The sequence below is a fragment of the Thermobia domestica genome, chromosome 3 (assembly GCF_964235325.1).
Source record: "Thermobia domestica chromosome 3, izTheDome1.hap1.1, whole genome shotgun sequence".
In the NCBI taxonomy this organism is placed as follows: domain Eukaryota; kingdom Metazoa; phylum Arthropoda; class Insecta; order Zygentoma; family Lepismatidae; genus Thermobia; species Thermobia domestica.
The window spans coordinates 15,411,743-15,483,831 of record NC_137456.1 but is presented as its reverse complement, the minus strand read 5'-3'; the positions used below and the strand labels follow the sequence as shown (position 1 = coordinate 15,483,831).

Sequence of the window (72,089 nt, the reverse complement as noted above, 5' to 3'; positions counted from 1 at the left end):
AAGCTTATCGTGAAGAATACAGAGCTTCCACATCGCGACGTTCATAAATATACATGGACCTCACCAGATGGAAGAACACACAATCAAATTGATCACGTTTTAGTAGACAGAAGAAAACAGTCTAGCATAATTGATGTTCGCTAGTTCAGAGAACCTGAATGTGACACTGATCACTACCTAATAGCAGTGATAACTAGATAAAGAGATTATTTGTTGAATAAGGAGAATATTCAACATCTGAAAACCGAGAGGTTTACTTTAAACAAATTAGAGGAGAACCAGGCGAGAGGGAAATACCAGATTGAAGAGTAATAAATTCTTGTTTCTAGAAGCTTTTGAGAGCTCTAACGTTGAGGATACTTGGGTTCAAATTAGAGATAGCATTAAAATTTCAGCAGGAGAAAAATTCAGGCACACGAAAATACGTAGGAACAAATCATGCTTCGCCCAGGAATGCCAAACTAACGGAGAAGGGAAAATAGCGTTGGCTACAAAATCCGAACGATATAACTACACTAAATTTCGTTGACATCAGACGGAAAATTCCAAAATGTTTAGAAGAGAGAAACGCGAATTTTTGAAAGCTTAAATTAATGAACTTGAAGATAATAGTAAAAGAAAAAATCGGGACGTGTTCAAGGGCATCAACGATTTTAAGAAAGACTATTAACCTCGCGCGCATATATTAAAGATAGATGACGGAACAATTCTTACTGATACAGATAGCATCTTGAATAGATGGAAAGATTTCTTTTACGTGTTCCTTAAAACAGCCGAAAACTAATGTTCGTGGGGAAAGGGAAATGCACAGCAGAACCATAAATTTCATAACCTAGCCGAACAGAAGTAGAAGTTGCTATAAAGAAATTAAAGAAACACAAATCTGCGGGTGTAGACGAAATTCTGGATGAGTAAATTTTAGCTAGAGCGGAAAGTTGTGGAACAAGATACAAAAAGTTTATGCACATTCTCTTTATGTGGAACAAAGAAGAATTGCCACAAGAGTGGAAAGAATGAATCATTGTTCCAATTAAGAAGAAAAGCAACAAAGCGGATTGTAATAATTATCGAGGTATTTCTCTTGTGTCAACATCCTATAAAATCATCTCAAACATTTTATTAACAAGATTGATCCCATACGCGAATGAAATTGTTGGAGATTATCAATGTGGATTTTGACGAAATCAATCAACTATGGACCAGATATTTACCATCGACAAATACTCGAAAAGAAATGGGAATACAATACCCCAGTACATCAATTATTTATTGATTGTAGAACGACTTACGATTCTATTAGGAGATAAATATTATACAACATTCCTGCAGAATTTGGAATACTGAGTAAAGCTAGTTAGATTAATTAAGATGTGTTAAAACGAATCCAAAGTAAAGTCCGAGTGGGAAATTTCTATTCCACGAGCTTCCTCGCTGAGAATGGCCCGAAACAAGGAGATGCGTTGTAGATTATTATTATTCAACTTTATTCTGGAGTACGCTATAAGGAAAATCAAAGATAGCAACCAGGGCCTAGAGCTAAATAGTATTTACCAGGTTATGACGTATGGTGATGATGTAAATCTACTAGGAGAAGATAGAAGAACAACAGAAGGAAATGCAGAGGCATTATTAAACTCTTGCAGGGTTAGAAGAGAATGCAGAAAAAACTAAATACATGGAAGTTCACTGGGATTATAATACTACAAATTATGGATGCGTCAAAGTATCAAATAATATTTTCGATAAAGTGGATACTTTCAACTATCTAGGACCAATATTAACAGAGCAAAATCATATCCACGAAGAAATTAAATGTCAACTGAAAGCAGGGAATTTGTGTTATTATTCAGTTCCAAATCTTTTGTCGTCGCGAATTCTGTCGCCAAGTCTACGAGGCTCAGGTGTGCAGGTGGTGTAGCGAGAATGAAAGAAAGGAGGAGCGCTTTCAAAGTTTTGACTGGAAATCCCATCGGAAAACCTGCATTAGGAAGACGTAGATGCAGATGGAAAGGCAATATTAAGATGAATCTCGTAGAAATAGGAATACAAAGTAGAAACTGGATTCAGTTGATTAAGGACAGAAGTCATTGGAGAGGTTTTAAGAATTTGGCATTAAACCTCCGGGTTCTATAGACTATAGAGTTAGTTAGTTATTTTACGGTAAAACATATTTTGTGACATATAATGGAAATTCAGAAGGTTTATGTTTTTTCTGTATATAGATTGATAAAACAGAGCACAACTGATATGTATTCACAGAAAACATATCCTGGCGATACAAGTAGTTGATGGAGAAATTATCCCGATAAATTCCTTCAAATTGGAAGTATTTAATATCTCAATGGAATTAAAAAGAAACACTGGTAGTGATTAGTCATTGAAAAAAGTCGAAATCCGTTGGGTTAAGTTCTGACCCTTTTAGCTTCTACTCTACGATTTCGAATTTGTTATTATTCCCCTTGTTTACCTTCATTGTTAATATTTCCGCATAAACAGCACCTTGCGTGTGTCTCTTCACTTCTCTCATTTTCATACTTTCATTTTCAGCATAGTGATTAATCCGATTGGGTAGAAAAGCGTAATTATCTAAGCAAACTTATTACCATCACAACTCTGAACACGTATTTCAGACTTCGACCGTTTCCGATTTTGAAAACACACCTGTGTACACTATACTCGAAACCTTGTATATCATATCGTCATTAACAAATCGTGTAAAAACTTGTTGTGACTCTTATGGAAACGTTTGGGTTGCGAGCGGAGCGAGCAAGAAAATTTTTAACAAGTGTATTTCCTTGCAAACCGACAATATTGATTTAATAGGGCGCCAATTCTTTTAGGGGGCGCCGCGCTGTTTACTCTTTTCCGACATCTTTTCTTTCTTCTTGCTCGTTCGGCGCCCCCTTGGTATCAGCGCCCGGGGCAACCGCCCCGCTCGCCGCCCCTTAGCTACGGCTCTGATTGTCAATGCATTAGTAAATAATGCTATGCAGTTTTTTTAATTTGTCAAAATCTGAGAATCTCGCATTAAATCCATTCATGATACTCTCGATGTTTCTACAGAACTCAGAAAAATTAAACGCTTCCTTTTCAAAATCTAATGTCAGATGATTGCAGCTTGGAAAGTATGCTAAATTGTGTTTATCACAAGAAGTGGTGTATTTCTTGCGCGCTATGGCTTCTAGGCAAAGTTCGAGGAAGAAAGGGTCTGATTTAAAAAGCTAGATCAAATATAAATTCGTTCATTGAAGTAATCGCCCCTTTCAGCAACGGTTACATTACTGACTCCAGTGTTGTCTTGGATGCCTGCTCCTTTTTGTTGTATAGAAGCGCTAAATGGATGCCTTATTCCGAAAGAAGAGTGGAAACATTAAATGAATGAATGAATATAAATTAAAATATTATCGGTTATAACAATCGTAAATCATGAAAGCTTTGTGGGCCGCAGGAAATGGTTTGGCGGGCCGCATGCGGCCCGCGGGCCGCCATTTGGACAGCCCTGATCTAGGGAAAATTAAACATTTAATAGGGACATCTGTTATCAAAATATCCAAACACGTAGATAGAAGACTATCTAGTGAGAAATATTGTGAAACTTTATAAAATTCTCCAAATTAGAATTAACATTTACTGGGAAACATTCGTTATGCGCCAGCGAGCATATGGTGAGCAGTGAGCACAGGGGAAATAATTACGAAACTGTTTGCAAACAAAATTAGGGACGCTAATGCAAGTGCGACAACGGCATTTTTTCTTTTTTTGGTATCGTCATGAGTTTTACACATACGTTACAATTTGATTCTTTCCCACATAAAAAAATAAATAAAATAACCGTAGTGTAGTGATAAAAATGACAACGGCATTTCAATGGGATCGAACCCGCTACCTTCAGCATACAGACTCGTTGCTTTAACTAACTGAGCTATTTGCTTCTTACGTTAACTGAGCCTGTTCCGGTAAAGACGATATTTCATTACGATCGTCCTACCAATTCGTCCTTTTCCATAGATAATTTCCACTATTTGCTCTATCTTTATGTTAATACTTAGCATATATTCATATATTTGGAGTTTGCAGATAATGCATATAATAAGACATACTAGAAATATTCGTTAAAAGTTTAGTTTGTAGATTTAATCCACATTTCTCTCAATGACATAGATGTCGCTGCTTCGTGTTGAAATGCAGAATTCCCTCGTGTTCTTGAAAATTTCCCACTTTAGCAGAGTTGGTAATTCTCGAGATTTCTGTCGATTTAATGTTTTTTGCTTCTAATTTCTTTATTTTAAGCTAATATCTAACACAAATATTAAAAACGGGTTTGTTATTAACCTGTCCTGCTGGGGAAACCTTCCGAAATTTCGAACATGTAAAGAAAACGGAGATATTTTCAAAAAACTTCAAAATAAAGAGACGCGTCATTTATTTTGCTCATGGTAGTACATCAAAATGTTCTTTGATATATTCTCAATAACATATAACAGCAGTGTTAACATAAGATACATACAGCATAATTAGGAAATTCCTCAAAATTATAATGTAACTACGCTACTGATTAGGACAGAAATGACAAAATGCAGGGTTATTTTCAAATGATCATAGCTCAGGCTCTAATAGCAGTAGACTCACGAAAGTTGAACCATTTTACGGAGAATACATGGAAGTTTCATAATTAGTATGGTTTACTCCCGATCCCTGTAATCAAGGATTAGGGGGTGGGAGAATCATCATCAAAGTCATCAAAATTAAATTCGTCAGTGTCTGAGGAAGGAAATTCAATTTGTTCTTCATCCCACTCCGAATCTGTGTCAATTGCTTCCAACTCGTCTCGAATGTCTTCTGAACCGAGAACATCTCTTGATGCCATTTCTACTAATACACGAAACACCAAAATCTCACAAGTAAAACCAACGGTAACAAATTTTCAAATTTTAGGGTCCGTAAAGGTAGATTCTACTGTATGTTAAATTAAAATTCGTATGCAGGAAAGAACGCGCTCACAACACTCAGTTCAGACTAACAACACATATGTGAAAAGAGAAACAATGATATCTACGTCTTACAAGGGCTGTAGGAGCCCAGAAACCCAAACTAACTCTCTTATCACTGTATGTTACCACGTGCAGAAATAAATCTTTCTTTCTCAGCCAGGTCAAGACCTCTCCCCCCGCACGCTCTATTCGCAATTACGTCCCTGGCACCAAGATTGGAAGGGAAACGTCTCCTGACTGATTATTTATATTTTCTTTCACAACACCTTATTATTGTGTTAAACCTCTGAGAACAAAACTGCGCACTTTAAAAATTTAAATGCGTTTTAAAGAGCTTGTATGACAAGTACAAACAGTCACGTTCGTTCACTTTAAAAAAACAATAACAACATAATTTCTGTATTCAGTAGTTGCCTAGTATGTCACCTGAATAAAACACGTGCAAGTGCATATATTTGATACCCAGAAAGTTAAAAAACAATTAGGTTTAGTGGGCAAACTGCAAGGTATCTATAAATAGTTACTCCGTGTCCCAAGCCTTATTTTTAGGTAACTAAATATAGTTACTTCGTGTCCTAAAGGTTAATTTGCTTCATTTTTTAACTTTCTATCATGTTGCATTACATATATATTAGTCAACAATTGCTTATCATGTCCTGCTTTTATTCATTTTGGCGTCCCGAAAGGTTTAGCCTTATCTCTGCTTCTGTATTTGTTCATCATTGCCGATCCTCCTCCACTTCCTCCTAAGTTACATCTCTTCCAGTTTGCAGACGACAGCCTTTCATGTTCAAGACAAAACAGTCCATCACCTCAACACAGCACTACAGTCTTCAAATGATGTCTTTGTTCCTTGGTAATTAAAATGGCAAATACGCCTAAACTCTGAGAAAATTCAGATCCGAAGCGACTGTCTTGCGTTTACAGAAACCAAAATCTCCTTAATCTTTCTGTTCTTGATACTCTCACCAAATCTATCAAGCATAGTATATGAGGTAGTGGAATGCATTCATATAGGTCTTGCATAGGACTGGGTAACTTGATATGATATGCAATACACAAAGTGTGCCTTTCGAGGATCTTGAGCTTACTATAGAAACTGAACTTTACATCGACCCAAGCTGTGAACCTATAGGTGAGGACAGGTCGGAGGAACACCTTGTACGTCTTGAGAATGGTAAAGGCTTGTAGTACCCAGGTTGTGCAGTAAACCGGCGAAGATTTAGTCTATTGTAGGCTTTGGTGATAAGCTGAGCTAAATGAAGTCCCATGTGAGGTAAGTATCGAAGGTGCAACCTAGGTATTTAACGTGCCTGATAGGTTTGATAAGAGTATCAAGAACAGAAAGGTTAAGGAGATTTTGGTTCCTGTAGACACAAGACAGTCGCTTGGGACCTGAATCTTCTCAGAGTTTAGGCGTAATTGTCATTTCAATTATCAACGAGCAAAGATTTCAATTGAAGTCTGTGGTGCTGTGTTGAAGTGATGGACTGTTTTGCCTTGGACATGAAAGGCTGTGTCGTCTGCAAACTGGAAGAGCAGTAACCAGTTTGGAAACCTTAGAGGGAAGTGGAGGAGGATCGCCAACAATGAACAAATTTAAAAGGAGAGATAAGGCTAAACCTTGCGGGACGCCAAAATGAATAAAAGCAGGACATGATAAGCAATTGTTGACTAAGATATATGCAATGCAACAGGATAGAAAGTTAAAAATGAAGCGAATTGAGCACACTGGTAGTTGATAGGACAGCAGCTTCGAAAAAAGCGTAAGATGCCATACCTTGTCGAAAGTTTTCTCAAGGTCGAAGAGTAGTAAACAGGAATGCTATAAACAGTTGAAGTGGTTGGTGATGAGATTAGTGAGTCGTGAGAGTTGGTCGTGATGACAATAGATATAGTCTAGGCATCAATTTGACAAAAGTGCTCTCCTTTTCAAGTTTAAGGGCAAATCATGTAGCAATTTGGCATCCGATATTTTTTGAATATATAATCATCACTGATCACACAAATGCTGGATGCCAGAGAAAACACCTCACGGCAGGGGAGGGAGAGGGGGAGAAAGCCGAAAGTTTAGCCGTTACTATTATTTACTATAAATCCGTAACCATTGGAGCTAGAGCATCCAAACTTTTTTCATTTTGTTTGTCTAATTGCCTTCTACAATTTAATTCTAGTACAGTTTTGAGCTAAATATAATGTTTTTTTTTGTTATTTTCCTTTTTACTCAGTTTTGGTTACGCGTGACGTCAGTTTTTTTAGCCACAGATTCTTTACAAAATGGAATTCGGAAAAATGTTTCCTCTAAAAGATTTCGTCATTTTTAGCTCTTTCAAAAATGTATACTTATATTAGTGTAGGACTAATAGTGCCTGAGTTATAAGCGACTTTATTCTGTCGTGTGCGAAACTGATGATTGTGCGGTCCAAAAATTACCTTCCCACAAACGGTAGATATTAGTAGCTAATGATGATTAATATATATATAATCTAGTCTGCCTGCAAGTATATAATCCTAATGATTAAGTCTCTCTATAATCTAATTAAAAATATCCATTTTTAATATCAGTTGAGGGACTTTTCGGAAAATAACGCTTGTCAAAAAAAAAAAATTCTCTGAAAAAAGAAGAGAGAGCTTTCTCTAGTACACAGTATGAGAGAGTGGATCTTCTCTGGTTCAAATGATCAGCTCGATTCAGACGATTGATTATACATTGGAAGAACTTCGAGGCTTAAAGCGAGCATAACAGCTATTAGTTGTCTAGAAACAGCATTCTTTATTCTGTAAGTGTTAACCTTTTATATTGTTAAGCTAAAAACTTAGAACAAGACGTTCCAGAATACGGAGGTCTACCGCTGACAGATCTGTATAAATCAGGGATGTAATGAAGGGTATACGCGGGTATACGGCGTATACCCACCTCTAATTTTTGGAAATTATCATGTAGCCACCTAAAATTTAGGAAGCACACGGGTATACGCTACATTCGATCCATAGTATACTCACATCATTGGAACAAACAACTGCTTTTCATGTACTATATTTCAAAATAAAAATTCTCACTAAACAGCTGGTCGTCAGGCTGTTGGCGCGAATGATATCTAAATTGTTTTAAAATGTTTGCCTTTTCGGGATGTAGGAATCGAGTTTTCCAAGAATCTCTTCTATAATGAAGAACAGCACTCTGAACCTTCAGTGTTTTTTTCTCAAGATGTCACATGCGCTGTCCTTTAAGATCCATGTAGAACTCTTAGTTTGTACAGATCAGTGGGAGACAGAGTTGAGGGTGAGGAGCAGGACCTATATTCATGTGGTGACTTTGAAACTTTTCTGTTTTGACCACAGTTTTCACGCGGTCTTTGATCCAAATTCAAAGTCTGCTAATTGGATACAATTTGAGGGAGGCAATATGGCTTGGAACAAGCTTCTTTATAAGCGCGGAAGTCATTTCCAATAAAATGTGGTTTTCAGTTCAAAGGTTAGGAGGAAATTGAATATATTTACGATAAGAAATCATTGACCTCCACAAAAATAACAACACATGTGAACTATCATCGGTCTGGTTTGAAGCATTCACCGTCGTTCCCAATATCATCAACTACAACAGCAAACCTTGGATTAGTACTGCTCATTTCTAGCCGCAACTGACATCTAAGAAAGAGCCTATTGATTTCTATAAATACTTAGGAGCTAGTACTATAGTAGTAGTTTTGCAGCAACCTACTGAGGTAAAAAAAAGAAGGTAAAAACAAACATTGTCTTTGTTGTTTTCGTTTCATTCAGATAAAAAAATAATGAAAGAAAATTGGTTAACAGCAGGGGTGGAAAACAAAAGTCAGGAAAGATTTGTACAGTATAAGCATGTAACAGCAATCTTTGATCAGTTTAATACAACTGACACTTCCAAAATATTTGCTTAGTGGTGTTTAAGCTTTCTTTGCGGCTTGACGAATTAAGAGTTGCTTCGCAATTTACAAGATGTCCAAGAAGGTGCTACAAAGTTGGTTAAAAAGGAAAAGAAACAATACCTTGTAAATTCCGCTGATGAAAAAGTAAAAGCAAAGACATCGAGGAATAGCGAAAAAAACTAAAGAATATGTTAATTTGCCAGCAACTACTTCCGAGAAAGACGTAAGTATATTTATTTATTTATTTCATATAACGTACATACGAAGCCGACACATGCGGATCTTTATCTCAACGCAATCAGCTTCTATCACAAGTCACAACGTCTTACGTACAAAACACCTTGAGCACCTGAGCTCCTCCGTGGCTAAGCGGTTAGCGTACGCGCCTTTGGCGTGGGAGACCCGGGTTCGATTCCCGGCGGGAGCTCATTTGGTTCGGATTCCACGTTAATCAGTAGGTCGACGTCTCATATAGCCTCGCTGCTGAACGGGACGTTAAACTCAAAATCAACTCAACTCAACCTTGAGCACATGTACAGAGCAGTCTCCATAAATGACCAGGAAAGCTTACAAGAGAAATTCAACAATCTTCGTTCGACGCTACATGAGAATGGCTGCAGTCTTACAGATATCAACATGGCCATCAAAAACGCCGTAACTTCCCAACACAAAGTGATGAAAAACGTTAAGAGTGAGGATTATCTCTACTACCGTATAGCCTTTCCTCGGTCGCATCTCTGGGAAACCCACCAGAATGCTTGCCTTGGCAGACCCTCCAGCCAATTGCTTTTATAAATACCATCATATTTGCCAAGTGCAGAAAATTTTGGGACAGAATAATAAAGAAAGCCATAGCTATCTCACGCGAAAGGAACAGTTTAAATAGAGACATTGGGTTTCAACTCAGCTCTATCTGCTTGGCCCCTTTTCAGGAACAAAAAACAACATTCAACAAAGCCATTTCTCGTAGCCACAACAATAGCCAATCTGGAGCCAGCATTCCCTCAGCCAATCACAAGCCCTCATTCATAGCTCTACCCCTAAATAATATATACATGTCCGGTCTCATTATAATGCAAGTGCTCCATGGACCGAGAGAGGTAAGCTGGAGTCCACGTTCCCGCAGAAGAATTATCGTCTACAGCGTACAGTAGCAGTACAAGTCTATGGAAGCAAGCAGCAGCAGCATAATTGACCGCACAATGTCCACTTCAAACTCTTAAATCGCAAAGAAAATTAACTATTATGATTGACTAAGACAAGAGTTAGGGATCGTGCCTCTTTTAAAGAGTAGTACCATCCGGCTCTTATTAGAGCCACCTTGCAAGAGAGATTTCCCTCCTCGACAATATGGACGTTAAACAAACCGAGCAGAGAGGTTTAACTATTTGCTCCCATGTTCCTCTTAAGTGACTGAGCTTAGAGTAGGCACTCTTGCATGTGCAGGCCTTGCCGACAGTCGGAGAGCAAGTGGGATGTTATGTCCCAACGGGACGACATCCCAGTTTCACAAACAATCAACTACACGTACACACACCTACATCGTAGCTCTGTATAACTTGTGGTGTTATGCCAAGGGGCTGCTTTCACCCCCCCAAAAAAAAAACCTATCCACCTTGTAAATTACTGGAAGCAGAGCGACAAAGTGCTAATACCCATTTTAGGCCCACACGGGAATTAAAAAATAAAAAAGATATATTAAAACGCCATTGAACGCAAGGATGTTACACGTAGAAGACAAACCAACAAATAGAGCAGAACAAAGGAAGTCTTTCCAGCTATCGCCAGACAGGTTGACGCAAAATACTCCTGAGAGGGAACCATCTTCTGAAGATGGCTCTTCCGCAGAAGCTACCTTCTCTCCCGCTACGGAGTCACCTAAATCCGTCTATAGCTATTCTGATGCCGCGAAATCACCTGAACTACGGAATCGGAACAACTGCTCACTTACTGGTAGAAAAAGAAATACTCAAAAAATGTCCGAGAATAACTACTAATACACCACCTCAACCTGATCGAAGCTGGTAAAGCAGATATACACCCAGTAGACCATGGTATACCGCATAATGAGATTACCCATAGAGAACCACAACAATACCCACACGAGCCAGCATCCCTCACCCAACTAGAATAAAAAGTTTTTCAATTGAATTCCATGTTAGGGGCTTTGCCTGTTTTCCGCGTGTATGGGCGATCAATCTGGATGATCTTAAAGAATGTGATTCAAAACTGTCTAAGATGATTAAGCCTGCCTCCAGTATAAAATCCTATCTACACAAAATATAATATACCTTAACTCGCAGAACATTCTGTTCGCAATAAACACATCAACAGAAAATTGGACGAAGTAGCCGTTTAAAATCTAGACATCCCTCCCCCTCTCTTCCTTCGGAAAGGAGACTACTTAGGACCTAGATAAGAAGTTAGGTACCATTTCGACATTTGCCTGGTGCTAATGAAGAAAAACGTCTCTTAGGACAGCTGAGCTGATCTGCAAAGTCTTTTTCACACCTTCTTAACCGATTTATTATTATTATTATTATTATTATTATTATTATTATTATTATTATTATTGGAATTTACATCTGTGTGAACGATCAGTAGATACGGAATTCCACAAATTAAGTCAAGGTCTCATAGATAATTGTGGATTGAATGGGACAAGGTTTAATGAAAACTTTTGTAATTTCCCGAACATCTTGAATGTGGTATTTTTCGAAAATACAAATAAGGTTCCCCTGAAATTCACCACACTGCTTCTGACACTATTAATGTTCAAAGTTCAATTTTCAGCAGTTTCCCGCGTTTGTAACCCGAAAAGGACGCCGCTTTCGATTTCGGTGTAATAAACTTTTTTTTTTTTTGCATGTTTTCCTGTCTACTTTCAACCCCAAGCGCCTTAATAGCAAAGATAGATAGATAGATAGATAGATAGATAGATACAGCAGGTCGGACAAAACCGGGTACATATAAAATAATTATTAAAAAACTTTTCTTTTGCAAGAAAAATATGTAATTACTCCAAGAACTAGTACAGTAACAATGAATACAACTGAAAAATACGTGAGCTTAAAAAGTACGGAAAATATAGAGAGCTAAACTAAAATATATTAGACCAATAACATAGGAAAAATAAATTTAGGTCATGATTTTATTAAATTTAAGAACAAGTCACAAATAAAAGTTTCATCATATTCGTCCACAAGCTTCGTGTGCCCATCCTTTACAGTTAAGACACTGTATCTAACCTTCTCAGATTTACACTGTACTACCTGGTTCTGTCCGACTGTTGATGTCCCGGTTTAATCCTACTACGCCATTAATCAGAACTACAGGCCTAGCACCTCTCAAAGAGCTCAAAAACCCTGATTCAAAACATGAAATAACAGCAGGAAGAGTTATTATTATATGTTGTATACTTACATAAGTCAATCTTCCAGTGATTAGGAACAGCAGTATATTATCGATGGGAGACAAATCAAAACTTTTCTACTCAAATTCTTCAACATATCGCCAACGACAAAGGAGCCACTTACTCAGCTTTCTCTTAAACTAAGAATGACATGGCGGCTATTTGCAACTTTCTCCATGCGTTGGCTGACAGATAGTGGTACTAATATAGCCAGAAAACCCAGGTCCCGGTTTTATCCACCTACCAGGTTTTATCCGAATTTCCCCTATATTCCCTTAGTACATATTTTACAAGAAATGCAACTGATATTCTCTATACTACCGACGACAATAGCTTGTACGTTTAGTTAATTAATGACCAATTCCAAACATCAATCTTTATCATCATCTATCTATTTACTCCAAGTGTTAATCAATAATTAATATTTTAATTTATTTTATATTTTAACTAGTCTTTAGCTAGCTGGGGGCCTCCACCTCCAGACCCCTGCGTTTTCTTGACCTGCGGCCTCGCACCTCTTAAATCCACAATTCAACCAAATTTCAAGTTTCTTTTCATATTTCAACTATCTAAAATATAAGATTCTGTACTCCAAGAAAACACCTATTTAAATAACACGAAATTTCTTCATTCCCCTTTATCCCTTAAAAACTAAAAATATTAACATATGCCAACATATCGGACCGAAAATCCGGACGTTGACATATACAATTTTATCCACATATAACTGAATGTATTAATAACCATAATAGCATGGGGGCAATTTGAAGAGTTTTCTTATAATAAACTTAACCATTAAATTTTAGGTAGAGCAAATAATTAGTTAAGATGGATGAATTATATTGTAGAAATAAAAGTGGAGATATCAGATCAGAATATTACCCAAATCTGGTGCTAAGGCCTTACGTTAAAATTTATAATAACTGCCATAATGAATTTAGAAGATAGGAAAAGAATTAAACGAATTTTGAGACAAGGTCGAATAATAAAGTGTGATATCAATTAATAACCAGCATTGTACTCACCCAGACTTTGACGAGTGAAAATTTTAAGATGTCGATCCTTCCAGTCAGACGGTCACTTCAGAACTCTCTCTAATTCCCTACTCTTTTTCGTTCACCTACCTTTTCTTCCTAGTTTTGGTAGCGTCATTTCTTCCGCTTACCATTACATTTTTAGACTTACTTCATAACGTGAAGTAGGAAGTGTTATTATTTCCTTGATACATTGCTACGTAACATATTTTTATATTTCCTATTTAAAAGAATGTTTTAACTAGACATAGTTTTAAATTATTATGAGACTTCCTTGATTTCTTTGCATGTGTGAATAACCTACAGCACCAGACTGTGGATTGAATTTTATTTGCATTTAATATAACAAGGTTTACAAAATATTGAAGCCAAAATCAATAAAATATTAATCGCCCTTCACCAAAATGCTTTAGTCATATTACAATATTAATTTTTGGCAATTTTGCTGTACGTTAGTACCGAAGCCTATAATCATGCCAAATTTCATCATTCTAATCCTGGCGGAAGTGCCTAAAGATTTTGGGATATAGAAGATGCTCCATATAAATAACATGGGAGAGATTTTTTAGTGGATTTTTTTATTTTGATGAATTACCTGGGTAACGCTAACAAAAACGTACAAGCATACCGAATTTTAAGTTTTTATTTCAATTCTAAGTACAGTAAAACCTGTCAACCTGGCTACCTCTCTAAGTTGGCCACCTGCCTATCTTGGTCTGGTTCGTCTTGAATCTGCATTTTCCCATAAGACATTCGTTACTTATTAACCTACAAGTTGGCCACCTGTCTATCTTGGAAGTTGGCCGCATTGAAGCATTGTTTATCCTATGACGATAATGGTAAATTTTCCTGCGTATCTTGGCCACGCGAAATATTTGTTATTTTTCTTACTCTCGTATTCCCATATGAGAGCCAAATGTTCTGTATTTGTTACTGGATACAGAAAAGCATAGATTCCTACGATTTGTTCTTGGAGGTCAATGGCCAGAACACTACCCTGACAAAGGGGTGGTGGAGGAAGATGCGAATAAGAAAAGGCACGGAGCTCCTCCGTAGCTAAGCGGTTAGCGTACGCACCCTTGGCGCAGGAGACCCGGGTTCGATTCCCGACGGGAGCTCATGTGGTTCGGATTCCACGTTAATCAGTAGGTCCACGTCTCACATAGCCTCGCTGCTGAAAGGGACGCTAAACTGAAATTCAACTCAAGAAAAAGCACGTACAGGAATTCAGGAAGTGGTTTGTAGGTATTTGTTTATCCTGTTTGTTTTGGTAAAACCATTAACTATATCGGTTCCTTTCATCAGTGTTGAACTTTAGTAATTCCGGACAATTTTCAAGGTTAAAGCTAACCATCTCAATTGTCAATTTATTGGCACCTAACTGCGTGTCGAAAGGTAGCGGAGGTTTTGAGATATGAATTTCCTTAAGATTTTCTCAAAACATCTTTCGCTTCAAGGGAAACACTTGTAGCTCATTAACAAAAGGTAGTTAACTAAATAATTAGAATGTACATACAGGGTTTTCATAAAATCTAGACGGATTTAATTTGCTTATAATTTTCATAAAAATGCTCATAATGAAATCAAATAAAGTGCAAACGGTAGCGGAAGGATTAAATTTTTAGTTGGCAACACTGTTAGATAAGCGGCAACTCTGAACACGTTGAGAGAGGGAGAGGGAGGGCAAGGGTCAGTTTCTTATGTTCTGTGGTACGCAGAGCTAAAATCACCAATTCTGGTGTGTCGAAAGTTCACCAAAGAGTTCAAAAAGCCGGCACCGATTGAGAGTGCAATCCGAAAGTGGCATGCTAAGTTCTTGGAGACAGGAAGCGTCCTGGACCGTCCTCGAAGTGGGAGGCCGCCAATATTGCAGCGCCGCCTACGCGAATGTGTGGACGTAAATGGCGCCCAGTTGGAGGTGTGACGGTGAATGAACTGAGCTGGTGCAGATTACAGGTAAAAATATAATCCTTCCGCTACCGTTTGCACTTTATTTGATTTCAATATGAGCATTTTTATGTAAATTATAAGCGAATTAAATCCGTCCATACTTTATGAAAACCTTGTATGTGCAAAAAACAATAAAAATCATACATCTAGAATGAACCACCATGAATAAATTTGTTATTAATAACTGGTTTGCTACTTTTCAAAAAAAAAAAAAAAAAAATATATATATATATATATATATATATATATATATATATATATATATATATATATATATATATATATATATATATAGAGAGAGAGAGAGAGAGAGAGAGAGAGAGAGAGAGAATATTTGTCTCTGCCGAGAAAAATCATATAAACTGGATATAAATTATTCAATTTATAATTTTACTTTTCTTGTTTTAATCTGAATAACTTTGTGTGCTACAATATCAGTTTCAATAAACTGCGTACGTATGTTTCGATTTTATGGTTGTTTGTGTTATTGTGTTTTCCGTCCGAATAATTCAGTGTACCAGGCTAGTTTTCAGGAAGAAAAATGTACATATATTAAATATATTGTAGTAATTTTTTCTAGTATGTACCATCATTTAAAAGTAGCCGTTGTGCCATTGCTTATTAAAACTATTCAATCAAGTAAAACTAGAAATCCTCTTCTAAAAATACACCAATCACACTTATTTTCTGTAAGTTGGCCACCTATCTAAGTTGCCCAGTTTTCAATGGAACCGGTGGTGGCCAATATAGACAGGTTTCACTGTACGTAAAATACGACATTATAGGTTTAAAAAAGGCCCATTTAAATAGCATGGGGAATTTCTTTATCCCCCTTTAGACCTCTAAAAAATTTAAAATATTCACTTTGGGCAATTTTCCTGTCGGTTAGTCCCGGACAGCGACAATCATGCCAAATTTCAACGTTCCAGGTCAACCGGAACTACTCGTTATTTTATGTCATTTCATGTAGTTTTATATACAGAGTGTAACGGAGGTAATGCAAATAGCGGTAGGTGATTCGTGACATCAAAAGAAGACAAAGAGTCCTCTTTCATATTGTCGAATTCCGCGTCGTGTATGTGTGACAGGGTGCCAAGTTGGAATGGAAAATTAAATTGTGACGATTGCAACGGAACAGAAAAATGTGCACATACTTCGAAAGGTGATTCGTCACATGTTGTCGAGTTCCGCGTCGTGTATAAGTGACAGGGATGCCAACTTCAATACGAAACTCGAATACAGGCAATTATAACGGAATAGAAAGAGTGCACATACTTCGGAAGATGATTCGTCACATCGAAAGAAGATAAAAGTTCACTTGCATGGTGCATTGATGTGCACATCTTTCTATTCCGTTCCAATTGTCACGATTCGAGTTGCCTTTCCAAGTTGGCACACTTGTTACTCGTACACGACACGTAATTCGACAACATTCAAGAGAACATTTTGTCTTCTTTTGATATCACGAATCACCTCCCGGAGTTTGTGCACATGTTTTTGTTACGTTGCAATTGTCACGATTCAAGTTTCGATTCCAAGTTGGCAACCCTGTCACTTACACGACGCGGAATTCGACAATATGCCAAAGGACTTTTTGTCTTCTCTTGATGTCACACATCACCTACCACAGTATTTGCATTACCTCCTGTTACACCCTCTATATGCAGGATTTACCGAAACTATACTTTTTAAACATGATACAACTGTCATTTGATGCGAGAAAGTGTGCAAAAGATTACGTCAGTTACAAATGTGAATATAGAGCTCTAAGGAAACAAGTTATATATATATATATATATATATATATATATATATATATATATATATATATAGAGAGAGAGAGAGAGAGAGAGAGAGAGAGAGAGAGAGAGAGAGAGAGAGAGAGAGAGAGTTAGTTTCAAAACAACACCGACAACGTTTGGGAGGTGATTCCTGACACCAAAATAAGACAAAAAATATAGACCAACCTGGATGCACAAATGCTTCCTTTCGGAGTCATAAGCTACCGTAAACATGAAAAATGAACTTAAAATTTCCATAGCTCGAAAACTATGGGACATACTGTATTTGGGTCAAGACTTTATTTAGGAACTAGTATGTGCCTATCCAAATATCCAAGTTTCAGAATCCTGCCGTACTTCAGCAACAATATTTATAGAGGTAGTTGGACCCATAGTTTTGGAGTTATGGACGTTTAAAGTGTCATTTTTTCGCATTTTCGGCAGCCGATAGCTCCGAAAGGAAGCATTTGTGCACTCAGGTTGGTCTATACTTTTTGTCTTATTTTGGTGCCAGGAATCACTCCCAAACGTTGTTTTGAAACACCTCTTTCTCTCTCTCTCACTCTCTCTCTCACTCTAGAGAGAGAGAGAGAAAAAGTGAGAGAGATGTAGTATCATTAGTTAAGTTAGCAACGTCCTTGGCATGTAATGCACGAATATGTTACAGTCAGTCAATAATCCATTTTATAACTCTGTAATTACCAGAAAGGTTAAGTTTCGAAAAACAAACCAAACTCTTTTCTGCCGTATTTACGAGTTGTAAATGACTAATGTTATGTTTTCAGTTTTTTTGTGAAAATGTTGATAAAAATGTCAAGTATGACAGGCTTATTAGGAAACACTAGCACACAATGTATATACAATGACGTGCAATTAATATGTAGGCCATTCTTAGAAAAAGAATAAAGACAGTCAACATAATACCTGGTCATTTTGTGAAAGTTATGGTGGAAATTATTACTTAGAAATAATATGTTGTAGTATTTGTAATTCCACTTTGTAAAACTTGTAGGAAGATATAATTTATAAAGCAAAATAGCTTCTTTTAAGGTATTGAAATCAGATAAATTCCTTTTATTTCATTATCTAGATAGTAGAATATCTAATGCCATAAATTCTGAGAATCTCTTTTATTTAAGTACAGAGCTTAAATAATATTCCTTGGAGGAGAAGATGCTACTTTGAGAATTGGGCTCTTAAATGGGGAAAAGGGAACAATTTCTATATTAGAAATTTTGACTATTGTAAAACTGGCACGTTTCAAGATTCACTCAAAGTTTTCGTAAGAAAAAAAAATCAAAATTTTATGATGGTTCTATTCAACGTTTCGGCCTTGTAACGGCCCAGAATTTTGGATTTACTAAAATTGTTCTGCGCCGGTACAGTACCATTTTTTTTTATTCTTTTAACATGTCTTTTTATTGAGGAATCTAATCCTTTGTAGTACGTACTTGGATTCATTATTGTTTATTGTATTGTACGCTTCCAAATGATTTATTTCTGGTTACGCTTATGTATACGTGCACCATGTCTTAATGAAACATAATCGATCGGGCGATATCATTAATATTATGATAACTAAGATTTCATTTAAATAATCTTTTAGTAACTTTTCTGCATTAATAAATGTTTAAGTCGCCATTATTATTCAACTTTGTCCTGGAATACGCTATAAGGAAAATAAAAAATAGCAACCACGGCCTAGAGTTGAATGATATTCACCAAGTTATGGCATATACTGATAATGTAAATTTAATAGGGAATGATGCAAGAACAATAGAAAGAAATGCAGAGGATTTTTTTTTTAAATGCTTGCAGAGACATAGGTTTATAAGTAAATGCAGAGAAAACTAAATACATGGAAGTTCGTCGGGATCGTAGTACGGCAAATGATGAATGCGTTAAAATATTAAAATATTATTTTGATAAAGTGGATAGTTTCAAATATCTAGGATCACGAAAATCATATTCACGAAGAAATTAAATGTTGACTAAAAGCAGGGAATTCGTGTTACTATTCAGTTCAAAATCTCTTGTCGTCGCGAATTCTGTCGAGGATATATAAAACGATAATCATGCCTGTTGTTCTATATGGTTGCGAAACATGGTTGCTTACTCTGAAAGAAGAACGAACATAGACTGAAATTATTTGAGAACAAAATCCTTGACGAATATTCGGACCCAAGAGGAACGGGAATGGGGAATGGCGGAAACTTCATAACGAGGAACTACATAATTTATACGTTTACCAGACGTTGTTAGGGTCATGAAATCTAGGAGGCTCAGGTGGGCAGGTCATGTAGCAAGGATGGAAGAAATTAGGAACGCTTTCAAAGTTTTAACTGGAAGTCCAATCGGAAAACGACCATTAGGAAGACCTATGCGCAGATTGGAAGGACAATATAGATGGATCTCGCAGAAATAGGAATACACAGTAGGAACTAGATCCAGTTGGTTAACGATAGAAGTCATTGGAGAGGTTTTGTGAACGCAGCATTGTACCCCGGGTTCCGTAGGCCACAGAGTTAGTTATGTTTATGTATAAGTAACATAAAACTCCCGTCAGTAAGAATCGTGACCAAAATAATAGAGTAAAGGAAGGGGGCCAATCCGGACAGTTCAGGTATTTTGTATTGTAGCCATCTTAATTCAGCGGAGAGAGCCATTATGTTCTGGTCAAATATTCTTTGGAGTTTAGTCTAGATATAACACATGATAATAAAGTGCTAGCCTGTTGCTCTTAATAATGGCATTTAGCAAAAGAGAAGATGCCATTTTACTGGAAATTGCGAAAGAGGTGGGCGAATCCGGACACTAGTGGAGGCGAATCCGGACGAAGTAGAAAATATTCTTAAAATCAAAATATTGTTACAAAATCATCAGACACATTAAATGCGATATCAACACTTACCTTATATGTTTTCTTAATACGAATGACTTTAAGTAAGGATAGGAAATATTATATAGGTTCATTTCCAAGTATAAACATGTGCAAAAGATCAACAGGATGTCTATCTTATCTGATTCTGAATGAAAAAGTCAACATTATAACTTTTCTGAGTAAAGACCTTAAACACTAGTTCTCTTATGCAGAGTCCTTCTGACGCGTGATTATTGCCATACTAAAGAGTTCGACTAACATGTTTCCTGCAGTAGTCAAGCCTTTAGAATGACGCTAATCATACGTCAAAAGGACTCTGCATTAGGTGGTAGATTTCTAGTAGTCTAATGACTATTGTTTAGTTAAACGTGAATCACACAGCCTAGTTAGCCACAGTATGGTTACATCACATTAGAGATTATACTACATAATTTCTTGCAATAAAACCGCTGTTGAAATATGAACATTACAAGTTAAATGCACTTTCCATATACGAATGAACAATTAACACCATCACCAACACATCATACATGATACCATATTTTGCAATTTGAGCATTCTATCCGAGTACCATGTTTATGAGTCACATGCATAATAATGTTTACCGCAAAAGCTACAATTACCATAATCACTTGTTTTGGTCAACGCACTAGCAATTTCTTCTGTAAAATGCAATCTCTTTCCATAGGTAAAACGTTCCTCTGGTGATTCCCTGATGCTACGTTCCCTTTCTCTGTGCGTTAGTTGGACAAGAGATTTTTCTCCAGCTTTTTCTAGCAGTTTTATCGACCTGTTGTGAGCTGCAAGTCCGATTCGTCCACATTATACATCCGCTCGGGGTGATTGCATAACGATATTTCTGTCATAATAGAAACGGATCATAGTTTCTTTATTAAACCCTTGCACGCTTGCATTGGATAGGTTTAGTGGTTTTCTCAGAGACAAATTGTGCCTCTTGACAAAAAATGAGAACCATGCTAATCGTTTGTTTGAGTTAAAGTGACCTGGAATATTTTGTACGGAAACAAAATCAAAGGCCAACTTTTGCATATCGTGGTGGGTAATGCCGAATCCTCTCTTTTGAAAAGTAGAAATTCTTTCTGCGAGTATTTTTTTCTACTGCAGCACTAATAACACTTTGACGTCCAGCCTTTCTAATTGGAAGCTCTTGTTTTATTTCTTCAGGTAGTCACGCAAAGTAGATTTGGAAACATTAAACGTTTCAGTTACTTCCCGGATTGACATGCCTCTCCTAGACGTAGCCACAGCATTGTAAAGTCATCTTCTGTCCATGCTTATGTTGTTTTCTTATGTATTGTCTAACCATCTGAAAAAAATAATCAGACGTCACGAGATTAGTTCAATGAATTGTGTAAAATTTAACATAAAGTAAAATATAACGTGTACTGTCATCTTCCCTTCACAGAAAGTAGCACTTCATGTGCCTACAAAATTTACCAGAGTGCACATGTAGGTGCACGGTTTAAACTCTACTGCAGACACACTTTTAACTCATGCACAATTATTCGAAATGCTTATCAACAAATTCGTGGATGTTAGAGGTAGTCAGTTTGAGCAGTTACTGTAACTAAAAGATGAGAAGTGAAGAATCATACCGAAAACAATCACGCATATACTGAGATAAAATGTAGAGAAAACAGGTTCCGTCATTACAAATTTATTACCGGTGAAGCATAACTAAATAAAACATGTGTTTCTTCACTAAAAATATTCCTTGCTGAATACAGAGCCATCTAACACGAGTCATGAAGAAGTATACGACAGATTAGCATTGTTTATTGCACATTTATTTTGAAATGACAACGTGCGGATTTCCCATTGAAGAAACCATAGTGCAACTAGTTTTTTATTGATTAGAGTGCCATTTACTTATCGAATAAAATTAACGCATTTTCCCCCGAGGATCCGAGTTTGATATAAAAAATGGCGTCCCTATTTAAATTTTCAAAGTGGCTCCATATCCCACCCCAGGAAGATCGGGGTGGGCTAATTTTGTAACAGGTAATTTTCCTGTCCAAAATAATATTTTATTTCGAAGGTTTTTATCGTCTTGTTCATTATTTCTAGAAATATTTTGCAGCGTATATGTGCCTATGTATATTTGAACTCACCTTCTACAAATATATTTAGTCTAAGCTATTTTTATTTTGATCTCATACAGTGGCGTATTTACGATTTTGTTTCGGGGGGGGGGGGCTTTGCTAATTTTCGGGGAGGGCTTTGCCTGAAAATGTGAAAATTCTGCAAGATATTTCATATACTTTACTATGGTAAGTAAGATTTCGGGGGGGGCTTAAGCCCGGAAGCCCCCCCCCTAAATACGCCACTGATCTCATAGATTTAATATGAAAATGTCCGAAATAGTCCTAATGGAAAATAGGTGTCCGGATTCACCTTACATTTATTGTCCGGATTCACCCCCCCTGCACACCGTTAACTTTATTTATCAGCTGAAGTGGCGTCGAGTAACTGAGCTCTGACCTTGCCCCCCCATTATTTTGAAATGACCCCTTAATGTATATAGTTTCATTTGGAAATGTAGTTTTTGTATGCGTTACTGGTTAATTGAGATAATGGTGTCATATAATAGCTGCCGTTGCGTGAGTACGTATTGGTTATTTGTCTTTCCGTGGAGTTAAGAAAGCTAGAGAAATTGCATTTTAATTACAATTCAAAGTAATTTATATTGCAGTTGCGTATTTCTTTAAATGTTGTAGCATATGTTTGTAGTATTTACTGTTTTTCATTTTCTAAGAGTAATAACATACATTTAATTTCATGTGTGGAATTATAATCCCAGTTTCAGTATAACTTCTACAAAACAAGCCTCTTTATTCATTACTATGATTAATATTAGCCTTTCTATTTATTTGTTTTGCAAGTTTGTTATTAAATAATCTGATCACCCAATTTTTCAGACAGAATTTTAAGATGTTAATGAGCAAGGAATCAAATCTTTTCTTATACTTTCGTTGTTTAAGAGTACAAAGGCAAAGAGCTAGTACCTACTTGCATTTTGCTCTTGTCAATTCACTTAATAAAATACGAAATACGATATACGATATTTTAACTGAAAAAGATAGTATCTTATTAGTTATACAAACAAAGTGTTAGAACAACCAGGAAAACTAACATTGATATACAAATATTCAGATCATGTGTGGCCCCCTCCGCTTTTAAGTCTAATCGCCGCCACTGGTCTACATTGTAACATTTATATTACTAACTTCAACTACTCTGGATAGGTAGTTACATATTTGCCCTAAGTTCGTCAAAATAGGATTATTGAACTGCGTAAGACGTAATTTACTCCATGAATGTTCAATGATAACTCATAGAATATTTCTTGATATTTCTAAGATTTCAACTTATGTATTTTCGAATACTTTTCAACATTTACCTTAAATTTTCACAAAATCTTCCTAATAAGTTGAATCTATATCCATTCATAATGGCTTCCTTACGCATTACATCTTAACTGCCTTGAAAAATCCGTGTGGCCTCAAAATTTAACAACGTAAATGTTCAGATCTGGCCATAAAAGAAACTGATATCTTCGGTACCGGACCATTGTCCATAACAACATTCACACACATGTTTATACAGATTATTGTTACAACACTTGTTGGATGTACTCGGATAATGTTCCCAAAAGTTATGGGTCAATTTTTGCTTCTACCAGCTGCTTATATACTTATGTAGCATATATCAGTTGTTTCAAATAAAATGTCTAACGCTTTAAGGCACTCTGTTGGTCGATATATATTATACCAAATTTATATATATATATATATATATATATATATATATATATATATATATATATATATATATATATATATATATATATATATATATATATATATATATATATTGCTTAATTAATACTTTAGAGATTATCTTGTAACAGAGATTGTATTCTACATTGTAATGCCAATTGTAAAACTTTTGATATTGCTAAGATGTTCTAACTTTTGAAGGCACAAAATCTAGAAAGAAAAAGAAATTTCTAGGCAGATAAGTTAAACAAAATGTACATAATTTTTAACAGGATAATTATAATTTGGAACAGAGTAAAATATATTTAATGAAATTGTTACTCAATTTTATATTAGTAAAACATTAGTTATATCTACTACCAATAATCTTAATTTATTTTGATAAATTAATGTATATTAATTTCTACATTAAATTAGGTCTTCGTCAAGAACTGACTAATGGATGGTATGATATTACTTCTTCTTGTATCAATGGCCACAAGTAAAAAATATGGAAATAGTTTTAAAAATAGTTCGTTTGGTAAAGATTACTTAAGCATTACAAACTGCATAAACGATATATTAATTTACTATTTTAGTGAATCAAAAAGTTGCATTTTGTTTAGTGATGAAGACGATTATTCAGATATTGTACTGAAAGACAATCACGTTAGAACAGTGTTAACACTAAGCACGGATGACTCAACTTCAAGCAGAAGAGAGAGTGAAGTTTCTTTTCAGTTGTTCAGCAAATCTGCAAATGTCGGTTATGTTATATTTCTCGGAGGAACAACGTCCTTTGAAAGTGCCATAACTATACTGAAGCAATACTCGTTTTGGAGGCCACAAAACAAAATGTTAATTGTTTCTAACGCTATGTACAATGATCAAGACATCATTAATGTTTTCGACTGTGCTCTACGAGAAAATATTATAAATGTTGTTCTGCTTACGTCATCAATATCTTGTAATCATAGCTCTGTGATCAATTTATATACCTTCTTTCCCTTTGGTGAAGGATACTGTAAAACAGCGATAAATATAGAGCTATTGGATACGTGGGAGCGAGGAAAGTTTGTAAAGGGAAGAGATTTATTTCCTGACAAACTGAACAATTTGTATAAATGTCCAATATCTGTTGCTGCTTTTTCACAGGAGACTGTGTTGTACGTCAAAGATGATGGCGCAATTGATTTCAGAGGAGTCCAAGGACAATTGATGACTACATTGGCAGAAGAACTGAATAGCTCGTTAGATTTGAAACTGTTCCATAATTGGTTAGAAATGGGTTTTCGTCTGAAAAATGGCACATACACTGGAAAGAAGAGAGATGTTATATTAGGCCAGTGTGAGGGGATTTTTGGTATTACAACAATCATACTGAAAGATTTTCTGCATTTTGAAGCATTTTATGCGGATTTTGTTTATGTGACTTTTTCGGTTCCAGCTCCCGATATTTATCCCTCTTGGATGACTTCCTACTTACCCTTTCAGCAGAGTGTCTGGATTCTAACACTAGTATTCTACATCCTGGTCTCATTTGTACTATGTTTTATATCCAGGAAATTATCTGTCTGTCAATTGAAACTTAGTTCAATATTTCTTGATAACTTGGCGATTCTATTAGGAATCTCATTATCCTCACCACCGGCCAGATGTACTTACTTTCGAATAATTTTCTTGCTTTGGGTTTATGGTTCACTGGTGATCAGTTATGCTTACCAGGCAAAGTTGTTTGGATTTATCACTAAACCAAAGATGTTCCCTCCTATCGATACATTGGAGGAACTTGTAGAGTCTGGAATTGAGTTCGGAGGCTTTCCGTCTAATCGCTGGATATTTTCAGGACTATCTGATCTTCTTAGCCAAACCTTAAGTGACAAATGGGTAAATATAGATTCCATTGAGACAGGATATCAGAAAGTCATTCAATCTCAGAATTATGCCTATCTATGGGGACGTGAGTTTTCGGAAAATTTGCAGAAGAACAAAACTCTCAGATTTTCGGACGGAAGACCTTCCTTCCATGTAATGAAGACAAATGTTGCTTCATTCCCTGGCTTTTATATTTGGTACAGAAACTCATTGTTCGTTGATATTGTGCGGATGATACTACGCAGATCTGATTGCTCTGGTTTGTTCATGAAATGGAAAAGAGATGGTAACGTTTTATCTAACAACTATTATCCTAGTGGCTCAGAAGTACTTCCTCTTGATGTAGGGGATCTCCTTACTGTATTCGTTCTAATTAGTGTAGGTATGTTGTGTAGTTTTGTGGCATTTGTTAGTGAGGTGGTAATAGCAACTTTGCAAGGTAGAAACCAGCAATAAACACGCAATTCATAGGTAGAGCCTGAAATGATTCGTAATCGATTACTACATGAAGAAGGAACTACACTTCTATTCAAAAATTAAGGGATAATATGGTAAACTTATACACGACTGAAGACGAGGGAGCGATATCCATTCGTGATTCTGATGTATGGAAAATATATACAAATACCACGTTGAAGGTCAAATGACAGAAACATATCAAATTGTGGCTACAAGACACCTATCTCATGTGACTTTATCCTGACAATTCGACATCGTTGTCATAATTGAATATGACGTACAATCAGCTAGTAAGGGTATGAAGTTGCACAGTGTATTTACATACTCTACGTGAGGCAGATCGCAATATTTTTTGCCAGATGAGATCCCGATAAATCTCACTAGTCACAACAGTGGCTCACGCAAAATTTCGTCAATGGGGTTGAAGCTCCAATTCATGTAACTTCATGTGTTTGTGTATACATATGATAAAAGTTTATCTGAAGGGAACTGAAACCCTCGAACCCTTCCTTATATACACCACTAAGTCACAGTATCCCTCATCATAACGGTTTCGTTTCATTAAATTTACAGGGTCATCACGTGTTCACGACTCTCGCCAAATGTGAAGACGCCGAGGAGAAGTTCCCAGACAGAACCAGGATTCATCAGGGAAGAATACCTCACCCTACTGTTCTTGATCCACTCACTATGAGGCAGATATCCTGTTAAGCCGTCTTAATGATTTTGTGGTGTGAGTGGGACGCTTTTAACGTCCTTCTTACATAAAACGACACCTCTCGTAGCTGCCAATACACAGTTTACTGGATGTATTACATGATGTCGAAGTAATCATAGGTTTCAGAGGCTATTACATGATGTTGAGCTAATGCAAATGCAGTGCTGGTTGGACTTCGTAGGGCATTTCATGCCTCATAGCAGCCTTCGTGCTAGGTAATGATAACAATCTGCTCATTTTACTTTCGAATTTTTCGCTCAACGAGTCACATTCAATTCTGCATCCAGAGTTCGTTGACTTTGCCCCATTCCTTGCGTTGATGATACGATCACATGTAATGTCAATCAGATCTCCTATACTTCCTTTGTGCCATCTCCTATACTTCTTGTGCATTTGATATGTAAATACTCAATGAAACATGTCGTGTTTCACTTCACTAGCAAGTTGATCTTACATGACTTTATACAATTAATCATTTGCGTTGTTCAAGTAATTACAGTTTATGTCACCTGTGTGAGGCATGATCTGTCATTTTCTAACATCCACAAAATCCCATTTTGTGAAATATAATCTCGGAGTTTAAAAAAAAAAAGATCCTTTAACTTCTTGACAAACACTATCTAAAGAAAGCACTCATACACCGATATGTTTATTCGTAGTTTATCTATATGAGGGATGTAAAGCCAAAAATATCACTAGGAAAGAGACGCAGAATACCAGTAACTGTTGTACTAACTGAAAATACATAAAGTGGGAAAGACGAGCACACAATGAATTGTTTAAGAATGATAGTCAAAAAAATCATAGAGCGGATGTGTTGCCTTGTTTGTTGTTCTGAACTTTTGTATTGTCTATCTCCAGCACTTGTATTGGCAGGAAGGGATCCTTGCATGTCAGTTGTCTCTCTAAATTGGTATTGAGTGCTAGTGATCAACATGAGACGTAAGACAATAACTTTCTCTGACGCAACGCGATGGAATTGTAACACTTTATAAGCAATGCAATAGTTAAAGTGTAATTACGAAAACCATCTCTATCAGCTTGGACAATATCAGTTCTATAATTAAGAAGTACAAAGAAAAAGGGACAACAGAAAATAGACTTAGATGTAGATGCCCACAAGTGCCCACGAACGAAGGAAATTTGTTAATTTAACACGTAGAAAAATTAAAGGTTCTGTGTCGTTGGCTGATGAAATCACAACCTCCACGCACACACTGTAAACGCTCAAACCAAGGTGACCAGACGTCCCGTTTTAGCCGGGACAGTCCCTTTTTCCCAACCGTTGTCCTGTTTTTTTCTGATTCTCGAACGGAACGCCTAAATGTCCCGTTTTTAAGTAAAAATGACCTAGCTGTCCCGTAATTATTATTCGAAATATAAGTCGTCAATGGAAATTCTACTCTCTTCCGTACCAACACTCGTTGTCAAGGTTCAGCCGTGTCTAGAACTTCTGAATTTTCAAATGGGAATTGAGTGCTGTGGTTGAAGTGGGAATTGAAAAATGAAATGAAATCTTTGAGTTTTACGTCCCACGGTTATGCCGGTTAGGCTAAAGGAGACGGTGATAATGAGTAATGAATGAAATGGTGGAATGAAGAAAGTGGGAGGAAACGGGAGAACCCAGAGAAAACCCACGCACACGGTGTTTGTCCACCACAAAGTTCACTTGGCGGGAGCAGGGTTTGAACCCGCAACCCCTAGCACCAGAGGTGAACGCTCTACCACTGAGCCACCGCGGCCCCTGAAGTGGGAATTGAGTGGGAATTCTGAGTGTTAAAAGAATTGTTGGGTAGAACTTGCAATCGGGAGCCATTATTTGTTGTGTGATACACGTAAAGTTAGAAACGGTGTGTTATCACTCTTACTTGTGTAATTTGTAAATTGAGAACACTTCTGAGTCCCAAAATGCAATCTGGAAGTCAGATACCCCCCTCCCCCCGCGTAGCCGATTCGTATGCGTCCCGTTTTCGCAAGTGAAAATTCTGGTCACCTTGGCTCAAACGCCACAAATACACAGTGTAACATTTATCTACATAGTGTAAATTTGCATGCTAGGACAGCCCAAAAAAGAAAGATACGATCCAGAAGTATGTCACTGAAAGCTCCCATAGTTTGCTAACGAGTTGGATAAGAGGCCAAACGAACTTCGGAATACTGTATGCTTTCAAATCAGAAGTTTAGATATATCCGGATCAAATGGCAAAAGATGGGTATGACTAAAGCATAACATTGAATTGCAGAATCAACATATCATCTCTACAGTAAAGCCGGAGGGGGATGTGTGATGGTTTGGCTGTGCATCATCTGGGGGGAAACTAAGTTTTTATTAAATGTACTATGAATGGCAATACGCATATTAGTGTATTGTGCTATAACCTATTGAGAAGAGTGTAAATGCTTGATATAGAGCAGATCATTCGTTCCCAAGAAGATTTATGATTTAGGAGCTAGATTTCTGGGCTTTTCGGCACCTATGGACATGTTAGCCCGTCACGTATGAAGGATGATGTCTGTCAGCGATCACACTATTCGAGGAAAGGAAAGGAAGCAGTGTTAGGTATATGGCTAGGTACCATCCCGTCATTTCCCTGGTGTGAATGATGAGGAAAGCCTCACTCAGGATAGTTGGCTTGAAAAAGCTTTTACACTTTTTCGACCGACTCTCTCCACCGGGAGTCGAACTCGGGACCGATCGCACCAAAGACCAGCACGTAAGAGAGTACGCTAGGCAGAGTCACCTCATTTCCAACAAGACAATGTCCTCAAGCACACTGCCATGAAAACTAGGAAGTAGATCTCGTATAAAATGCCCCAAGACAGCGTCTACCTCCACCACAAAGCCCAAATATAAATCCCATAGAGAATTTGTGGAGCTACCTGTGCAAAAAAAAAAAAAAGTACAAAAATGCCGCACTGCAAAATTGCTTTTGGAGAACTGATTCAAAATTTCCAAAGAAGGAACCAAAACGTTGGTTCGGTTATGCCCAGATGCCTTGAGGTATTAATTTGCTAAAAGTTTACACACGAAATATTAAAATAAAGGAACATTGATTTGCTATTTTGTTGTAAAACGGTTAGTTTTGTTTATGGACGAACATAGTGAATTATGTGTATAACATTGTTTATTATTTTTCATGTAAGTGTAATATTGTTTATTATTTTTCATGTAAGTGTAAAATTGTTTATTATTTTTCATGTAAGTGTAACATTGTTTATTATTTTTCATGTAAGTGTAATATTGTTTATTATTTTTCATGTAAGTGTAACATTATTTATTATTTTTCATGTAAGTGTAACATTGTTTATTATTTTTCATGTAAGTGTAACATTGTTTATTATTTTTCATGTAAGTGTAACATTGTTTATTATTTTTCATGTAAGTGTAACATTGTTTATTATTTTTCTTTCCTGTATGCATCTATATCAAAATTATAGACGTATCAATACTTATTTGAGACACTGTAAGTTTGCAGGGTGTCATGAATCATCCAATTATCATTATGTTATATTTACATCTAAAGCATGAATGCCATTTGTAACTTGATATTAAATTGGTATTTAATAGTATATAATTTATTTACGTTTGGTGCACTTAACGCTGTTCTACATTTCAATCTCAGCACAGAATATTCGTTTTTCACTTAGGATTGTGATGCAATATGGAAACCATTTTGTAGGACAGAAGACAGAAAAATGTTTGGAAACAGTTTGATTATGTACGTAGATTCATATAGGGTTCCAAAAGATTATTAATTATTGTATTTATGTGATTCATAATTGTTACTAAGCTGAGGTAAACAAATAAATAATAATTTTCCAGAATATAACTTTTTAATTTGTGTGTTATTTATTTTCATCAGTAAATGTATTTTAATTTCAATCTCATTTCTATACGGTGGCTATTTTATGAATTTAAAGTGCCAGTTTAGAGTACATATGCTGCACTAAAAACAAATATTGTGCTCTATAGCCGTATATCCTTGCTCATACGTAACACGTACGTTTACTACGTGAATCCTCATATGACATCCGTTATCTCTCTGTCATATAAAAATTCCCTTTTCCCCGCTCCTGCAGTATATTTGACACCTAAGATCTTTCCGTATCCGAATACTCATGTTACATACATCTATGTGTTTGAGACTTCTACTTTGCTTCATGATACATTATGATGTCTAAATGCATTACTGCTAATCGTGAGCGTGATATTTAGGATTACAAATTTAGTTTATTGTCATGATTGATTCCTTTCCAATCTCACCAACCGCACAGAAGAATCTTCCTGAGCGTCAGCGTGTGCTTCACGACAGACTTTGGAGCTTGCCCTCGTTTGGACCACGATCTTTTTCACATATTGTTGTCCTAGGTTATACAATTTCATGACTCGTAATCAACTGTTTTAGAAATGGCTCTAGTTCGTTAATTTTAGTAGAGATTCGCAAATACAAATTCGATTGTGTAAGTGTTTTTGTTTTGGCAATGTTCAAAATTTAAGAGATTGTCCTGTGCACATCTCTTGAAAATTGAGGAGGGTGGCCAAAATTTAGGAGGTGGACCAAGATACTCTTCCCAAATATAGTTTTGGCAATTAATTAACATTGGTCCGGGCGAAAGCACCCATAAAAGTATTACTGACACAATCGCACCAAGAGGGACCCATATTACTCTTACTATGTTTGCACAACATTTAATTTTTATTTCAGTCGATTGTCTTCAACTTTTCAATTGTGTCTAAGGATGAAATATGTGTGAAGAAAACTATTCTCATTTGCACATGGCCCTGGTAAATTCAAAACTGAAATCAGAATTTCCCTGTCAGGGGTAGTGTTCCATTAATTTGAACATATAAATAGAAAGTATTTCCACCAAATATAGTGAATTTGTGTAAATATTTCTCAACATTAGTTTTGAATTCCTGACACTTCCAAATATAGGCTTTACTTTTCATATGGAAATGGAAAATGGCAACGGGTGAATCGGGAATACATGAGTTGTGTGCATAGATTTTTGAAGATTTATTCTTTTCACATTAATTTTTTTTTAAAATAATACAGTTAAATTCAGAATCACGTATGCAAGTTTTTATAATTATAATCAACTAAACATGAAGACATATAATACTTATAAGGAAACTATCAAAATGGAGATTTCTCGTAAATGGCATACATCGTTCCAATTGCAAGAATGAAAGAAGATCTACTAATTACAATTTCTTATATTACTAACAAATTACATGTATTTTCACAACTTGATTGATACAATTATAAACATACAAATACTACAATTATTATTTTCAATACTTAAATACTTTTGGCGATGGGAAAGTGATGTTTTATTTTAAAATATATAACTGTTTATTTTCATAACAAATACTATCATCAATTGCCCCCTTCGCAGGGTTAAATTAAAAAAAATAGTAATATGTTGCATTAGTCGGTCATTTTTTTACTATTGCTAAATAAAAGCGCTCTTTGATATCGGTCATTTTCGATGATTTTTTATATATTTCCCTCCCCTTCCCATGTTGCGGGGCACGACATCAGCCATCTCATTGTTCATCTCAGCGACCCCGAAAACTATGAATTCGACACTGATATTTTTCATTTCGATCATTTTTATATATTTCACCCCTCCACCTCCCTCAATTTGCGGGTCTGAATTTGGATTTAAACGACATAGGATGCTTCGTTTGTTTACTGTACAATTGAAGTGGTGATATCACCGTTAAACAGCACATGGTATTAGTGTGTGTGTGTGTGGGGGGGGGGGGTTCTGAAAGTGGTGCTTCAGTTGTAGATAGCTATTGTGGTTCCTATCAACAAGTTACAGTCTGAAGTGTTGTGGTTGCTGTCGTAAGAAGTTAACGACATTCAAGGCGTTTAACACTTCGAATGGACCAGTTTAAAATGATCGTGACGTGCTTCGTGCATTAATCTTTTATTTTGTATAGTCCTATAATTGCAGCATAATAAGAAAAGCAAAAGACCTTTCTCCGCGTAAAATGGAAGTCAACAAAATCCTTCTGGTGGAAATAAGATATACCCGGCAATTCATTGCTAGTAGAGTTGGGATAGAACAAACATCTGTGAGTAGAATCTCTGTTGAAATGAACAAGAGCCAAAATAGGGTTGGGGAGTGTGGGCGAAAACCAAAGCTATCGCTAAGAGGTATAGAAAACTAAAAAGATTGGCTCTGGGAAACAGAAGTGCAACTTCTAATAGACTTAAGCATAAAATGGCTGAGTGTGAAGCAGACATTTGGCCTGAAAGTGTTCGAAGGATTCTTTGTGCCGAGGGAATAAAAGCACACGGTCAAGAAAGAAAACAAAAATTAGAGTCTACTCCAATCATGGCGAAGAAGCGCTTCGAATGGGCACGAGGCCTAGAATATTGGACTAGTGACGATTGGAAAATTGTGTGTTTCAGTGATGAATCATGTGTCTTTATGTCTGATAAATGTCCACAATATGTGCGATGTTGACCTGGGAGGAATTTAAGTTGGAATGTCTTTAATAAACGGTGAAGCATTCTACTTCAGTCATGGTCTGGGGTGTGATCTCTGCCTTCGGGCCTGGAAGACTGTATATAGTAGAGAGGAAAATGAAGCACGACCAATACCTACAAGTTCTTCAAGAACTGCTTTCCCAGACTGCACTCTGGTTTGATGACATACAATTCATCTTTATGCATGATGGAGCCCCATGCCACCGAGCCAAAGCTGTGACAAAATTCTTTGAGGACAACGAAATCAATGTTCTTCCGTGGCCAGGCACTAGTCCTGATATGAACCCGATTGAAAACTTTTGGAGCTTCATGAAAGAAAAGCTAGAGAAGAAGCACATTAGTACCAAACTTCAACTGATCAAGGAGATCAACAATTGTAGTATCACGATGCATAATTGAAGGCAAAATGTGCTGAACTCGCGCATAGGATGCCACAAACGATAAAAGACTTAATATAAGGGATTTCATAAGAAATATTAATCTTTGTGTGAGAGATAATTTTCTTGTAAGTATTCCATTTCATTTTTTGTTTCCAATTTGGATATACACACTTTATAGTAATTATATTTGAATGTTACATACGCATATGTTTTATTGACATTGAAAAGCATATGCCACACCCACTAGAAACTAGGACAGAGTTACAAAGTAGTAATTTGGACTAAGTTCGAACGTGTTTTCTCACGTAATATTGTAAGAACAGTAAAATATCCAGAAACGGAATGTTGAATCTAATAATTTGAACACGTCTGTACAAACTAAAAGGCATTGAAACTTGGAAATGTTCTCCATTAGATGCAAGGGGTAATAGGACACAAAGTACTGGAGAGATACTTGGTGAGTTGAAGTTTGGAAATGTTCTTCATTAGATGCAAAGGGTAATAGGACACAAAGTACTGGAGAGATACTTGGTGAATTGAAGTTTGGAAAAAATGTTCTCCATTAGATGCAAGGGGTAATAGGACACAAAGTACTGGAGAGATACTTGGTAAATTGAAATTTGGAAATATTCTCCATTAGATGCAAAGGGTAATAGGACACAAAGTACTGGAGAGATACTTGGTAAATTAATGTTTGGAAATGTTCTCCATTAGATGCAAGGGGTAATAGGACACAAAGTACTGGAGAGATACTGGTGAATTGAAGTTTGGAAATGTTCTCCATTAGATGCAAGGGGTAATAGGACACAAAGTACTGGAGAGATACTTGGTGAATTGAAGTTTGGAAATGTTCTCCATTAGATGCAAAGGGTAATAGGACACAAAGTACTGGAGAGATACTTGGTGAATTGAAGTTTGGAAATATTCTCCATTAGATGCAAAGGATAATAGGACACAAAGTATTGGAGAGATACTTGGTGAATTGAAGTTTGGAAATATTCTCCATTAGATGCAAGGGGTAATAGGACACAAAGTACTGGCGAGATACTTGGTGAATTGAAGTTTGGAAAAAATGTTCTCCATTAGATGCAAGGGGTAGTCTAATAGGACACAAAGTACTGGAGAGATACTTGGTGAATTGAAGTTTGGAAATGTTCTCCATTAGACGCAAGGGGTAATAGGACACAAAGTACTGGAGAGATACTTGGTGAATTGAAGTTTGGAAATATTCTCCATTAGATGCAAAGGGTAATAGGACACAAAGTACTTGAGAGATACTTGGTGAATTGAAGTTTGGAAAAAATGTTCTCCATTAGATGCAAGGGCTAATAGGACACAAAGTACTGGAGAGATACTTGGTGAATTGAAGTTTGGAAATGTTCTCCATTAGACGCGATCCAGATCGTAGCGATCGTAGCAATCCAGAAATGCACGTGCTGCAGTCAGTCGGTTCTGTTTGTGGACGTCTGTTAACATTTTGGGGACCCACCTGGCACACAATTTCTGATATCCTAATGTTTCTGTAACAATTCTAAACAATGTTGTTGGTGGAACCTCTGGAAATTCGATGTGTAGAGCAGTAATGGTGAAGCGACGATTTTCTTTAACTTTTTCATTCACTCGCTGCACCAAATCGTCAGTCTGGATGCTTGGTCTTCCACTCTTCTCTTCGTTGTGGATATTTGTACGGTCTTTTTTGAATGCACGACACCATTGCCGTACCTTTCCTTCTCTCATTACCGCGGTACACTGCACACAATCCTCTATGAATTTCAGCAGCACTTTGTCCTTTAGCATGAAGAAATCTAATCACAGAGCGGACCTCGCACCTGGCGGGATAGTGTATGCGCGCAGCCATTTTAACACTCTCCAGCATACACGAAAACAAACAGATGACTAGCGAAACTATGGTTGTTTGATAGCCAATAGACCAAGTGATGTTACTGCGCAAGCGTGATCCGATCACTATTGCCAGTCGGTTATAATAAAATATCGGCCTTTTCTTTTGAAATGAGCCTCGTGAAAACAAAAAAGAGAAAAAAAACACATTCAAACTCCTTTGAATTAACAAAGCTTCATTAGAGGGCAAATTGTTGGTAACACAAAAGTTGCTAGATTTCTAGGTAATTCGCAAAATTGTCATTTAAAAATCACCAAAAAAGTCGTTAATCGGAAAAGTTATATTTCGGCACTATCTTGGAAGTGGTATCCCCAAGATTTAGCGACTTTTCCCCCAAATTGGCAACACTGCACTCTTCTGCCTCAGGAAGCAAACTAACATGTCACAACTCGCTCGAACTCAACACTGACTGGGGGGGGACGCGGTGGCTCAGTGGTAGAGCGTTCACCTCCGATGCTTGGGGTCCCTGGTTCGATCCCAGCTCGCGCCGTGTGGACTTTGTGGTGGACAAACACCTTGCTCGTGGGTTTTCTCGGGGTTCTCCCGTTTCCTCCCACTTTCTCATTCTACCAATTCTTCCATTATCATTCACTTACCTTAAATATCGTGTCCCTTGGCCTAATCGGCATAACCGTGGGACGTTAAACTTAAGGATTTCATTTCATTTTTTTTTAACATTGGTTACTGAGCTTATTAGTTGAAATGGATACATGAATGCAAGATGGCACTGAGTAAGTATATTCACCGTATTTTTTGAGCATACTTTGAGTTATGATACCTTGGATGTACAAAGAGAGTATAAATGTAAATGTGTGTTCTCTTTTCCGTGCTTAAATTCAGTATTTTTCGTAGAGTATCCAGAATTCAGTTGAGTTAGGACAGTAATTTATAAATATGTAGACGAAACGTGGAAATCACGGATATATAGTATGTACTTTTTGTTTCCTTCACATGAAATTGTACCTAATAATTAAACAACGTTTTTTAAAGGCTATGGATTCTACAAGCAGAAGATTTGTACACCTTGCTGATGGCTCTGATTTAACCTTGGAGTAGTCGCGCCACGGTCAAAACCACGGCAGGCAAATTATTTTTTGTCGTGTGGACATTTCGTTTGTCAGACAGACTCCACTGTCCAGCTAATCTTCCCGGGCACCTTCCCGAACATTCCTGCTCAATCATTCCGTTCAGTGTTGCCAACAACCTCTGACGAAAATAGGCTAGATGACCTTCAGAAATAAGCTTTTTTTACGCAAAAAATTACTAGATTTTCAACTGGTTATCTATAAACCATATTGTAGATTTTAAAACCCTTTCTAGTGTGTAGGATTATAAGTGAGTTATAGTAAAATGTGAAATGTTAAATTTTATTCGCTGAAGACTAACAAGCAACGTATATGGCTTTAAATTACAATAAAATCCATCAACAACTCATCTGATCTGTGAAACTCAATAGCCATAATATCAGTTGAATTGAAATAGGCCATCATCCATGACGACGCAGCTAGCCGAGGCGCTAGAACTGGACCATCCTTGGATTATGGATTGGATGTGGTTGAGTGGACAGCCATTATCCCAATTTTCAGTAATACTTCTTCCGGCAGGTCATAGTCCTTACAAACACTTCTTATTTCTCAGTACACTTACATGAATAATCATGATTGCATTGCGAGTTTTCAAGCTAATTAGATATCATATTTGTTTCCTTTAATATACAAAAACAATATGGCTTAAAGAACCGAACAATTTACTAAATGTGTACCATAAGACGGGGTTACTTTGCACAAAATATGGAAAGAGTTCCATAGTCTTCTGTTGGTAAAACCATGAACTGTAAAGAGAAAGTTTCAACTGCAACCATAAGATAGAACATCTAACTGTATTTTGGCTATAATATTGTCGGTTAAACTTAGTTCTAATTACCGAGAGTGTTTGTTGTTGTAGAAGTATGGAAAGCAGTCACTGTAAAGGCCGACAAAATTTGAAAGATATTACCTAAGAATTTTCGTCAAAGTTAATTCGTCAAAAAGTTTCGTAGAAAACTACTGTGTATAATGGGACTTTGAAACAACAGTTGAAGTGTGAAACGTTTCAAAGTCATAAAAAAAAAAAACTGGGAAAAGATAAAACTGGGAAAAGGCGGTTTCAGCCTCTAATCGGGGTTACTTTGCACTGGTCCAAAGTAACTCCTTAGATAGGATATTACTCCCGCTGGTAGGCTCCTGTTCCTGAGCTGGCATTTTTGTAGGGCATATACTAAACTATCAGAATGTGGTTCCTGTGCCGGTACCAGAAAATACATAATTTTCTTTACAATATATCGATTATTAAGTACTGGCACCAGTTTTGTGTAGAAAGTGAAATGTATAAATACTGGAGGGAAAACATTGCACAGAAACGTTATGTTCGTATGTTGAACATACTTTTTTGTACGTTGTGCAAAGTATCCCCATCTATAGTATTTTGCACCAAAGTTTATATTTCAATATTATGGTCATACTAAATGTTTGCTAATACACTTGCACAAATGTTTTCCTTATATATCTAGCTATTATATATTTAAAAGACAGCGTTCTAAATCATTACGTATGTAAGTTACATGCGATTTCCCTTAAAATCCCTTAATTCTTGTGCAAAGTAACCCAGTCTTACGGTATTAGAAAACTTTGATTCTTGCAAGGAAATGCGAAAATTAAAATACTAAGTAGCAAACGGGCCTTTATGGGAGCGACATTAAAATTCTTCGAGTCGTTAAGTATTGTTAAGAGCCTACCTTACTAAAAACAATACAAAATTTCCCATTTTTCTTTTGCTTATTTATTTATAAGTGAAAGGAGATAATAAAATACACTTACCACAATCGTAGATAGTTATTCTACAACAGAAAATATTAACCTGTTGCCATCCATAGAAATTACAGTGTTACCAGAATTACAATTCCCCTAAAATCTAAGTTAAGGCTGCGACTAGGGGAACGAACTTCACTGCATTTGATTATGTATAATATTGTTTTGGTTTACTGTGAACTACTTTTTAAATAAGAGCTGTATTTAGTTTGTAATAAACAAAATAGGTCTAACATACAGTTATTAAAATTAAAAAATAACGTTATTTAAAAAGTAGTTCCCAGCAAACCAAAACAACAAGATATGTAATCAAATGCAATTAAGTTCGTTCCTCTAGTCGCTGTTTTAACTTAGATTTTAGGGGAATTGTTATTCTGGCAACACTGAAAATTCTTCAGGACCATATTTTCTGTTGTAGAATAACATTATCTATGATTGTGGTAAGTTACATTTTATTATCTCCTCTCACTTATGAATAAGCAAGCAAAAGACAAATGGTAAATTTTGTAAATTTTTATTAAGGCAGGTTCTTAAAGTAAGTTTGTGGGTATGGAGAGAAGAAGAATGAAAAACAGGTGTTTGTTGCGTATAAAACACCTTCTGTCCACAGAAATCAATTAATACGATAATACATAATGACTAATAGGTTAATTTATAAAAATTACACTTTATTTTCAAAGAAAAGGTATTGTTTTAGAATTAATTTAAGGGCTAATAAAAAAGCCAGAAACGGCAAAAGAGTTTCATAAAATAAGCTATATTTAAGGCTATACCCAAGTAACATTTTCGTTGTCAAACGGTGTGCCAACCGTTGTCTATTTGGAGGCATCGTTGGCAAAGTCACTATTAAAGAGCCAACGGCAAATTCGACATCAACCATCGATGCCAACAAGCGAAAACAAAACAGTGGTTCAACGTAGGTGCATCGTTGTTTCGGCAAAGCATCGAAAGACGATGTTCTATTTTGTTGTCAGAATGTTGGCGTTCCGTAGGATAACGATCGTTGGCGAACTGTTGTTTTTTCAGGTTGATGTTTTGTTGGCATCCCATTGGCCCAACCACACCATAGTTGGTAGATTGTAAGATAACGATCATAGGCCAACTGTGATTTTCTTGTTGGCATTATGTTGGAATTTCGTTGCCTCAACTCCTCCATGGTTGGCACACTGTCGTCCATTGGTTGGTTGGCCAACTGTACACAATCTTCTGTTGGCCCAACGTTGCAAATAATTGTTGGCATAACGATTTGCAGTACCGCTAAAATTACCGTTGGCCAACCAACTATGTCGGTTGGCCCAACCATTTACCAACCCAAAATGCTACTTGGGTAAGCATTTCATAGATTTGTATGGGTAAATACCTCTTCAAATAGGATAGATTTAGCCAAAAATAGGCTAAATTGGCATCACTGATTCCGTTATCCGTTGTTTAGTTTAACTACTAGTGATTGTTTAGTGACTCTGCGGTGCTTTTCACCTCGCGCGGCTAAACGTGTATTGTTTTTTTTTTTTTTTTTCAGTGCTTCGCCCCGCACGTGACTTTTATTTTAGAGATGTTTTAAACTTTGTAAACATAAATATTTTCAATGGACAGAAGAGAGTTCAACAGAGTTAACAAACCGATAAAAAAAAATGAGAGAAAAGAGGAAACTAGAAATGAACAGCTTAAAATAACTAAGGAAAATGTTAGGAAAGAAACTATTCGAAGATATTAGCCAAGATGATCTCGTGGAAGCATTGTCTGAGGAAGATTATAACAAAGGAGATAATGTAGTAGTGAGTGAGCACGAAAGTGAAAATGAGGAGACTGCAAGCGAGTTTGAAAACCTTCAACCCAGAAATGACCATAGATTCCCCGAATGCTGTCAGAGACCGAAATAAGCGACGACGAAGTGTAAACCAGTGTAAAATTGGAGATAATCTATAATAATTCATGGTCCTGTATAGGAGATGAAATTTTAAAATAACAGGACCGTAAAATAATTCAATGTAAACTTGATTTGATTTCAATTTTGCGTCCTATCAGCATCGAGGCTATATGAGACGTTGCGAACCGAAACATGAGCTCCCACAGGGAATAGAACCTGAGTCTCCCATGCCAAAAGGCAAGTATGCTAAACGCTTAGCTACGAGTGACCTCTAATTAAATGTAAAATGCACTGTGAAGTTTTGTTTTACTGTTATGTTTATTCAGTATTTATTTTACTAATTTAATATTGCATTTCTAATTCTAGATGAACGAAAGAGTTACTGCCAAATATACGAGTATTATTATAATGAAAGAAATATTGTATTTCCTTACGAAAACAAAAGAACATAATCAGAATTGGAATTTTTAATAAAACCAGTACGTACTAGTCTATCTAAAGAGATATGTAACAAAGAAAAAACATATTTTACTCCGAATAAGAATTAAGAAACAGATGTCTAATTGTTGGTTGCTCTAATAGTTATCACTCTAAAACATTATTATAATACATGTTTTACTCCATCTTAATCCAAAATATACAAAATTATCTTTCGGAGACAAGAAAATTTTTAAAACGATATTTGCAAGGTATTATTTCATGCGGTCCTTTTGACCGCGCGCGAATACTGGTGTTACTTCGGCAGCGCGACTTTGTTAAAGACACCAGACTGTCTTTAAATGGCAGAAAAAAGCCATAAGAACAATAAAAGATCTAACTGATGGTGTATCGTGTAGACAATATTTTAAGGATTTACAAATTATGACAGTTCTCTCTCTATATACAGAAGAAAATGAGGAATGTTTAGGTTACCGTAACAATATCCATTCATTCCCGCCAAGTGAACTTTGTGGTGGACAAACACCGTGTGCGTGGGTTTTCTCGGGGTTCTCCCGTTTCCTCCCACTTTCTTCATTCCACCATTTCATTCATTACTCATCTTCACCGTCTCCCTGAGCCTAACCGGCATAAATGTGGGACGTAAAACTCAAAAATTTCATTTCATTTCAATATCCATTCATATAATACTAGACATAAAGATGACTTAATACTTCTTATACGTATTAGGCTAAGTATAACACAAAAGAAGTTATAAGTATACAGGTATGAAACTATACAATACATTGCCAATGCATATACGAATGATGTGTGATAATGATTTCAAAAAACATTGTAAAATCTTTTCTTGTAAATAATACTATTTATAGTATCAACGAATTTGAAGAAAAGTGAAAATTGTAACTTTTTTCTTTCTTTGTTTATATTTGTTTATGTACTGACACTGTCTTTTGCAATAAATGTTGTTTAATGGCAATAAAGATTCTATTCTATTCTATTCTATTCTATTCTATTCTATTCTATTAGGCGCTAAAATTGAACATGGTGTATTTGTGGGATCTCTAATTCGACAACTTCAATAAGATTGTTGATTCGAAGCAGGGTCGTGCCCGGGAGGGGGGGGGGCGAGTGAAGCGAGGGCCCCGCGCGCTGAAGTAAGGAGGGCGAAAAATTCGATAGAAAAAAGGTAAAAAAAGATAAGAAAAATTGCTTGGAATATATGTATGGGGGCGCCGTCGTATACTTTCGCCCCGGGCGCTGATTTTCCACGGCACGGCCCTGGTTTGAAGTATACTTAGCAGAGAAGGATAAAAGCAAATATGGATATGTTGCAATAAAGTAAAAATAACAAGAAACTTACTTTAAAGTAGAAGAGACGGCAAATACAAGGAATGAGAGCTTACAAAGATTTATGGTTCAACGTGTTCTTGAAAGTCAATTTCAGAGATTCAAATATGAATTTCTTTCTAAAAATTTGCACTAATGTATAGGGCGACCACGGGGAAATATTTCATAAAGACATTGATACCACAGAGAAAAGCTATGAATGGTAATTGATGTCCACAATTTTATCAGATTATTGGTGATTTATAATTCGGGACAAGGACAGTCAGTACGAAAGGTCAAAATAAAACATTCTGTTTAAATTTTAACCTTTCTTTGTAAATATTTATTAACACGTTCGCTGCTGAGAACGCCAATCGGCGTCCAGTACTGAATTTGGCATATGCGCCGGACGCCTCTCGGCGCTTGTCCCTGCAGCTGATTCACTTGCACCTGCACCTTGCACCAATACCTGCACTAGCGCTGGCGGGAAAGTGAATCAGCTGCAGGGACAAGCGCCGAGAGGCGTCCGGCGCATATGCCAAATTCAGTACTGGACGCCGATAGGCGTCCTCAGCAGCGAACGTGTTAAGACACTGAATACATAATTTACCTTCTGTTGTTCTCTAAACATTATAATTAGGCTTTTTATGTTGAATTTCAATCAGATTATCACTGTATGAATTGTATCTTTTCGAATTATAAGAAAATGTGTAAATACATTAAAAATATATTTAGTCTTAAGCTATGCTTAATGCAGAAAAACTAAACACATAGTCGAATTTGGCTCTCAATTTTTTTAAGTAAGAATTACTTCTTTTTCAGAGATACGAAAAACATTCTATACAACATTATTATTAGTTAAAAATCGAGAATTTTTTTTACCGGAAAGGTGGAGAGATTCAAACTACTGTTTTCTTTTATATGACTTAATTGTCATTGACACGTGGACACGTGGAACACGTGCAAATGATAAAGTCAATAAGATATCTTTTACAGAACTATAATTAGCAGAATGGTCCCCAAAGACATCAGACCTCATTCTTCATATTTAAATATTAGTTTTACTCCTTGCAATCGAAAAGGTAAATATGTTTATATGCATTACGGTTGCTAAGAAACTAGGACAGGCAACTACAAAAGGTGATTAGCTTTTAATCATGAGATAGGACTCATTATCACGAACATTTAGGCCGAATCTACCAGTAATACAGCAACAACTAAATAATTCTTTGGAGCGTTGGAAAATTATGGTGATATTTTGTAATTGTACTTTCTGAAAATTGAAGTAGAGTTTAATACTTACTGAGTAACATACAGTATCTTTAGAGGCATTAAAATTAGATACAAGTTTTTAAAATGCAGGGGCAAGTGATGCACAGTGAAACAAATGGCATAATAAACTATCATTTCAAGCTTAAATGGTATAAACACCACGATAGTGACATCTCATGCAATAGTGATTAGTGAATCTCATGCTGGTTTGCAAATGGCTGCCAGCTTTATTTCCTGCATTCCGTATGGTTTCTGCGATTGTGTGAGGGAAAGTAAAGTTTTGAACAGCTTTGTATTAGTTGAAATTTTTTTTTTTTTTTTTTTTTTTTTACAGTGTTAATATTGTAGAAAATTCATCATGATCATAGGTATTCTGCTGTTATTGTCAGGTCATTTACTGCAACTGAGAACTTTCCATGCTCCAAGGTATTCCACTAACCTCTTTGTCTTCACGTACGATTTCGTCCATTAATTGTAGTCTTCTTTTCCCCTTCCCTCTCTTTCTTGCTGTCATACCCTCCAGCCCGTCCCTCATGATACAGTTCCATTTCAGCTGTCCCAACCAATTTCTCTTCCTCTTCTTAATAATATCTAAAATTGTTCTTTTCTCCCCCACCAATTCTAACACCCGTCTTCCCCTCGACCCAACTAATTCTTTTCATTCTTCTCCACACCCGCATTTCGAAAACTTCCCGTCGTTTTTCATTGCTTTTGCGTAATGCCCATGTTTCTGACCCATACAAAACAATATTCCACACGAAGCATTTTCAGTTGTTTTTTTCTTTTCAACTCTTTATTCAAGGTTCCACAAAATAGTATTTCCTTCCTCCTAAAGGCTTCTATCGTCATTCCTATTCTTATTTTTATTTTACTTTATACTCCATATCAGCACTAATAATACTGCCCAGGTGTCGAAAACTACCACCTATTTCCTCCTCTCCTATTTCTATTTTTGACACTGTTCGCTTCGTTCCAATCACCATGGCTTTTGTCTCTCAAACATTTATTTTCATTCCATGTTCTTCACAGTCCTTCCTCAAGTTTTCAAACATCTTATTGATATATCTCTAATTTAATGTAGAAGATTAAACAAATTAATTGTTTCAGCAAGGCTAAAGTTTGTATCATTGACTAAAGGTCGTTAATTTAGAGATTATTCCTGGTAGCTAAAGAGAACGAAGCACTTTGGTTCTAGGTGCAGTGAAATGTTTCGTTATGGCCTTTTTATTACATAGCAGCCGTTAGTCTTTTGTTGTTGATTTCTCACACGCTATCATTGGTTTAGGCAGTGAGACATTTCGTTTAGCAAAGCGAAGCTTTTTGTTTATTTTAAACTTAAGTATATATTAATATTTGTTTCTATTTAATGTAATGTGAAATCAGCCATTTTCACAAGAGTATAACCAATATAATTGTACTTTATCTATTGTTTGATAGATGGGGTACAATTATAAACAATCGGATTATTATGAAACAATCACAACTCTTTTGAAAATAGTTTATCCTAATGGTCATAACCTTGTATGAGTTAGTGTATCAACGAATGAAGGTGGTTCTATCAAGAAGCGTATTTCTAATGAATCTATTGTAAGAAATAAAAAACAACCATCCTATTTTTTTTATTGTGTCCCACTTTCCCTTATAACATTCTTATAGTGCTGCCAAAATGTCTTGAGCCGTGGCAAAAATGCGAGCTAAAGCTCACACCCGGGACTCACCCACGCGTTCAGCCAATAAGGGTTCAGCTGTTGCTAAGCGATAGAGCTTTGACGAAAAGGAGTGGAATTCCTTCAGCCGATTGCAGCGCCTGGAATGGAAAACTAGATGTCAAGTCGATGCGGTATATCTTTAGTAAAATATAATCTCATAAATATTATTAATGTGTATAGTGTAATAGTATTTGGGAGAAACGTCTACACATCAAAGTAAGAAAGATCCTATTTGTCACATATTGTTATTCGATGTCCCTTTGGAAAATATCGTGTAGGCTTTGGAAGTCGAGAGTCTTAAAACACCTGCAGAACGCCGCCAATAATTATACCACATACGAAAGAATGAGTTCGTTAGAACAATACCTTAAGATTTAGGACTGGCATGCATTGATAAGAATTATAGAAATGAATACCACGTGTCTAATGCTTAGAAGGGACCTTGTTCTGGTGTCACACGAAAAACGGAACCAGGCACGTAGCCAAGGGGAAGGGGGTCCGGGGAGTCCGGACTTCCCCCTTCGAAACCAGAAATGAAAAAAATAAGGCAGGAGGAAACAAAAAGAAACGAGGAAAAGAAGAATCAGAGTTAAAAATAAAAACAACTACAGCAAGTTTTTGGTTACTCTTTCTTATGAGGAGAATTGTATTACTTGCAATGCATGGTGGCGAATGAGCGGGATATCCTGGAAAAGTCAGGGAATTTGAAAGAAAAATTACGGAATTCTTCTGCTACTAATCAGGGAAACCTCAAGCTTTCGAAATCATAGTTCTGTAATAGTGTGGATATTTTTGTTCATAATTTTTCGTCATCGTTTCTCTGCAGTATCCAACAAATGTTCTTTCAGAAACAATTTTCTATTTCTCCTTTGACTTGTCATTTAGGACAGACATTAGTTGACGGAATAGTAAAAACAAGAAGTTATGTAGAAAGAAAGTTCTGTTAACACTTGATTCAACAAAGAAAGGAACGCAAATATTGTAAAATATTTTACAAGACATGATTGGATATGTATTTTTTATAATAGTTGAGGTTAGAATGAAAGGAAAATTGTTCTATTTGAATGAACAGAGAAAGGAATATAAATGTTGTAAAATCTTTTCGAATTTTTTTTTTTATTATTTAACTCGAGATTTCTTAATAGTTTGTTATTAAAATACTAACATATCCTCATTTTATTGTCCTAACAAACCAAACACATAGCGATTCTTCGAGGCACAGCGACGATATGTTGCCAATAAAGTAGTTTAGATCAATCGAGCTCCTGGGCTTTCAGTATTTCATGTCACGCCCACCCACCCCATTACGAAATCCTGGCTAAACGAACCAATATATGTTCCAGTAAAATAGTTTAGAATGATCGAGCCTCTGGTGTGATGACTACGGTATTTCATGTCACGGACCCTTCCCCCTTTACGAAATCCTGGCTACGTGCCTGGTGGAACGAGACTATGGTCAATCGATTTGTGTTAGTGAACACGAAAATCCATAGGCGGAAAAAATCCTCGATCGCAACCGTTCTGTACTTATGGGGGACCAGTAAGGGCACTGCAAACACAACACGTTGTGGGTAATGAAACGAAATATGGCGCGAGTTCGATGAAGATATGCATAGAAGCATAGTTGAACATGTACTACAATGTGACACTACATTCGACAACACTCAGACAAGTGAGGGCAGAGGCGTAGCACGTAACGACAGTGGAGGAGGGCGGGTAGCGTGGAGTATAGGGAAGGGGAAAAGTTCCATAGAAGGTATGAACACATACGAGCTGGACTTGAGGGGAATAGCATAATAATACATCATATACATGATTAAGTACATGTGTGGAGAGTAGAAAGGCAAGGGGTCAACGGCTCTCCCACCTTCCTGAAGTGATCTTTCAATGTATAGTGGTGTATTGGACTTTACAGTGCATTCACACAGGGGCGTATGTTGCTTACTTTTATGCCATCATCATCACCAAAAACGTATGAAAATGAATGCCTACATGTATACAACAGTCTATACATATCAGACGTTACGATGAGAGGGGATCCGGATAATACTGAAAATCCCCTTCACAGCTCTCTTTCTACCATTTCTGCTTCATGATGTCGTCTACATACTGTTTTATAGTTTGTGATTGATTACTTGACCATGTATTATTATTGTATCATTCTCCTGACGTCTTGCTTCTTCGTCATCATTTTTACTTGCGCAACCCACACCTTCCTCTGTGGTTACATGTTACGCCTATGCCTTCACTTGTCAGAGTATTGTCGAATATAATGTCACATTGTAGTATATGTTGTACTTCTACGCATATTTTCATCGAACTCGCTCAATATTTCGTCTCATTATCCACAACGTGTTGTGTTGCCAATGTCCCTACTCCTCCCCATAAGTACGGAACGGTTGCGATCGAGAGTTTTTCCCGCCTATGGATTTTATGGTTCATTAACAAAAATCGATTGACCATATTCTCGTTCCACATTTCGTGTGACAACAGATAAAGTTCCCTTGTTAGAACGTTTCCCTGAAAAATATTTTTAAAATATATAAAAATTGTAAGAGTAAGGATTGGACCCATGTAGTCTCCTAGCAGCTACCCTATACTTATGTCCATTACCCTCCAAAAGAGCAATTAATTTGATACAAAACAAAGTATATTAACACCAATACATTAAAGATATATTTTAAGGAAAATAAATATTCTATGAAATGTAACTTATATCTATGAATATAATAATAATTTACTTTGGCAAACTAATATAACTAATATTCATTTCTACATGTATTTAGGATACATCTCTGAGAAGTGATCAATGGCTGTGCTCCTATTATTTCTACTGGCATCAATAGTCGCAAGTGAAAAATCTAAAATAAGTTTCGAAAACGACTCCGTTGTTGAAAATTTCTCCAATATAAGAAATTGTGTAAGCGATATTTTAACTTACTACTTTAATGACTTTAAAAATCTCATTGTCTTTAATGATGATAACGATTATTCAGATATTATACTGAAAGACAATCACAATAGAACAGTGTTAACACTGAACACAGAACAGTCACCTAATACAAAAACAAATAGTAAAGAATCTTCTCTGTTGTTTACCAAAACAACCAATGTGGCTTATGTGGTATTTATAGGAGAAACCAGGTCCTTTGAAAATGTCATAAACACGCTGAAATACTTACCTCACTGGAGACCACATAACAAGATGCTAATTGTATCTAACAGACCATATAATGATCAAGATATTTCTAGTGTTTTGGACACTGCTCAACGAGAAAATATTATAAATGTTGTTTTACTATCGTCATCAATATTAATTAATTATAGGTCTGTCATTAATGTGTATACTTTCTTTCCTTTTCGCAACGGACAGTGTAAAACACCAGGAAATACAGTGCTGTTGGATACTTGGGAGCGAGGAAAATTTGAAAAGAGAGCAAATTTATTTCCTGAGAAACTGAAAAATTTGTACAAGTGTCCAATATCTGTTACTGGTCATACAAACGAGATTGTAATAAAGGATAATGGCGAAATTGATTGGAGAGGAATCGGAGGACAATTGATTGTTACCTTTGCAGAAAAACTAAATTGCTCATTAAATTTGAATCTATTCGATAATTGGGAAGAGATGGGTATATTGCAAAATGGTACCTACATGGGAAAGATAAGAGAGATTTTATCAGGTCAATCTGAAGGGAGTTTTAGTGGTTCTACATTTTCAGAGAAAGAATTTCAGGATTTTGAAATAATATTTGCAGGATTTGTATATACAGTATTTTCTGTTCCTGTTCCTCGTTTATATCCCTCTTGGATGACTTTTTACTTTCCCTTTGAGTCTACTTTGTGGATTCTATTACTTATATTCTACATTCTGCTTTCAATTATACCATGCGTCACGTACAGGAAATTATCTTTTCGTAAATTGAAGCAAAGTTCAACATTCCTGGATAGCTTCTCTATTCTATTAGGAATCTCGGTATCCTCCCCTCCAGCCAGAAGTAATTATTTTCGAATAATTTTCCTTATTTGGGTTTATGGATCACTGGTGATCAGTTGTGCTTACCAGGCGAAATTGTTTGGGTTTCTTACCAGACCCAAGATGATGCATCCCATTGATACACTAGAGGAACTTATTGATTCCGGGATTGAGATTGGAGGGCTTTCGAGCCATCGCTGGATGTTTTCAGGTTTATCTAGCCCTATTAATCAAATCATAAGCGATAAATGGATATCCGTAGATTCCGTTCAGTCAGGGTATCAGAAAGTCAGTAAATCACAAAATTTTGCATTCTATTGGTCGCGCGGTTTCTCTGAGAATTTGCTGAAGAGAAAAACGGCTAGATATTCCGATGGAAGGCCTTCGTTTTATATAATGAAGGAAAATTTTGCTTCGTACCATGGCTGTTACCAATGGTATAAAAACTCTTTGTTTGTTGATATCTTTGAGATGATACTACGCACTTGTGAGTTTTCTGGTTTGTTACTGAAGTGGGAAAAGGATACAAATGCCCCAAGTGACAACTATTATCCTGGTGAAGAAGTGGTATTTTCTCTTGGTGTACGAGATATTGTTACTGCATTTGTGATAATTGCAGCAGGTTTATTTTGCAGTTTTATATCATTTGCAGGTGAAATTGGAATAGCCGCTTTCCGTCGTAGACACAAGCAGTAAACACATAAGGTATTGATAGAGAAGCAAGTGAGTTGCAAGTGTTTGAGTTACGTACAAACAAAGAACTAAATAATAAAATGAGTGAATAAATTAGAAATATTAATACAGTATTTCCTGGTGAAACCATATATTTAAGATGTGAAGATTAAGATCGTGGAATCCCGGTGTAAAGATTTTCAAGCATATCAACATCCCGAGCGGATATTACTGTTAGTGCAATGCCATCCTCACGTTCGAAAAAGTAAGGGCCAATGACAACATGACATGATAGAACACACCACACTGTAACCTTGGCGCTATGTAATGGACGCTCGTGAAGCTCGCAAAGATTGTCCTGTGCCCAGTTATGGAAATTGTTTGTTAACGTATCCGTTAAGGTGGAAATGGGCTTCGTCCGATATTCATATGTTGTTAGTCAATACACACGTTCAGTAAAATCCATACGCGACATATGGTCTTGTGGATGTACTTTCTGCACAATCTGTAATTCATGGAGTGGAACTTTAAATCGTGCAGTATTCTTTGTATGCTTCGTCGCGCAATTTCTTCTGTAGATGCATGTTGAACGGGGCTTCTCTCGGTGGAAACTCGAACAGCTGCAATGTTCTCTAAGGTACGTACCGTTCGAACGCCACCTGCAGTCTCTCTTTCAAGGCTGAACCAGTTTCTTCAAAACTATGCATCGATGTTGTAATCGCATGAGGAGATAGGACACGTCCATGACATTCTAGCTGGTAATACTGTCAAAATACACTTTGCGCACCAGTCTCACTATCACCCTGGTTGTAAAACGCTCTGACAGTGATAGAACGTACCGCATTACTCAAATGCTGCACGTTACTAAATGACAGTGTTGCCACAGTGGTAGCTATGGAGTGGGCTGAAAAATAGTACAAAATTGAAACAAAAAGGGCTGACTTCATTGTTTTTTACCAGTGTAGTACATGACTATAACACGAAACTAAAAGAGGTAAAGTTCTAGAACACTCACCCCCCCCCTCAAGAGTCTAAATCAAGAAAGTGCTCTCTTTAAAAAATTCTTTTTAAAACCATCCAAATAGGAGGATTCCGAACAACCGTGAAAGTAGATGAAACTTTTCTCGCACGTAGGAAGTATAACAGAGGCCGCAAATTAAGAGGGAAAACAGTTATCATCTTCGGTATGTATTGCACGGAAACCAAACGCGCCTCTATTTCAAAGTGGCCAATAAACAAAAATGGTATTATGGCGATATACGAAAAAATATATAAAACGAGGAACAAATCAATCATCTCCGAGTTCGTGTGTAAACAGTACGTTATAATAAAAGGTTAATATATAAATTATTCACCTTATTCTCGTTTATTTCACGACCGAAAGAGAATAAAGACTGTAAGAAGAATATAAGATAAATAAACTGACATTTGTAAAAAAAAATGTAAAACCGGCCCCAGGGTCCTAGAAGCTTGCCTGGAAGACATGACAACAACACATTATTAATAATTTTAAGTCACAATTGTATCTATTATTTCTAACTAGTGCAGCACATATACATATAATACACATACGGAAACACAACTTTTAAAAATGTAACAAGTATTTGTTAAATGATGCTGAACCAACTTTTTCACAAAAGGGGCTGAAAATACCAGTGTGGTACTAACGGGCCGATCAATGACAAAAAGAGCTGATTTTGGTACAATTGTACCAAGTGTGGCAACACTGCTAAATAACAATGCGTTTACAAGAACTACGTATCAGTTCCGTACAGTTGCCGGTTCTACAGTGTTGCCAACTCTATCATTCAAAATTTCCCTCTCCCGTGCCACCCTGTATTTTAAAATCCATGTATTTTTGTGGTTAACAGGGATGCAAATAAACAACACAATTTTACTCGTCCAAGAAAAAAGCTACATGGCCACATCCCACAATAGAAATGATTTATTTACCTTCGGTATGATATTAAATACTCACCCGCACCGATGAACCACTCGCCCCGGGTGGGTGGGCGAGTGCTTATTTGCATCCCTGTTCTAGTCGTGTTGTTAAAAAATTTGATGGAGTTTCAAGTATTCTCGTTAGCAACAATTACTTCTTGTGAAAAAAATGTGTGTTCAGTTATATTGCCCGACAGCCTATCCTGCGCTTTTCCCTAGTCTTAATTTCTAGTAAGAACACATGGGATTTATAATCAAGATTCAATGTGGATCCATGATCTATTACAAGAAACAAAGAACTTTTGGGTACAAGTCACTGGATTTGCTGTGTAATATTTAATTCAACACACTTCATTAGGCCAATCATAGTTCTTGAAGATATTGTTAACATATTTTCTTTATTTCACTGCTCTCCGTACTTTCTCAGTAGCGAAACTATATAAGACAAGACCTATAGTTTAAAGTAGTGTTTAAGCCATTGGAGTGATTTCAATATTTTTCCACAGGGAATCAAATTGAGATCAGTTGAAAGCTGGTCAATGTTTTTGAAAGTTATTTACAGAAGTCATGGTATACAATTCATTCAGAATTTATAGGTTATTTACAGAATTAAAGCACACACAACAAAATTAAACCTAATAATTAAAACCCAAACCAGCTGATACAAAAGAGGTGCTGGTATATGAATTCCGAATGCCACATATGCATACATCAACATACACACATGTGCGTAAAGAAAAAACTACATTCCAAATCATCCGTCTTGGTTGTTACGCAATGCACGATGAACACAATATACTTCCACATGAGACGAAATAAAGCTTACCAATGTGATATGTTCTGGAAAGGAAACCTAGAAACCCGCCAGGTGAAGGATTCGCATGTAACAGAAGCCAAAAATCAAAGAACATAAAAACTAACAGCACTGCCAGTTCTACACCCAGAAATGTTAACTGGGAGGGATCCAAAGTATTTGAGGGAGATCCAATACGTCTACATAATATGGAACCTGTCTTATACTGCACCCGAAAAGACGATAAGTAATTCTTACTTACTGTCACCTATATTTTTAGAAAAAATAATAGAACGATTATTTTTATAAGAAAAGAAGTACATGATGAGGCGTAAAATAAAATATTTAGCCTACATCAATCGTTTCTCTGTTAAATAAGTATCGTTCGTTAAGAAAGTCTACAAATGTTAGTCAAGTTTCGAAATTTTTGGGAGGTCCGGGCTCGGTGGAACCCCCTCGTGCTTACGCCCCTGAGCATTGGTAACTAGTCCCAAATTCAATGTGGCGTTCCCCATCATACAGTTTTATGTGGAAATTATCAAGAGTATAAAATATACTTATTTTATAAAAGAAATATGTATATACTAAAATACTAGGCTATCCACAGAGGAAGGGGGAGCGATTCTACATACTGATTTATTAATATTTGATTCACAAATTACCGTAGAAGAAGCGCTCATTATCAATATAAGCTAAGAATTAACTTGTAAATGCGGGTCTACTTTCATTTGTTTTCTTCTCTACTAGATATTTTCTTTCTTATTTTGTAATTCTGCAATCACTTTTTTAAATTCTCATTATATTGATTTGATTCAGTATGGTCCCGTAATTTAAAAATATGAATGCTAAAAAACAAATTCCATTTGTAATTGCTAGTGGAAGAAAATTGAGAAATCTTATTTAGCGCGAAAAACCTTCTCGTTCACTGGAAACCATACTGTGTTGCAGAAGCACTGCAACGATCAGTCCCTTTAACTTCTAAGATAGGGGAGAGGAGACTTAACATTTGCTCCAATTGCCGCGCTGAAGGAAACTGGTCGTTGTATGCTCGCTGCAACACAATATAAATTAGAGACTCTGTGACGGAGTATTTTTTCGCTTTTTAAAACGGATTAACGGAATGGACAGTTACAGAAGTAAAAAATATGTTATTTAAAGTGTATATATGCCAGAATTAAAAAGTATTTTTTTCTGTTCTTCACCAGTATTGATAATATTTTTTTCTTGAAATACTTTGGTCGTTGCGCAACGCTACAACACTAACATTAGCCGCCACTGGTGTAGACAATATTTTAAGGATTTACAAATTATGACAGTTCCCTCTCTATATATTTATAGTTGTATTATGTATGTTAAAGAAAATGAGGAATGTTTAGGTTACCGTACAATATCCATTCATATAATACTAGACATAAAGATGACTTAATACTCCTTATACGTATTAGGCTAAGTATAACACAAAAGAAGTTATAAGTATACAGGTATGAAACTATACAATACATTGCCAATGCATATACGAATGTTGTGTGATAATGATTTCAAAAAAACATGGTAAAATCTTTTCTTGTAAATAATTCTATTTATAGTATCAACGAATTTGAAGAAAAGTGAAAATTGTAGCTTTTTTCTTTCTTTGTTTATATTTGTTTATATACTCACTGTCTATTACAATAAATGTTGTTTAATGGCAATAAATATTCTATTCTATTCTATTCTATTCTATTAGGTGCTAAAATTGAACATGGTGTATTTGTGGGATCTCTAATTCGACAACTTCAATAAGATTGTTGATTCGAAGCAGGGTCGTGCCGTAAGGGGGGGGGGGCGAGCGGGGCGTGCGCCGCGCGCCGAAGTAAGGGGGGCGAAAAATTCGATAGAAAAAAGGAAAAAAGATAGGAAAAATTGCTTGGAATATATGTATGGTGGTGCCGTCGTATACTTTCGCCCCGGGCGCAGATTTTCCACGGCATAGCCCAGGTTTGAAGTATACTTAGCAGACAAGAAGAAAAGCAAATATGGGTATGTTGCAATGCAGTAAAAGTAACAAAAAACTTACTTTAAAGTAGAAGAGACGGCAAATACAAGGAATGAGAGCTTACAAAGATTTATGGTTCAACATATTCTTGAAAGTCAATTTCAGAGATTCAAATATGAATTTCTTTCTAAAAAGTTGCAATAATGTATCGGACGACATCGGGGAAATATTTCATAGACACATAGTTACCATAGAGAAAAGGTAAGAATAGTAATTGATGCCCAGAGTTTTAACAGATTGTTGGTGATTTATAATTCGGGACAAGGACAGTCAGTACGAAAGGTCAAAATAAAACATTCTGTTTAAATTTTAACCTTTCTTTGTAAATATTTATTTAGACACTGAATACATAATTTACCTTCTGTTATTCTCTAAACATTATAGGCTTTTCATGTTGAATTTCAGTCAGATTATCACTGTATGAACATGTTTGGAATTATAAGAAAATGTGTAAATACATTAAAAATATATTTACTCTCAAGCTATCCTTAATGCAGAAAAACTAAACACATAGTCGAATTCGGCTCTCAATTTTTTAAAAAAATAAGAATTACAACTTCTTTTTCAGAGATAGGAAAAAAATCTATACAACATTATTATTAGAGTTAAAAATCGAGAATTTTTTTTACAGGAAAGGTGGAAAGATTCAACCTACTGTTTTTTATATGACTTAATTGTCATTGACACGTGGACACATGTAACACGTGCAAATGATAAAGTCAATAAGATATCTCTTACAGAACTATAATTACCAGAATGGTCCCCAAAGACATCAGACCTCATTCTTCGTATTTAAATATTAGTTTTACTCCTTGCAATCGAAAAGGTAAATATGTTTATATGCATTACGGTTGCTAAGAAACTAGGACAGGCAACCACAAAAGGTGATTAGCTTTTAATCATGAGATAGGACTCATTATCACGAACATTTAGGCCGTATCTACCAGTAATACAGTAACAACTAAATAATTCTTTGGAGCGTTGGAAAATTATGGTAATATTTTGTAATTGTACTTTCTGAAAATTGAAGTAGAGTTTAATACTTACTGAGTAACATACAGTATCTTTAGAGGCATTAAAATTAGATACAAGTTTTTAAAATGCAGGGGCAAGTGATGCACAGTGAAACAAATGGCATAATAAGCTATCATTTCAAGCTTAAATGGTATAAACAACACGATAGTGACATCTCATGCAATAGTGATTAGTGAATCTCATGCTGGTTTGCAAATGGCTGCCAGCTTTATTTCCTGTATTCCGTATGGTTTCTGCGATTGTGTGAGGGAAAGCAAAGTTTCGAACAGCTTTGTATTAGTTGAAATATTCAGTTTTTTACAGTGTTAATATTGTAGAAAATTCATCATGATCATAAGTATTCTGCTCTTATTGGCAGGTCATTTACTGCAACTGAGAAGTTTCCATGCTCCAAGGTATTCCACTAACCTCTTTGTCTTCACGTACGATTTCGTCCATTAATTGTAGTCTTCTTCGCCCCTTCCTTCTCTTTCTTGCAGTCATACCCTCCAGCCCGTCCCTCATGATACAGTTCCTTGTCAGCCGTCCCAACCAATTTCTCTTCCTCTTCTTAATAATATCTAAAATTGTTCTTCTCTCCCCCACCAATTCTAACACCCGTCTTCTCCTCGACCCAACTAATTCTTTTCATTCTTCTCCACACCCGCATTTCGAAAACTTCCAGTCGTTTTTCATTGCTTTTGCGTAATGCCCATGTTTCTGACCCATACAAAACAATATTCCACACGAAGCATTTTGAGTTGTTTTTTTCTTTTCAACTTTTTATTCAGGGTTCCACAAAATAGTATTTTCTTCCTCCTAAAGGCTTCTATCGTCATTCCTATTCTTATTTTTATTTCACTTTATACTCCATATCAGCACTAATAATACTGCCCAGGTATCGAAAACTACCACCTATTTCCTCCTCTCCTATTTCTATTTTTGACACTGTTCGCTTCGTTCCAATCACCATGGCTTTTGTCTCTCTAACATTTATTTTCATTCCATGTTCTTCACAGTCCTTCCTCAAGTTTTCTAACATCTTATTGATATATGTCTAATTTAAAAGAAGATTAAACAAATTAATTGTTTCAGCAAGGCTAAAGTTTGTATCATTGACTAAAGGTCGTTAATTTAGAGATTATTCCTGGTAGCTAAAGAGAACGAAGCACTTTGGTTCTAGGTGCAGTGAAATGTTTCGTTATGGCCTTTTTATTACACAGCAGCCGTTAGTCTTTTGTTGTTGATTTCTCACACGCTATCATTCGTTTAGGCAGTAAGACATTTCGTTTAGCAAAGCGAAGCTTTTTGTTTATTTTAAACTTAAGTATACAATAATATTTGTTTCTCTTTAATGTAATGTGAAATCAGCCATTTTCACAAGAGTATAACCATTATAATTGTACTTTATCTATTGTTTGATAGATGGGGTACAATTATAAACAATCGGGGTACTATGAAACAATCACAACTCTTTTGAAAATAGTTTATCCTAATGGTCATAACCTCGTATGAGTTAATGTATCAACGAATGAAGATTATTCTTTCAAGAAGCGTATTTCTAATGAATCTATTGTGAGAAATAAAACAACCATCCTATTTTTTTTATTGTGTCACACTTTCCCTTATAACATTCTTATAGTGTTACCAAAATGTCTTGAGCTGTGGCAAAAACACGAACTAAAGCTCATACCCACGCGTTGAACCACTGGCGCAAATCCCGGGGGGAACGAGGGGGACATGTCCCCCCCAATGTTGGACCTGGGGGGGACTGTCCCCCCCAATAATCTGATTTAAAAAGCGCTTTTTCGGATTTGTGTCCGACTGCCCCAAAGGAATGTAAGATGAAATTGATTTCTCTTGGCTTTTCCATTTTTTTTAAAAAAAGAATCGTATTCTGTAGTATTTCAAACTGAACTTCGTGCTGTAGTGAGTTTAGTAGTCTCATCAATATGTATTAATTCCACTTCCGCTATTTGGGCACAAATTGCAATAAATGCCAGAGGAGGATATGCCCCTCTCCTCATGCTGGAAAGTTGTCTCAGCTGTAGGTACGGGCACAAATTCCGGGGAAATGGGGAGACATGTCCCCCCAACATTGGAACTAGAGGCTCTCCCAATAATCCGATTTGAAAAGTGCATTTTGCAGATAACTGTGATGAGTTGTGTCCGACTGTCACAAAGGAAAGTTAGATGAAATTTGTTTCTCTTGGCTTTTCCATTTATAATGAAAATGAAGGCGTGCGACTGTGCGTGACGTAACCTCATATGAAATCTTATCTCCTCCTCTCCCCTAGGCCCTAGCACACGAAGAGTATATAGACTATCCAATGTCAGTAGAACCCATCTTTTCAGTAAATGCGCATTTAATCTATTTGTAGTATCAGCCTAGGCATCTACTCATGCTTCGTAAGCTAACAAACTCTATAGCCTATGGAACTCGGAGGTTCAATGCCGCGTTCACAAAAGCTCTCCACTGACTTCTATTCTTAGCCAACTGGATCCAGTTTCTACTTTGTATTCCTATCTCTGCGAGATTCATCTTAATATTGTCTTCCCATCTGCGCCTAGGTCTTCTTAATAGTCGTTTTCCGATTGGTCTTACCGCTAACACTTTGAAAGCGTTCCTACTTTCTTCCATCCTGGCTACATGTCCTGCCCACCTAAGCCTCCTAGACTTGATGACCTTAACAATGTTTGGTAAGCCATATAATTTACGTAGTTCATCGTTATGAAGTTTCCACCATTCCCCATTCCCGTTCCTCTTGGTCCGAATATTTCTCTCGGGATCTTGTTCTCAAATACTTTCAGTCTATGCTCTGTACTCAGTAAGCGTATGATTATCGTTTTATACATTTTAAGCTTCAAATCCCTCGACAGAATTCGCGACGACAAGAGGTTTTGAACTGAATAATAACACGAATTCCCTGTTTTTAGTCGACATTTAATTTCTTCGTGAATATGATTTTCGTCTGTTAATATTGATCCTAGATGTTTGAAAGTATCCACTTTATCAAAAGTATTATTTAATATTTTAACACATACATAATTTGCCGTATTACGGTCCCGACGCACTTCCATGTATTTAGTTTTCTCTGCATTTACTTCTAAACTCATGTCCATGCAAGCGTGTCTAATAAGACCTCTGCATTTCTTTCTATTTTTCTCATATCAACCCCTACTAAACTTACGTAATCAGCGTACGCATAACCTGGTGAACACCGTTCAGCTCTAGGCCCTGGTTGCTATCCTTCATCTTCCTTATAGCGTATTCCAGGACAAAGTTGAATAATAATGACGACAACGCATCTTCTTGTTTCAGGCCATTCTTAACGTGAAAGCTCGTGGCCAAAACTTTTCCTACCCGGACGTTACTTTGGGATTCATTTAAACATGCCTTAATTAATCTAATTAGCTTTTTCGGTATTCCAAATTCTGTAAGAACGTTGTACAATGTTTCTCTCCTAACCGAGTTATAAGCCTTTCTAAAATCAATAAATAGTTGATGTACCGGACTACTGTATTCCCGCTTATTTTCGAGTATTTGGCGAATGGTAAATATTTGGTCGATAGTTGATCGATTTCGTCTAAATCCACACTGATAATCTCCAAACATTTCATCTGCGTATGGGCTCATTCTTGCTAATAGAATGTTTGAAAGGATTTTATAGGATGTTAACAGAAGAGAGATGCCTCGATAATTATTACAGTCAGTTTTATCGCCTTTCTTGTGAATTGGAACAATGATTGATTCTTCCCACTCTTGTGGCAATTCTTCCTTGTAGATAAGGAGAATGAGTTTGTGTATCTTGTTCCACAATTTTTTGCCTCCAGCTAAAATTAACTCAGCCGGAATTTCGTTTGCACCCGAGATTTGTGTTTCTTTAATTTCTTTATAGCGAGTTTTACTTCTATTCGATTGGGTTCTGGAATATATGATTTTGCCGTGTGTATCTTTCTTTCTCCACGCACATTAGTTTTTGGCTGCGTGTTAAGCAAATCGTCAAAGAAATCTTTCCATCTATTTAAAATGCTATCTGTATCAGTGAGAACTGTTCCATCAGCTTTCTTTCATATATAAGAACGAGGTTGATAGCCTTTCTTAAATTCGTTGACCCCTTTATACATGTCCCGAATGTTTTTATTTTTACTATCTTCAAGTTCCTAACTTTTAGCTTTCAAAATATCGCGTTTTTTTTTTGTTCTAAAAGTTTTGGAAGTTCCTCGCCTGATGTCTACGAAATTTTGTGTAGTTACTTCATTCGGATTTTGTAGCCAACGTAATTTTGCCTGTTTTCTCTTCTCTGCTAGTTCGAACCATGGTTTGTTCCTACGTATTATTTCCGCGTGTCCCAATTTTTCTTTTGAGAGAGGATGTTTCGTAAGCAAAGAAAAGAATTCAATTGCTGGAATATTTTTCTCTCTAATCTTAAGGTTACATCTGTTAAGTAAAGAGTATGACATGCGTCAGATTTCTGAAACGCTTCCTGTAATGTTATTGAGATTATAATCATTTTGCTCAAAGAGTATTGTTGCGTCACACATAATTGATATTCTTTCTTCATAGTTTTGGGGAAGTCGTCATTTATATTATTATATTACTATAAAACAATTTTAACGTGGATCTTTGTGGATGCCTAATTAGAAACATACCAATTATAAATATGCATGTATTCAGATTTCAGAATGTTTTCACGGCAGTGATTTGTAATACTGATATGTACTACTACTTCATCTACATCACCTAATATATAATATACTCTACAACAGTTGATCAGATTCATCTACCGTAATATGAGTTTCATCTCCCTTATCTAGAATAAGCCTCAAATCTGCCCACCTTCCAATGTTGAAGACAACCAATGGCGTATTTAGGATTTTCTTTTGAGGGCTATGCCCAATACAAGGAAGGAAGTGGGCAATTGCCCACCTGAGTTTGAGAATTAAATATATTTTAATTTATGCATAAATTGAAGTTATAATGACAAGAATTACAGATCGATAAATCCTATATGATATGACACAAAAATTTAAAAGTGAATCTAACCCTTTATTCTATTCATACAAGAAAAAGAAAGCATCCTCTTGGCCGTCCTAATTTCCCGGGCTAATTATTCCCCCGTTTTGATTTTCTTTAATTCAAACATTTCCTTCTTTTAAAAATAACTAAACGATATAATTGTTCCTTTGTTATAATAACTAAAGTCCTGTCATGTTGATATCCGCGCATGTTGGTGTGGAACACTAGTTTCGCTTATCAACTCCTCTTAGTTTTGGTGTTACTGATGACGGCCAACTTGAATCACAACTGACAACGGTCGATAAAGTATGATAGGCGAAATGAAAGTAGTAACGTCAAGAAAAAGAAACAGAAAAATAGAAAGGATGACAGAAAGAACAATTAAGGACGCGGTTCTTACATGGAATGAAATTTGACAAATACAGTATTATTTCTAAACAAAAAGCATAAGAAAATGGAAAGTCAATGACATTCTTAGAAATGGTAAGAAGGATTATTGTTGTACGTGGAATGCGTAAAACTAACAAATTATTTCGAGGGGAGAATGAGCCCGATAGCCTCCTAAATTCGTCACTGAAGACAATTCTGCTCCCCTGATCCTTCACAGCATTGTTTTTCAACTTCATAAATATTTTGAACATCGCTTATATATATATATATATATATATATATATATATATATATATATATATATATATATATATATATATATATATATATATATATATATATACGGGACCATCTTACCCGTCCCCCCCAATGTTGAAGACAGATTTGCGCCTTTGCGTTGAACAATTAAGGGTTCAGCTGTTGCTAAGCGAGAGAGCTTTGACGAAAAGGAGTGGAATTCCTTCAGCCGATTGCAGCGCCTGGAATGGAAGACTCATAAATATTATTAATGTGTATAGTGTAATAGTATTTGGGACAAACATCTACACATGAAAGCAAGAAAGATCTTATTTGTCACATATTGTTATTCGATGTCCCTTTGGAAAATATCGTGTAGACTTTGTAAGTCGAGAGTCTTAAAACACCTGCAGAACGCCGCCAATAATTATACCACATAAGAAAGAATGAGTTAGTTAGAACAATATCTTAATATTTAGAACTGGCATACATTGATAAGAATTATACAAATGAATACCATAGATGGGACCTTGTTCTGGTGTCACACGAAATGTGGAACCAGGCACGTAGCCAAGGGGGAGTGGGTCCGGGGAGTCCGGACTTCCCCCTTCGAAATCAGAAATAAAAAAAATTAAGACAGCAAGCTTTTGGTTACCCTTTCTTATGAGGAGAATTGTATTATGGTGGCGAATGAGCGGGATATCCTGGAAAAGTCAGAGAATTTGAAAGAAAAATTACGGAATTCTTCTGCTACTAATCAGGGAAATCTTAAGCTTTCGAAAGCAAAAGTTCTGTAATAGTGTAGACATTTTTTATCATAATTTTTCGTCATCGTTTCTCTGCAGTATCCAACAAATATTCTTTCAGAAACAGTTTTCTATTCCTCCTTCGACTTGTCATTTGGGACAGACTGTAGTTGACGGAATAGTAAAAACAAGAAGTTATGTAGAAAGAAAGTTCTGTTAACACTTGATTCAACAAAGAAAGGAACGCAAATATTGTAAAATATTTTACAAGACATAATTGGATATGTACTTTTTTAATAGTTGAGGCTATAATGAAAGGAAAATTATTATATTTGAATGAACAGAGGAAGGAACGTAAATGTAAAATCTTTTCCAATTCTTTTTATTATTTAACTCGAGATTTCTTCATAGTTTGTTATTAAAATACTAACATATCCTCATTTTATTGTCCTAACAAACCAAACACATAGCGATTCTTCGAGACGCAGCTACGATATGTAGCCAGTAAAGTAGTTTAGATCGATCGAGCTCCTGGGATTTCAGTATTTCATGTCACGCCCACCCACCCCATTACGAAATCCTGGCTAAACGAACCAATATATGTTCCAGTAAAATAGTTTAGAATGATCGAGCCTCTGGTGTGATGACTACAGTATTTCATGCCCCGGACCCTCCCTCCTTTACGAAATCCTGGCTACGTGCCTGGTGGAACGAGACAATGGTCAATCGATTTGTTTTAGTGAACACGAAAATCCATCGACGGGAAAAATCCTTGATCGCAACTGTTCCGTACTTCTGGGGGGGGGGATAAGGTCACTGCCAACACAACACGTTGTGGATAATTAGACGAAATATGGCGCGAGTTCGATGAAAATATGCATAGAAGCACAGTTGAACATATACTACAATATATAACATCCGAAAACACTCTGACAAGTGAGGGCAGAGGCGTAGCACGTAACGACAGAGGAGGAGGGAAAGTAAGCGTGGAGTATAGGGTAAAGGAAAACTTCTATAGAAGGTATGAACACATACGAGCTGGACTTAAGAAGAATAGCATAGTAGTATATCATGGACATGGTCAAGTACATGGGTGAAGAGTAGAAAGACAAGGGGGCAACGGCCCCCACCTTGATGAACTGATCTCTCAATTTATAGTGGTATATTGGACTTTAGAGTGCATTCACATTGGGGCGTATGTTGTTGTTTAACTTTTGTGTCATCATCATCATCAGAAACGTATGAAAATGAATGCCTACATGTATACAACGGTCTATACACATCAGACGTTACGATGAGAGGGGGTCCGGACAATCCCCTTCACAGCTCTCTTTCTACCATTTCTGCTTCATGATGTCGTCTACAGGCTGTTTTATAGTTTGTGATTGATTACTTGACCATGTATTATTATTGTATCATTCTCCTGACGTCTTGCTTCTCCGTTTTCTTCAATTATATCATCATTTTTACTTGTGCTACCCACCCTCTCTTCTGTGGTTACATGTTACTCCTCTGCCCTCACTTGTCAGAGTATTGTCGAATATAATGCCACATTGTAGTATATGTTGTACTTCTACGCATATTTTCATCGAACTCGCTCCATATTTCGTCTCATTATCCACAACGTGTTGTGTTGTCAATGTCTCGACTCCTTCCCATAATACGTAACGGTTGCGATCGAGGGTTTTTTCCCGCCTATGAATTTTCTTGTTCACTAACACAAATCAATTGACCATATTCTCGTTCCACATTTCGTGTGACAACAGAAAAAGTTCCCTTGTTAGAACGTTTCCCTGAAAAATATTTTTAAAATATATAAAAATTGTACGAGTAAGGATTGGACCCATGTAGTCTCCTAGCAGCTACCCTATACTTATGTCCATTACCCTCCAAAAGAGCAATTAATTTGATACAAAACAAAGTATATTAACACCAATACATTAAAGATATATTTTAAGGAAAATAAATATTCTATGAAATGTAACTTATATCTATGAATATAATAATAATTTACTTTGGCAAACTAATATAACTAATATTCATTTCTACATGTATTTAGGATACATCTCTGAGAAGTGATCAATGGCTGTGCTCCTATTATTTCTACTGGCATCAATAGTCGCAAGTGAAAAATCTAAAATAAGTTTTGAAAACGACTCCGTTGTTGAAAATTTCTCCAATATAAGAAATTGTGTAAGCGATATTTTAACTTACTACTTTAATGACTTTAAAAATCTCATTGTCTTTAATGATGATAACGATTATTCAGATATTATACTGAAAGACAATCACAATAGAACATTGTTAACACTGAACACAGAACAGTCACCTAATACAAAAACAAATAGTAAAGAATCTTCTCTGTTGTTTACCAAAACAACCAATGTGGCTTATGTGGTATTTATAGGAGAAACCAGGTCCTTTGAAAATGTCATAAACACGCTGAAATACTTACCTTACTGGAGACCACATAACAAGATGCTAATTGTATCTAACAGACCATATAATGATCAAGATATTTCTAGTGTTTTGGACACTGCTCAACGAGAAAATATTATAAATGTTGTTTTACTATCGTCATCAATATTAATTAATTATAGGTCTGTCATTAATGTGTATACTTTCTTTCCTTTTCGCAACGGACAGTGTAAAACACCAGGAAATACAGTGCTGTTGGATACTTGGGAGCGAGGAAAATTTGAAAAGAGAGTAAATTTATTTCCTGAGAAACTGAAAAATTTGTACAAGTGTCCAATATCTGTTACTGGTCATACAAACGAGATTGTAATAAAGGATAATGGCGAAATTGATTGGAGAGGAATCGGAGGACAATTGATTGTTACCTTTGCAGAAAAACTAAATTGCTCATTAAATTTGAATCTATTCGATAATTGGGAAGAGATGGGTATATTGCAAAATGGTACCTACATGGGAAAGATAAGAGAGATTTTATCAGGTCAATCTGAAGGGAGTTTTAGTGGTTCTACATTTTCAGAGAAAGAATTTCAGGATTTTGAAATAGTATTTGCAGGATTTGTATATACAGTATTTTCTGTTCCTGTTCCTCGTTTATATCCCTCTTGGATGACTTTTTACTTTCCCTTTGAGTCTACTTTGTGGATTCTATTACTTATATTCTACATTCTGCTTTCAATTATACCATGCGTCACGTACAGGAAATTATCTTTTCGTAAATTAAAGCAAAGTTCAACATTCCTGGATAGCTTCTCCATTCTATTAGGAATCTCGGTATCCTCCCCTCCAGCCAGAAGTAATTATTTTCGAATAATTTTCCTTCTTTGGGTTTATGGATCACTGGTGATCAGTTGTGCTTACCAGGCGAAATTGTTTGCATTTCTTACCAGATCCAAGATGATGCATCCCATTGATACACTGGAGGAACTTATTGATTCTGGTATTGAGATTGGAGGGTTTTCGGGCCATCGCTGGATGTTTTCAGATTTATCTAGCCCTATTAATCAAATCATAAGCGATAAATGGATATCCGTAGATTCCGTTCAGTCAGGGTATCAGAAAGTCAGTAAATCACAAAATTTTGCATTCTATTGGTCGCGCGGTTTCTCTGAGAATTTGCTGAAGAGGAAGACGGCTAGATTTTCCGATGGAAGGCCTTCGTTTTATATAATGAAGGAAAACGTTGGTTCGTACCATGGCTGTTACCAATGGTATAAAAACTCTTTGTTTGTTGATATCTTTGAGATGATACTACATAGTTTTGAATTTTCTGGTTTGCAACTATTATCCTAGTGAAGAAGTGGTATTTTCTCTTGGTGTACGAGGTATTGTTACTGCATTTGTGATAATTGCAGCAGGTTTATTTTGCAGTTTTATATCATTTGCAGGTGAAATTGGAATAGCTACTTTGCGTCGTAGACACAAGCAGTAAACACATGAGGTATTGATAGATAATCAAGTGAGTTGCAAGTGTTTGAGTTACGTATATATGTTCTATTACATATGTTGCTGCACGGGATCTATTGTAACGCCCTTCAGTTTCTGTGTAGGATCGAAACACAGGAATCATAAGATGTTTGGAGAGAATATATCCATTATCTCCAACAAGCAACCCATCATATTGTCCATTATCAAACTCTGCAGCAACTCTACTATTGTCCCGAATGCGTAAATAATGTATGGTACTCGGCCAACGGTTTACACGTTCAAAAGCTTCGTATTGGCATCAAAAATGATTTGTGTATTGATAGAAAAGAAATTCTTGCGATTTCTGTATAGTTACGCTTGTGCTCCAGAAGTACAAAGTATGCGTATTAGATGATGACTTTTTAAAATTTTTTTTCTCAAAAATTATTTCCTATAGCACGACTGAATGAACTTTTGCCTATTCATGACTAAAATGACTTTTATTCCATTGAAATATTGAAAAAGGTCACGCACAATCCACTTTGAAATGTTATATAGACCATTTTAGCATTTTATATAATTGCATTAACAATGTTTATATGTTAACTTGTGCTGACCGACTTATTATTATTATTGATTACAAGTGACCCTTTCTAGTATCAATCTGGCGATGGAGGGAATTTAATAGATACTAAAAGTGGAGGTTAGATGGAAATATATCCAGAGTTTATTATAAAGAGATTCTTGTATTATTTGGTGAGCTACATTGAACTCTCCCGCTAATTATAATTGCGCATATAATATTTTATTAGTGTCTGCCTCTTTTATTTTGTGTAATTGTGATTTCCTTGTATGTAAATAAAATATGTGAAAACTCAATAACAGTTTCTTTAATTTGTTACGTATTTAATTTTACGCTAAAGGTTTTTATATTTCGGTTGTTGAGTAGAAGACAATATGTCGTTCAAGAAGAGCTTTTCTAACACGGAGAAGAACAAGGAAACCTGGACAAAGAACTGGACCTTAGTCCAGTTTCAAGCGCCATCAACAAGACGCAAACGCGGAAATATATGAAGCACCCTTCAGAGAACGGAGTCGCATGCCCCTGAAGAACCATGTTATTGAACTTTTGAAATTTCTTCAATCCACTGCCAAAGAACGGACAGAGAGGATCGGTACAATTGCTGTGGAGCTTAAAGCCATATGGAGCAAAACATTGACCTTCCCGCATGTATCTGCTCAAGCCCTCTGTGCAAAATTAGCAAACCTTATGAAAGAATATGAGCGCAGCAGAAAGAAACACAACTTTAATTCATTGAATGAACTGTTTGACATGGCCAAGGTAAAAGGCGAATGGATGTGCAAAGACTATAAGTACCTCTACAAACTGCAGATTGAAAACAAGGGTCAGGTTGGTTATTCCACTGGCAAACTTTCTATTGCAAAGACCATACACCCATCCAAGCGAGAGAAGGCAATGGAAGCGACTGTGTCGACATTTACCAGCTCAGCACCACCTAATTGTTCTACAAGTAAGAGGACTCATCGAACAACAACGAAGACAGTCCTTGGAAGGATGAGAATGCAGCATCAACGAGCACAAGGAAGCGTAACACAACAGGTATTGAAAGACATCTTGTTACAAATTCAAAGCTGTCGTCCCAAAGATCAGAAAAGATGTGCAACCAGTTTTCTGGTGAGGACATTGAAATTACAACCTCATGTCAGTCTTCAATCCACGAGGCTATCTACACGAGAGCTGCTCATGTGAAGAAGCACTTATTGAGTACGCTTCATTTGGGGAAAAGGAGGATACACTTCGACGGCAAACGCATTGATGGCTTTGATTACCTGGCAGTGGTCCTCAAGAATGAAGCAAAATAAATTAAGTTGACTGTGCTCAAGTTGAAAGATGGAAAAGTTCAAACAATTGCAGAAGGGCTCCAGGATGTGTTAGAGGAGTTCAACCTGTGGGGATCAATTGTTATGATTGTTGCCCAGACAACAAGCGTGAATACTGGCAAGGAGACAGGCGTTGTTCGGCTACAACAAATGTTCGAAAGTAAAGGTCACCCCAAATCCAAGTTCATCGGTTGGCAGCACCATGTGCAGGATCGCGTTCTTCGCGTTGTCATGGACGATAAGCTATATGGGTCGACTAAAACACCAAACACCAAGTACTTCTTTGAACAGGGTTTGATGAGCAAATATGATAAATTGAAAGCAGTCTTCAGCAATGGTAAAATTGAGATTAAGGAAAAAGGAGACTGAAGAGACGACATGGAGTTTCTCTACCACCTCACTCGTTTCTTCCATCGCTTTTCTAAGAGGAATGAAGCCCCCTTCGTGAAGATTTAATATATCCCAAACATTAGCAATGCAAGCCAAAACTATCGTGAAATTCTAGCCCTTCTTGCGTTTATTCTGATGCCTGAAACCCGGAACAGGCTGCGTAAAATCTGTACATTCATTTCTACTCATGGGCTGACCATCGATTAAGCAGTCAATTCTTTCACGCTGAAGAATGGTTTTGATGAACAATCTGCAGCTCTGAGTGACTATTCAACAGGTGTCAAATGCTTGAAAACCCCCTGGAAAACAGATGGATATCTAATTAATTTTATCAAATCTTGAATGAAAGCTCATCAAATTATGATACAGGGAAACGAGGTTGTATAAAAGTCGTCACCCTAATTGGGTATATGTACAAAATCTATAGCCCCTATAACAGTCGGGACCCCAAAAATTCAATAGAATTCCCATTTGTTCCTTGATATATTTTCTTGTTTCTGTGGTATGGATACATACAGTGACTTTAAGGCAATTAAACTGTTTATCACATAATTAAAAGCTCTTTTAGCAGTAGTACGATGGATGTTAATGAGATTTCCTGCTACAATTTGGTAAGTATCAGTACGAAAAGTTCGCAGTACACAAAGAAGTTGCAGCCAAGGAGAGAAAGTGCGGTGCCTATCAGAATTAAACTGTAGTAACTGCTCTAGCATACCAAGTAGTCAAAATATTCTCTTACGAAACCCAAACCACTCTTTGAAATCATTGTCACTATACATCGCAAATGAGTTTCTTCTCTCCATTAAAACCCTCATTCTTGGGATGTCTACCTCTTGCACCATATCTATATATTCTTCGTAGTCCAAATAATCCATAGAATTCGATATCTAACACGCAAAAAACCAAAGAACACACTTTACTCCTACTACTGCTTAGGAGTAAATTTTGGCCTTATTTCCTCTTTAAGTTACTAATGTAGTAACGTACTCTTTGATGGTGCTCTTCACCAGTTATGGAGTAAATAAATTTACTTCGGTAGTAAGTGAAAAATTTACTCCTGTAGTAATTTACTCCTTTAGTTCAGTACTCTCGCTACTTATGGTAAATTCGTACAGTATAAGTTGGCCACAAAGTCCGGTTACTCCTGAAAATAAAATAACATGAACCACTAAACGTACGTAAATAACTAAACAGAAAGAAGTTTTATTGAGATAAAAAGCATTAAATGTCCAAAGTATCAGTCTGCGACCGTCATTCTCATGACAAAGGATAATACGCCGTCAGGTTCTGTGTGACATTTCGCGGAGCATTGCAAGTGTAACTTGAGTGAAAGCTTGTTTCACAGCTTCTGTCAGTTCGGTAGTGGTATTGTAACGCTTTCGTGCAACGATGGCATTTATGAACCCTCATAGCGTATTATCACAAGTGGTGAGGTCTCTCTCTTGCTCCCAACAACTTGCAATAATACGTTCTTCAATACTGTAACTGGTAGCATCAGCCATCGTTTACACAATCTGAAACAATGGAAAACCTTACATTTGCATTTATAAATGTGTAACAGGAAAACTTACATTATCATTTATCAAGGGGTGACGGGATTTTGTGGCCACCCTGTATATACATTGGTTTTCATATTCTAGTTTTAACTACGTTCTAGTTGTAATAATAAGTTTGTCCTCCAGTACAATGTCAATTTTAAAGCTTCAAACAATAATGTATATGTTTACAGTTGCGTGACATACCGTTCTTTCCTTTAAAGCTTTTCTATGTTCTATGTATTATTATTATTATTATTCTGAAATAAATCATATACTATACTGTATACAATAACGATCTAGCTATATGATAAGAATACCTTTATGTTTATCACATAAAAGAGAATAAATGGAAACTACCATCTGCTAATGGAAAACGTCACAAATGGATTCTAGAAAGCCATTAATGTTTTTTTCTAAAAAAGAAATATAACAATAAAGTAATTTCGAAATGAATGTGAACAGGAAGGTTAGGAACAAAGAGATATTTTTTCTGTTTGCTGCATGAGGTGTTTAACTTATTCTTTTGAGCCACAAGTAACATATTTTTAAATTAGTTATTATAAGAGCAAAGAATGCAGTATTTACAATTTGAAAAATACACAGTAAGTGACGAGTCACATTTAATCTTTCTTGTTATACTAAAATCTAAGCGGCTAGCGTATGCACCTTTGGCGTGAGAGACTCGGGTTCTATTTCCGGCGGGAGCACATGTGGTTCGGATTCCACGTTAATAAGTAGGTTCAGTCTCATCTAGCTTCACTGCTGAAAGTGGCGTTAAACTCAAGTCACCTTAACTCTACTGTCTAAAACTCTACCTGTCCTTCCAGTTTCTTAAGAAAATTTACAATTAGAGCACAGAAAGAAGATAATAGGAGCGTAATTTTATTTAATATCAAGTATGTTTTAACTTTACCGAATAGTGTATTAAGGAAATCTAAAAAAAATGTATGGCATTTCTTTCAATGTGTATACAAACAGAGAACGAAATAATAAAATGAGAGAATAAATTACAAATATTAATACATTATTTCTTGGTGTATGTTTTAGATGTGAAGATTAAGATCGTGGAATCTCGGTGTAAAGATGTTTCAAACATATCAACATCCCGAGCGGATATTACTGTTAGTTCAATGCCATCCTTACGTTCGAAAATGTAAGGGCCAATGACAACATGACATGATAGAACACACCACACTGTAACCTTGGCGCTATGTAATGGATGCTCGTGAAGCTCGCAAAGATTGTCCTGTGCCCAGTTATGGAAATTGTTTGTTAACGTATCCGTTAAGATGGAAGTGGGCTTCGTCCGACATTCATATGTTGTTAGGCGTCCTCGTTGATTTTAGTTAACACACGTTCAGTAAAATCCATACGCGACACATGGTCTTGTGGATGTAATTTCTGCACAATCTGTAACTCATGGAGTGGAACTTTAAATCGTGCAGTATTCTTTGTATGCTTCGTCGCCCAATTTCTTGCGCAGATGCATGTTGAACGGAGCGGCGAGGGCTTCTCTCGATGGAAACTCGAACAGCTGCAATGTTCTCTAAGGTACGTACCGTTCGAACGCCACCTGGAGTCTCCTCTTTCAAGGCTGAACCAGTTTCTTCAAAACTATGCATCGATGTTGTAATCGCATGAGGAGATAGGACACGTCCATGACATTCTAGCTGGTAATACTGTCAAAATACACTTTGCGCAGCAGTCTCACTATCACCCTGCTTATAAAACGCTCTGACAGTGATAGAACGTACCAGGTCCGTTACCCCCCTCCCCCACATTCAAATAGTAGAATATTTTGTAGTCAGCTGTTATGTGCGTCTTATGTGCGCTTATGTGCGCCGAGTTTCAGCTTATGTGCGCACATATTTACACACGAAAATGATGATAGAAAAGCGCACTCCAGGGTAACGCCTGAGTGCAACATTCGAATTCAGACTTCAAATTTCTGTACCAAGTAGTATTCCATATGTGCGCTTATGTGCGCATAAAATTTCCATTTGTGCGCGCACATGAACGAAGAAAATCCGTAGACAAAAATGTACAGAAAATTCATGACTTTCTCTAAATCAAAGAATAACAACTTGAGATTTCTGCAGCAAGTAATACTCCATATGTGCGCCTAAGTGCACATAATATTTTTAGTGTGCGCACAAACAAACGCAAGATGTATCTTATTAAAAATTGTAAATCAGTGAAGTTCAAAGAGCGCACTTAAAGCAATGAAATAAGATAACAACTTCCAACAACATTTGTTCTTTTGTGCGTCATATTTGCCTTTATGTGCGCTCAATATCATTTTCTGTGCGCACATACTAACACATGAAAACGACGATAAAAGTGTACACCATCAGGGAAACGCATAAGTATGATATTGGAATTACGACTTCATGTTTAGTTGTCAAGTAGTATTCCATATGTGCGCTTATGTGCGCATAATATTTCCATTTGTGCGCGCACAGGAACGAAGAAAATCCGTAGACAAAAATGTACAGAAAATTCATGACTTTCTCTAAATCAAAGA

General features: G+C 36.3%; 2 protein-coding genes across 2 annotated transcripts; both read left to right on the top strand.

Moving 5' to 3' along the window:
• The first annotated feature begins 24,192 nt into the window (after positions 1–24,192).
• LOC145681684 (uncharacterized) lies at positions 24,193–26,064 on the top strand. Its single transcript, XM_081753303.1, has one exon. It carries the CDS (start codon positions 24,193–24,195, stop codon positions 26,062–26,064), a length of 1,872 nt encoding a protein of 623 aa, XP_081609429.1.
• Positions 26,065–48,234: 22,170 nt separating this feature from the next.
• LOC145681683 (uncharacterized) lies at positions 48,235–49,701 on the top strand. The gene has a single exon (XM_081753302.1). The coding sequence runs from the start codon at positions 48,235–48,237 to the stop codon at positions 49,699–49,701; it is 1,467 nt and encodes a 488-aa protein (XP_081609428.1).
• The last annotated feature ends 22,388 nt before the right edge of the window (positions 49,702–72,089 follow it).

Excerpts from the sequence above, each read along its gene's own strand:
- LOC145681684 (XM_081753303.1), top strand. The coding sequence starts at position 24,193 with ATGGATGGTATGATATTACTTCTTCTTGTATCAATGGCCACAAGTAAA.
- LOC145681683 (XM_081753302.1), top strand. The coding sequence starts at position 48,235 with ATGCTAATTGTATCTAACAGACCATATAATGATCAAGATATTTCTAGT.